Source organism: Rutidosis leptorrhynchoides, chromosome 2 (assembly GCF_046630445.1).
Source record: "Rutidosis leptorrhynchoides isolate AG116_Rl617_1_P2 chromosome 2, CSIRO_AGI_Rlap_v1, whole genome shotgun sequence".
NCBI classification, from domain to species: Eukaryota; Viridiplantae; Streptophyta; class Magnoliopsida; order Asterales; family Asteraceae; genus Rutidosis; species Rutidosis leptorrhynchoides.
The window spans coordinates 580,706,341-580,778,429 of NC_092334.1; the positions used below are offsets into that span (position 1 = coordinate 580,706,341).

Genomic DNA, 72,089 nt, shown 5'->3' on the forward strand with positions numbered 1-72,089 from the left:
TTAATAAACTTAAAACTGCAAAACGTATTAAAAATGTTGTAAATATATTTTGAACATACTTTGATATATATGTATATATTTGTTATAGGTTCGTGAATCGACCAGTGGCCAAGTCTTACTTCCCGACGAAGTAAAAATCCTTGAAAGTGAGTTATAGTCCCACTTTTAAAATCTAATATTTTGGGATGAGAATACATGCAGTTTTATAATTGTTTTACAAAATAGACACAAGTAAATAAAACTACATTCTATGGCTGGATTATAAAACCGAATATGCCCCTTTTTAGTCTGGTAATCTAAGAATTAAGGAACAGACACCCTAATTGACGCGAATCCTAAAGATAGATCTATTGGGCCCAATGAGCCCCATTCAAAGTACCGGATGCTTTAGTACTTCGAATTCATCATGTCCGAAGGGAGTCCCGGAATGATAGGGGATATTCTATATGCATCTTGTTAAGGTCGGTTACCAGGTGTTCACCATATGAATGATTTTTATCTCTATGTATGTGATGTATATTGAACTATGAAATCTTGTGGTCTATTATTATGATTTGATAATATATAGGTTAAACCTATAACTCACCAACATTTTTGTTGACGTTTTAAGCATGTTTATTCTCAGGTGATTATTAAGAGCTTTCGCTGTTGCATACTAAAATAAGGACAAGATTTGGAGTCCATGCTTGTATGATATTATGTAAAAACTGCATTCAAGAAACTTAATTTTGATGTAATATATTCTTATTGTAAACCATTATGTAATGGTCGTGTGTAAACGGTATATTTTAGATTATCATTATTTGATAATCTACGTAATGCTTTTTAAACCTTTATAGATAAAATAAAGGTTATGGTTGTTTTAAAAATGAATGCAGTCTTTGAAAAACGTCTCATATAGAGGTCAAAACCTCGCAACGAAATCAATTAATATGGAACGTTTATAATCAATATGAACGGGACATTTCAGCTTGGACTTCTCTACTTTCTTGAGCTTCAAACCCTCAAGCGTGGGACGACGAATGGCTTGCCCAAAGTCCATCTCTGCACAAGAATATATATATTAAAATATTGACGAAGGGAGTACTTACAAAGAACGCTACGGCATCAAGAGCATACCCATTCCGTTATGAAGAATCATCGGCACCTTGTTCTCCCATGGCCAGTAACATTGAACGTTACCTAGCTTCAGCATCACCTCCGTGTAAGGACGCATGTCTAGTTCCGCGTCCTTACAGAAGTTGAATAACGCACGCTCCTCCGGATTCAAATCCGGTGTCTTTGAAAGATCGGGTGAACGGCTGAAGTGCCATGGGACCAGGTGGGCATGCCCTTCGCCAAGCGCGTTCTGGTGCACATATACATACATATCCCTCCAGTCATGGAGGGAGGGGGATTTCTTTGAAGTGAAATTACACGTCTTCTCGAAGGTGTACCAACCCTTTCCAGAAGCAGATAATTTAAAGGTCGCTCGAAAAACATTCAGGAGGGCGGGATGGTTCTGCCCCCTAAAAAACATCTCAAATATGATCACGTGTTGCCACACGTGAGGATGAAGCTGGGAGACGCTGATATGGTAGTGTTCAAGAACAGATGCTACGAAAGGCGATAGCGCGCATATTGCCTATCGAAATCGCCTTCATATATAACGTGAAGTGTTCTGGAGGAGGGGTGTGAGCGCGTTGTTCATCCGTCGCCACCATAACATGCCAGTTGGCAAGCGGTGGATATTCTCCTATAAAGTCTTCAAGCTGATCGGTCGTAACGTTACTACGTTCCGTCGCAACATCTGCCTTACACATTCTGTACTAACCTTTGAAAGAAGTAACGTGACGGTACGCGATGAAAAGTGTGGAAGTACGTGAGAATATTAGCAACAGATGGCTTGAATATAAGTGTGCAAACGCTAGGGGTAAGTGAAAATGAAGAGGTAAAAACCCCTATTTATAGGAACAGCCTCGAATGGGCCTCAACTTTGGGCTTTAATCTTGAACGTTCACGTGTCTTTTCATCATGCATTCGTAACCGTTAGATTCGCGTCGTTTCACTTCTTACAGTTGTAATAATGATGGCGTTTACCTAGAAAACAGTGAGTTTGGCGGCTGATTGGACGTCTTTGGTGTCAGAATCACTCATGATGTTATTTTAACATTATAAAAATTCGATTGATTCATTTTTACAATGTACAAATATTATCATTTCGCATGCCGTAGCGCTTGTGGTGTTCAATTTATAAACTAAGTTTGGTCACGTACAAGTACATTTTGTACCTAACCAAACTGGACTTAATGACGTACGTCACGTGACTACTCGCGTGACGCATGACGTCCATCACATGAACCTATCGGGAACCTACTGCTGTGTCACATGCAACACGCGATGTCCAGTTAAATGGAGTTGTGTGCTCAAGTCAACGTCACGCTGTTGGTTGCGTGACGTACTAACGAGGTCGACTTGGTATTGCTTAATTGGACCATATCCCTACATTTCAGGAATGTGGAGAACGTGGAGTAGGTTGTAGGCATGATTAGAAGGCTCTAGTGGCAGTTACAGATCGTGGGTGCTATTATGATGGTTATCATGCATAACCGTCAATTATCAATCTATAAATAGCACCCCCAAGCCTCATTTGAAGGCTAATTGACCAACTGATCAACTCGCACATACTAACCTTCTTCTGTAGCTTACCTTGGAGGCTCGGAAAAAGACAAACAACACCACCACATTCATACCCCATTTAACCGTAGGAACCACTTCCAAAGGTTAAGTTCTTTCTTTAATTCACTTGCACTCAGACTGAATAATTTTGGTTTGATCAGTTTGCAACTTTGTTGAACGAGAGGAGCAAGAAACGTTTGAATTTAGCGTCATTAGGTGGGCTTTTCGTTTCATATGTTTGTCAACTAATTAAAAGTAGAATAATTTTACGCTGGTTCTTATTGTTGAATTTGAGGATACATATACATACGAAATTGAGAGCATTTGAACGAAACTTTGAAAACGAGCAAAATGGGTTCCTTGGTTAGTTATGATTGACAAAATTTCACACATAGTCCATGTAATTTGTATCATATTACATTTATGGTCCTTGTATCTAGCATCTTATCATCAGTAGTCTTTTGTCTCTAACGTCCATTAAATTTTTTTGTTAAATTTTAGCATGTGTCAAACGACCAAACCTGTTAAATTTTTCTTCATCCACTTCAAAATCATGAACCCTAAATAAATCATATTTTCAAAATCTATTATCAATTTAAAAATCAATCTTTTTACAGTACCAATTCCCAAAATTAAAAACCCCTCTTTAGATTTAAAAACCAAATAGCCAAATAACAAACACCTTCGGAAAACAATATGAAATCTACAAATGTCATAAAACTCGCATATCTCATTTTGTTCGTCTACATAAGACCATATAACAAACAACTCAAAGACGAAATTATCGAAGACAAATATTAAGCAGATCTAATCGAATCCATATAAGCAGATCTAAACCTAGTATATAATTAAAAAGCCCACATATCCGTGTTATATGATAGGTTAGGTCCAAGTTGAATATGCGAGCTTGGGTCTATTAGGTCTTTTAGGGTTTCCATATTTATTTATAATCACTTTAAATATCGCTTCAATAAAACACAACCACCCATGGGTATTAAAAGTTTTAACATGGTACCAGAGCGGGTATGATCTCGAGATATAGTCGGTCTTTATATGCCACTGCCTCTTTACTGTTGGTGATTTTAGTGTTATCAACAAGCATTTTAGTGAATTGGAATTTACTTGAAAGCAAGAGTAATTAAGTTATACTTATAACGGGTTATGAGATTGTGAAGTACACGCCCGTAAAAGTTAACTTGATACTGTTATGGAATTGTGATATTGAAAAGGGTTAAAATCCCACCATTTTCCAATATGTGTGAATAATAGGTTGTACCTTTTCGTTAAAATGTTGCATTTTTTCATTGAAATATTGTGTCCTTTCATCGCACCCTTTCATTTCTTATATATATATATATATATATATATATATATATATATATATATATATATATATATATATATATATATATGTGTGTGTGTGTGTGTGTGTGTGTGTGTGTGTGTGTGTGTGTGTGTGTGTGTGTGAGAGAGATATGAGATTTTTCTTTCATAAGAATATATGAAAATACACATTATCTCTGATAATTGATTTTGATTTCTTCTTTCCTTGAAATAAAATCTGTTCTTAACTTATCTCAGTTAGGATTTCGTCTAAACCCGAGGCTTGTGAATGGTGAAATACTTAATTAAAAAAATGTTTCATGATTCAAAAAACAATCGAGTCTGTTTCATACCCGTTCTCTAACATTTATCTTTCATACCCGTTCTCTAACATTTATCGCCCCATCAAATCTTCCTATCTTTTGTCTTCTATTTATTTTTCCCCAAAACCCTACCAAACTAAAAAGAATACGGTTGTCTAACAAATAAGTCGACGTCGTTTGAATGTCCCAAGATTCATTTATAGTTCACAGCCAACCAGCGCAGTTTTTCTTTCTTTTTTTATTACTCCGTATTTCTTATTCTTATTATCAGTAGCCTTTTTTTTCATCTCTTTGATTTGCGTGCAAAGCGATAGCATGTCACCAACAATTTCAAAAGTAAACCTACTGCCACTTTATTGTATTTTACGATTCTTTTTCGTTTTTCTTTTCCAAAATAAAAGAATTAATAAAGAGTAAAGATAAATAGACCAGTTGATATCGGTTATAAAGTAACGTTTTTATCTCCGATATTAAGCCTCAATACAATAATGTAATTAAATTTAACGAAGAATTAAGCGTATGTTTACTCTATTTTGAAAATCATGTGATTATGAATACAATACAAGAAGGATCGAAGAAAACGAACTTAAAACGAAGAACTTAGAGCGAAAACGATGAAAACCAAGTTACGATCCCGGAAACATAAAAAATGGTCCAAGAACACAACCACACGGGCTCCTTGCCCGGGCTGCCATCCAGAGCCGCACGGGCTGCCACGAGCTTCCATGCCCCAACCACATGGCTAGAACACACGAGCAACCATCTCCACACGACCTGCCCAATCCACACGGCCTGTGTACACGGCTTGTCAGGGTAAGAAATGCTATAAATAAGGTCCATTTGTCATCCATTTTTCACATACTTCAACACATAATTTACTCTCAATCTAACTTCTCTCCAGGATTATGAAGTAATTATCGATTAGCGATAATAACCTAGAGTAGGTGGTAAACGGAGTCTGTAAATGAATGGAGGTGCGTCTGAAGTTGTCACTTTTGTACTTTTGGAACTCGATTAATCTACTGGTACTTTTATTCTTTTATATATCTTTTATGATGTCTTCCATCATTATTGTGATAGTTGATATTATTGTCATGATTAGCGAGTAGTTATCTTTAAGTGTATGTTACGACGTAGTCACTTACGATGCTGAAATAATGAGATGTTGTAGAAATGCTTTCCCATTATGCTTTAAACTCAATCAATTTTCCAAGTAACATAACGTTGTTATGAGCTTTGTTATTGGGTAGTCTTGAACCCCAATTCCGAGTACACTATCTGTGTCACCCATTGGTAAGAAAACTCTACCGGATACATAGTACACTTGACAGAGGCACAACAGTTGTAGTATGTTAACCTACGTTACGGATTCCAGTAGATAACGCTTCTGTAATGGAAACTCTGGCTAGACACTAGGAGTACAAGGTTGACCTCGAGTTATGCAGGTGTAGTAACTAACATATCAACATAGTAAGCACACGATGAAGCGCAATGGTTATTGTAAGTTGTATCCCTGCTATGTATAGCCATGGAAACAGTCTCTAGCGTAGACTAAGTACACTACACCATAACATGGTCTCAACATTGAACTAAATTGAGGGATTCTTTAGTTAATTTAGGAACTGTTGGTTTAAAGACATAAACGATTGGACCGTTAGGATAACTGAACATGTTTCTTGAGGTTACATTGTAACTAGGTCGGGGTGTTCTTAAAGGTTGAACTCTTTTAATTAAGGGCCTAACTGGTCATTTACCAATCATTAACGAAAGCATTGAAACACATCACGTCTCTCGAATATGAGATATCTTATTATCCTTCGTTATGCATAAAAAATTCTAGACCTTGGAGAATGTTAATATGCCACCTTTTCCGAGCGCTCCTATTGAAGAGCCGCACATACCTTCATGTAGCAATGATTGATCAAAGTAACTGATGAATTAATGACATACATTTGCTTTAACCTTATCTGAAATACAATTTTATCTTTATCGCTTTATTTATTTATCTGTTTTCTTTAGAAAATAGAAAATCAAATTTACTTAAACTACTCCTTAATTAGTCTACTAAGTTTGCTATTCTGAAGGTTTGATTCTGTTGTCTTCTAAAACGAACAACCCTAGGTCATACTTCCTTTGCTCACCCATAGAAAGGAGTAGTAGATTTAGGCCCCACTATTATAAATTTAAAACATTACCTCTTCTTGTGATAGCCTTGGTAGACGGTCAGCTGCCTAACGACACCGCAATATTATAAACCATCCTTTTTGGTCATATCATTAGGAGTAAGTAAGTTTTTGACGCAACTTTCGGGGACTGGTATTAGACAATACTTTTTCATCTCAAACTTATTTACAATGCTTTGAGTTGTGTCTAAGAAAGACAATTATACACGGACTTTGTTGTTGAATTTTCCGAACAGTCTCCAATTTAATGGAACCAAAAGGATTCTGCCTCTCCGTAGTCGATCTGGCCACTTAGGTTTGTTAAATAGTTCGTGCAAAACTCTGATATCGACATACCAGAAAAATAGCAGTAAGAACCAAAACTCGCCTTAGTTAAACCCTTAGTAGATCCCATATCACCTTAGAGTCCCTTCGGATTCCTTAGCTAAACTATATACCTAGTGTATGACCAAAACCCGATCAAGACTGATATTGCTGATATTCGTCCTAGATCCAGAATCAATACTATCTAAAGCATGCAAGGAAGAAAGACTTAGAGCTCTCTTTAACTCGATGGCCCTACGAATTACTCTTGCCAAAAACACCAAACCCTCTATTGGAGGTCGAGGAGGACCAATCATATTTCCAGAGAATCAAGGACATTCGTTCGAGTTAATACATTATATTGTACAGTTCATCAAAAATGGTTGTCAATTTCATGAATTTCCGAATGATGACCCTAACTATCACCTTGAAAAATTCATCTCTCTTACGAACTCCTACAAATAGTAAGGGATAGGCCAAGATATAGTCCGACTATACTTGTTCCCCTACTCTCTTACTCATCATGCTCAGACGTGGTTTGAAGGATTGAAAAACGATTCCATTACTTCATGGAAGGAAATGGCCACAAAGTTTTTAACCAAGTACTTCCCGCTTTCAAAACAAACCAAGCTAAATAACGACATCATCAACTTCAAAAAAAGTTATGATGATCTCTTTACACCGCATGTGAGCGATTCAAAGCCTTATTCAATAAATGCCCTAATCACCAGTTAGAACGACCAGCCCAAATTTGTACCTTCTACAATGGTCTTACGGTAAATCATAGGACGACGATCGATGTAGCAGCTCAAGAGAATCTGATGAATCAAACCGTAGATGAAGCATGGGAGTTACTCGAGAACATGAATATGTATCATCGTGACTTGAATAGTGGTGAACAACCTTCATCATCTGCACCACTCTATGCACTTAACAATCAAAAGGAGGCCATCAAAACCCTTACATATAATATGGAGTCTCTTTCCAAACAACTCGGAGATTTGAAGATGCAACCACAGCAGGTTAATCAGGTTCAATCCTATAATAACTGTACCAACCCACAACCAATGGAAGATTACCAAGTTGAGTACGAAAATCCTGATGGTTGGTGGCGTCGAAGTACCAATCATAAATGCACTAATTACTCCAAATTAGTTAGGGTAAGTAGGCTTCTTTCCACGAAAGTTTGTGGTTATTAACATGCAATTCTCAGGAAGTGGTTTTTTTTACTAACGCTAGGTATTTAAAACTAACAATGACTTAAACTGAAAAAGACTTTAGAATTATTGATTCTAAAATGAAAAACATAAACAAAAGCTTAGAGTATGCAGTTGTAAACAAGAAATTAAAAGCCTTTATCCCTTTCAATCCCAATCATGCATGCATTCATTCATTATGCTTATTAAGTCCCAATCAAATTTCATAGAAAAGAATTCTTAAGTTTATCAAAAGCAACTATCTTGGGTATAAATTATGTAACTTGAACACCTTGTTTTTATACCTAATCTAATTATCACTAAGTTGGATCAAGCGCAATGTGTCAAATGACAATCCTTTGTCTTGCAATAATTAAAAATCAATAAACTTGCATTAATTGTAACTTAATCAGTTTACAAGAATTATAATCCAAAAGACATAAGCATTACAAAATCATAAATCACATAAGCTTGAATGAATTAAGCATACTATAATTGTTCATGAAAGGAATAAAGAAAAGATTACTAGCCACTCAATTAATGATGATGAACATGACGATCTCTTGAAGAATGTCAAAGAAAATCACTTTGATCTTGGCTTGAATCCTTGAAATACGATGAATGATGATGTTAGGGTTGGTGTTTTGTGCTCCAAAGTTGCAGAGATAGATGATAAAAATTTGTGGATTAAGCTTAGGTATATATAGGAATCCAATAACTTCTTCCCAAAGCAAAATTCTCATAAAATTCGGCTTCCAAAAACAAACTTTTCTAGACCAGGCCGTAATTTACGACCTTGGAGTCGTAAATTACGACACACCGTAATTCAAAACCGTGATATTACGCCACAATTTCCTTGGCTTGAGACAAAATAAACAAAGCCGTAATTTATGGCTGGATGGCCGTAAATTACGACCTTTGCCGGATTCTTCATAATTTTAAATTTTTAACTCCTTTTTTCGTGTATGTACCTTCTGTGATGACCCGAGAATTTCCGACCAAATTTTAAACTTAATCTTTATTGATTTCGACACAATAAGCAAAGTCTGTAATGTTGAGTCTCGAAAATTTTGGAAACTATGTTCATATATTCAAATTTCCCTTCGACTACTCTCGACGATTCACGAACCACTATTTTAAATAGATGCACGTATATTTAAATATATGAGTATATAATAATAATTTGAAAAATAATTTAAAATATTATATGATTTAATTATTAAAATTTAATATGTAAAATAATATAAAAATATGATATATCTATATATATATATATATATATAAATAAAATATATTAAAATTAAATATTAAATTATCGTAATATTCGATTGACGTTTCGATTAATATTAAACAAGTAATACATTAATTTGAGATTTTTATGTAGACAAATCAAATGGAATTGTAAGCCATTTACATTTAACCTCCATTGTCTGCAAGCAAGATTTGATTAGTAGTCCAAACTCATTTAACTCTTTAGCCACTATATAAGTTAGATGGAGATATGCAATTCATAATACTTTCGGTATAAAACACTAATATGATTTCTACTTTTCAAGACCACCTTGTATTCGCTAGTGCTATCATTCATAGTAGTATTTCTTTAACTCATTAATATATATGCATATATATATATATATATATATATATATATATATATATATATATATATATATATATATATATATATATATATATATATATATATGCATAGCCAATCAAATACAGTTCCACTTATGATTTAATGTCGGTGACATGCCTACAAAATTTACAACTGGATTCATGAATCATTGTTTTAATTACTATTATATATACATATACTAATTCAATCAGTAACATGAGCACAAAATGGTTGCTATCATCAAAATCTAATACCCCACACTAATTGACATTAGCCAATTACAACAAAACCAAATAACAACCTCTTGTATGTATTCAATACATGTGATGAAGGAAATGCAAGCAATTATTAAGTCTTTCAACCCATCGTGAACACTTGCACCACTTTTCCAGCCAACACCCTTACAACCTTCGTCCACCATAAACCACCCATGAACACCACCTTAATATCATCACTAGATCACCCTCACTTGTACGATTCAATGCTATTGTCCTGTGTTCTGTTGAACTCAACAACCAACCAAATCACCACCACCCTTTGGCTAAACCATTTTAGCCGATCACCTTCACCTTCAAAACAACCCACTTTAATCATATCATTCAAGCTCTTTCAACCTAGTAGCGACCACATATGTTTGATGTTTCAAGTCAAAACCATAACCCATTTCACGTGCAGCTAGATGTTTCTGTTTTTACCCATGTCTGAGAACCCCCTCCGACCACCATCACCTTGATCACAAAAACAACCTCCATCGATTGTTTTCCTGTTTTTCTATCGAAGACCCACCATCAAAGGACTGCTGCAGCCGCTGCAACATCTTTCTGTTTTCAGTTTACTCAAACCATAACTCCACCATAAAAGTTATTACACCCATTTGTTCTTATTTCTGTCGACCTGCAAATAAATCAAACATCATTTGATCATCTCCTTGATAAAGTTAATAACTATAACTGCTGTATAATTCATTTTCTGCATTCTGTTTTCACAACAAATCACCACCATATGTGTGACTGCTACACGATCATTCCCAGCTACTGTTGTTATCTGTTTTCTATTTAATCTGCAAAGAAAACCAAAACCACCTGCTACCTGTTGATCACTTCCTGTTCAACCTTCACTCCATAAACAGGTTATCAATCTATAAATCTTTATCATCTAAATATTTTAATAAACTCAAATTTAATAATTTAGATTCCAACTAAATAATTCCAAAGTTCAAACTAATTTACATACAGAAAACATACTAGAACTTATAAATTAAAGTTTTACAAATTTAATACAAAAAGAATACCTAACAAATATTAATAAATGTAAGAATAAATACAGATGAATTGTTGCAGCCATAAGTGAAACGAATTAGATGAACCAAGCTAGAAGATGAACTCGCAAAAACAGAAAAGATGATGTCAGTCTAACCGACGATTTGATTTTTTTTTTTTTTTGAAATCCAAATTGGGGAAAAATTATAAAATCAATTATATTAGTAAATACAGTTTATTGTAGACGATTGATTTTGTTCGATCAAATTAGGATACAGAAAGTATATAGAGGAATAAAGAAATTAACAGATTAATAAGGAATCAATTACCTATTTAATCAATTAAAGAACCAATTTCATGAACGATGGATGATGATTTGATGCAATCCTTGGTACTACATGATGCGATGATTAATCTTCCTTCTTAATTTGAACGAACACCAATTACACACCAACTACTACTTCAATTTCTTTGATTGTTCTTGGATGACAAAGATGATTAGGGATTGATGATGACGACGACTGAACGATGACGATAATGAATCGATGCCTATTAAACATTTATGATTATTGATTAATTGATCTGTTGAAGGATCGAAAAATCCTAAATCGTGAATCATTCTTCTCTGCATTTCTTTTTATTTTATTCTCTCGATCTGATTTAGGAACAGATACAAAACGCGTACAGATCTTTATTTATTATTATTTAGTTATTATTATTATTTTTATTAATATTATTATTAATATTAATATTATTATTATTATTATTATTATTATTATTATTATTATTATTATTATTATTATTATTATTATAAACATTACTAATAGAAATATCACTAAAATTTGTATCATTATGATAGTTATTATTATTATTATTAAAAATTTTCATATAAAGATTTCAAAATACATTACAAATTATTATATTTAATACGTTAATATTATTTAAATTTTCATATAATATTATTAATAACATGGATATAATTATTATATATTAACTAAATATATTCATAAAAGATAAATTGTAATATATATATTATAAAACATTGATATAATATTAATTAGACATTATTATAAAATTTTATAGATATAAATTAAAACATTATATAACTTACATGAACATTAAATTATAATACAGTATCAATAACATAAACATAAATATATTATAATAAGTTATAAATAAAATTATTAAAATATTTTACCAAAGAATTTCTATCTTAGTTTTAATAATTGAATATTATGATAACTTAATATTATAGTATATAAAAACAAATATATTTAATATACTTATATAACATAAAAATTAAGGATGTAATAAATAAATAAAGTACATATTGGAATTTAACATAAAACTTTTATAAATATTATATAATTAATATTCAATTTATTATCATTATACGTTTATGATATTATCTGATATATAATACTAATATAGGTTCGTGAATCCGAGGCCAATCCTGTGATGATCCGGGAATTTTCGACCAAATTTAAACTTGAATCTTATTTGATTTCGATACGATAAGCAAAATCTAGTAATTAAAATCTCAACATTTTTTTTGAACTGTTTCATATATTCATTTGACCTTCGATTATTCCCGACGATTCGCGAACAACGTTGTCTAAATAAAAATGTATATATATATATATATATATATATATATATATATATATATATATATATATATATATATATATATATATATATAATTAAAAATGTAAATATAAATAATTATATATGTAAATAATTATATTAAATATATTATTGAACTATTAAGTAATTCAGTTTTATGAAAGATAACTTTAAATAACTAGATCTTGATATATAGAATATATAGTATATTGTATATAAATGGTTCAAACATATTTTACCAACGTTATCAGAACATTAAATGTATAATGTTATACCCTATAGTTAATTGTTTAATATATATAAATAATTATATATTTATAATTTAAAACATAGTTGTATATATATCGTAGTATACATATAAATAAATATGAATCTATATATAATATTTTTTTATCAAGATTATATTGTAATACATATAAAATATATAAACATTGAATATTCAAGAATTATATCATATAATATATTATGTAATTATTAAATATTCACAAATTTAATAAATTGTATAGTAACATATTAAATGTAGTTAAAAGATAAAAATATAGTTGCCATACTAATATTTTTATTAATACTTCATAATAATACTAATGTTAGTATTAATATCGGTATTATTAAAATTACCTGATATGAAATTTGATGCATATGATATGTTAAAAGTTCTATCATTTTAGTTTAATAATATCATTATCATTATTTTATCACTTTACTCATTATTATTAAGTATTATAAGTATTATTATAATTATAATAAGAGATTGTACATGTAATTGGTAATATTATTATTAATATTATTTGATTAGTAATGTTATTATTATTATTATTATTATTTTTATAATTATCAGTATTCTTTATATTAATAATTTTATATTATTAATATATTTATTTACATTTACCAATTATTAACATTAAATTTTAACTAGGAATATAATTACAGAATCAAACTTCTGATTGATGTCACGATCCAGCTAATGCAAATCTTTGCTACTGTCCTTTAAAATCTGATTATGTACATAAAATTCGATTCCTAATCAGATAAAGTTAAAATCTGTTACACTTTTAATTATTTTATTTATTTATTCTATTTTCTAAATAAAAATGGCTGTCGTCTACCATTTGTTTCAGAGAATCACGTGGAATCAATTTTAGGTAATGCAATAATTAACTTCACATCCTCACTGTCCATTATCATTATATCACTCTCTTTATTTTCACGAATTTAAAAAAAATGAAGAAACAGATGCTATCGGCTCTGTTCTTACTTCAATTATCAATAGGTTCGTTTTCAAATGAAAATTCAAATTGTATAGATGTTGTTACATTAGAAAACTTCCGTTTATACTATCTGTAAAATCTCAAAGTCTAATTTTATATATCAATGTCGAATTCTTGAGTCAAACCTTCGAGTTCAAAAGTCAAAACATATGTTCATCACAAAAATTCATATTCGTTTTGATGTTTTCTTTGAAATTGATAGTTCGGAAAGTTCCAGGGTCGATTTGGAACCTGATTCATGTTATACTCATGGGCTAAAAACAATTAGAATCGAAAATCAAAATTTAAGTTATTTATTTTATTTTATTTTCTGAAGAACAGACCTAGTCTGTTTGAATTTTTTTTAATTGGTTCTGATTGTTAATTTAAATAAAATATAAAACGTTTCTGTTTTCTTTTAATTACACTATGTAATTTATCTGTCATGATGTTTGTTTGGGAACCTCTAGTCGACGAGTGAAGGAGATGATATAGGGACACAGATAGATATATCTTATATAAATTTATTAGGATTTATAAACCAAAAAGACGAAGTGGACTGAGTGGTTTTGGGTGTTGTTGTCTGATCTAGAGGTCGCATGTTCGAGCCTGGATCCTGGTCACTGCCATATTTTTTGGTTGGAAATCTATTTAAGGTAGTTTTTAATTATTATTATTATTATTGGTATTCTTATTATTATTATTATTATTATTATTATTATTATTATTATTATTATTATTATTATTATTATTATTATTATTATTATTATTATTATTATTATTATTATTATTATTATTATTATTGTTATGTTATTATTATTATTTACTAGGATTATTGTATCACAAATAATTATCATTAATATTGTTAATATTAGTATCATTATTAATATTATTAGTATTAACATTCTTATTATTAGTAGTATTATTATTGTATTATCATTATTATTATTACCATTATTAATTATTATTAATATTGTTACAATTATTAGTATTATAATTATTATTATTATTACTAATATAAGTACCATGGTAAAGATTATCATTTATTCATGATTATTACAATTATAGTTACAAACCTGATTATTTATATCATTATTGTTATAAAAATAATAAAATTCATTATTAGTATCATTAAAAAAAAAAGTATACTTGTATCATCTTATAATTAATAGTAATATTATTATTATTATTATTATTATTACTAGCATTATAATTAACATTAGTATTATAATTATCATTATAAGTATCATGATCATTATTATTATTATTATTATTATTATTATTATTATTATTATTATTATTATTATTATTATTATTATTATTATTATTATTATTATTATTATCAGTATAAGTATTATTATTTATATTATAATGAGTAGTATTATTAAGAAATTACTAAAATCACTACCATAACTATAATTAATAGTAAAATTAATATTTTTACGAAATTATTATTACTATCATTAATATCATTATTATCACTAATAGTAAATACATATATATTTGTCTTATTTCAATTATGTATATTAATAAAAAAAAAAATACAAATGATATAGGTTCGTGAATCCAAGGCCAACCCTGCATTGTTCAATATAGTCATATGTATTTTTACTACAAAATACATTAGGTGAGTTTCATTAATCCCTTTTTAAATGCTTTTGCAATATATATTTTTGGGACTGAGAATACATGCGCTGCTTTTATAAATGCTTTACGAAATAGACACAAGTAATCGAAACTACATTCTATGGTTGGATTATCTAATCGAATATGCCCTTTTTATTAAGTCTGGTAATCTAAGAATTAGGGAACAGACACCCTAATTGACGCAAACTCTAAAGATAGATCTATTGGGCCCAACAAGCCCCATCCAAAGTACCGGATGCTTTAGTACTTCGAAATTTATATCATGTCCGAAGGAGGATCCCGGAATGATGGGGATATTCTTATATGTATATTGTGAATGTCGGTTACCAGGTGTTCAATCCATATGAATGATATTTTGTCTCTATGCATGGGACGTATATTTATGAGAAATGAAAATCTTGTGGTCTATTAAAATGATGGAAATGATTATTTATGTTAAACTAATGAACTCACCAACCTTTTGGTTGACACTTGAAAGCATGTTTATTCTCAGGTACGAAAGAAATCTTCCGCTGTGCATTTGATTATTTTAAAGATATTACTTGGAATCATTCATGATATATTTCAAAAGACGTTGCATTCGAGTCGTTGAGTTTATCAAGATCATTATTAAGTCAATTATAGTTGGATATATTATGAAATGGTATGCATGTCTGTCAACTTCATATGTAATGAAAGATTGTCTTTTCAAAACGAATGCAATGTTTGTAAAATGTATCATATAGAGGTCAAGTACCTCGCGATGTAATCAACTGTTGTAAATCATTTATAATCGATATGGACTTCATCCAGATGGATTAGGACGGGTCCTTTCAGTTGGTATCAGAGCGGTGGTCTTAGCGAACCAGGTCTGCATTAGTGTGTATAACTGATAAGTCGTTAGGATGCATTAATGAGTCTGGAATTCGACCGTGTCTGCATGTCAGAAATTTTGCTTATCATCCTTAAAGTCTAGACACGTCTTACTGCCTCTATTGCATAGACAGTGTATAGATAAATTCATATCTTAGTGTATCTGTTATTGTTACCTTTGCCTAATAGCTTCCGTAAATTCCTCCGTAACTTATGAGATTTTAGTATTATATATGAATATGTAAATTATGTATTGCAGGGTACTAATCTACATCCTATAATCTATTACTTATCGAAAATCCTTCGTCTGATCCTACGAGATGAATCCCTCAACCAGTTCTAGTCCCTCAGATTTCGATAGCTATTCCGATAGTTATTCCGATAGCTATTCCGACATGGATATTCACCTAAGCCCCGAAAGCGGTGTCATCAGAATGAATCAACAAATCAATCATCCTCAATTCATCTACTGGGTTCGTAAACGACTTAATCAATGGAGACGCGAAGAAGGCGATCCTTTTCACCAACCAAATTCATCTCTTGGTGAAGAACCTGAAGCACTTACCGGCGAACCAGTCTGAAACACCATCTTCACCCTCATTTCCCGAATATATCAACACGATTATATTCTATCCACAATTCTAAACCTTATTCAGCCGCTCGTTCCAACCGACAATCATTCCTGAATAATGGAAGAAGCCAACAAGCTTCGCGCTCGAGTAATCAATTTGCAGAATATGGTGCAAAACTTACCAGCTTCAGCAACAACATCAATACCATTACCACCAACAACCCAAGTTTCAACGTCACACGCCTCAACGTCTCATTCGGTACCTCGAATATAATCATCGTTCTACGAATCGTTCTACATAAACTATCTTCGTCCTTCATGGCAATTATGTAATCTTTAATGTTTTAGAGATTATGTACTCTAGTTTTAGCCGTAAATCTGATGAGTTTAATATCATATTGACTCATTAAATCCATGATTACGTCTGAAGAAAATATATATGTATATATGTCTTCATAAAGATTGTAATTAAAAATTCTTTGGTACAAACTGTTAATGGTGAAAATATTTTAACGGGTAGGTAATACCCGAGGAATATTTAGATTTCATATTAATAAGTTACATTGTACATTTTTCGAATCTGATTCAACAGTCATTTACTATCCTATTTACAACCATCGATATACGAATCCGTTCACCACAGAATAACCATTTTTATTCAATTTCATATTTGGATTTTGACTTCTCAGAATCCAACAAGTGGCATAATGAAGAAAACATTGAACAAAATAAAATTTGTTAGAAACAAACGAATTAACTAATTGAAATATTGTTAAGAATCCACGCTAACTGTTCCTAGTTAACTGTTCCTAGCTAACTGGTTACATTTTATTTACCGCAATTTAATTACCGCAATTTAATTACCGCAATTTATATTCTCGCAATTTTATTTATCGTCATTTTATTTATGTTATTTACTTTACGCATTTTATTTATCGTTATTTAATTTCTGTTATTTACTTTACGCACTTTATTTATCGTCATTTATTTTCTATTATTCATTTTACGCACTTTAAATATCGGGACACGTATACAAGGTTTTGACATATCATATCGACGCATCTATATATATTATTTGGAATCACCATAGACACTCTATATGCAGTAATGATCGAGTTCTCTATACAGGGTTGAGGTTGATTCTACAATAATATATATAGTTTGAGTTGTGATCGAGTCTGAGACGAATACGGGTCACGATACGTATTAATTAATTCGAATATTATATATTAAAATGTATATGAATTATTGAATTGCTAAATGTGGACTATCAACTGTGAACTACCAACATTGGACAATTAAAATGAATTAAAATATTGACTATAACATATGAAACTAAACAATTCTTCAAGTTGCCACTTGATTTCATCTTAAACCTCATTTGTATCTTCACGATTACAATCCACGTTCAAACCTTTCATGATTCTTGAAAACACCTCAATCGAGAGGATGAATCAACCGCATTTCATTTACGGAAGAAAATATTGATGCATATAGTTATGCACCTGAAAACACTCGGAACCTGAGTAAACGTTTAACACGTAGCTATGTTAATTCCTTTAGCGTTATTATTACCGAAAATAACTTTGTATCTGCTGTTCGAGATAGCCAGTTTTGTCACAGCTCCAGCAAGACAACTTTGACTTTTCGTACGAAACAACCTTATTATAACTTTGATATATACGCATGCTCTTTTATTGTTACCAGGGAACCTTTCATATTCCACCATATTACCATCAGCGTTTAATCATCTAAAAACACAATTTTCCTGAAACCACCTCGGATTAATAACCGATGATTCAGATATCATAGCATTAAATACACAGGAAACAGAAAAATGGTAGATGGTCTAAACGACCAAAAGTTTGATGATAAAGAAAGGAGTGTTAGGAACGCTCGATAGAAAATTGGGTATTGAAAAACAGATTGAGCTACCCATGAAGGAGACCAAGGACAAATACAAGGACCAAACCCTATATTCAAAGGATTCAGGTAATTCTGGATCCGTTGAAATCTTTAGAGAATATCTTGCTCCTAAGTCATGTTAAAATCTTGCGGAAAATCTTTCTCCATCAACCATCGAACTTAGAAATTCCAAAATATCATCATCAATATCTTCGATATTTCTGAGGATATTTTCATAAATATTCTTGTCCGAAATTATATACCTCCTCGTGCTTCCTGTGTATCATTATATTGGAAACATTCAATAGAAAATTTTGTACCAAAAAGCAGATTATGCGAAACTAGGAAGAAAGTCGTGGACAAATCACAAAGAATAAGTTTGACTTCAAAGAATCCAAATGATTCAATGTCTGTTGAAATCTTTAGCTAATACCTTGCTTCTGACTCCGAACTCTTACGGACAAATATTCTTCACCATCCTTCAATATTATAAATTCCAAGATATCATCGTATCTTTCATTATAAATATCCTCCATATTTCTGAAGATATTTTTTATAACTATTCTTATATGAAATCATTAATCTCTTCATACTATCAGTGTTACATCATTCAGAAACTGTTAGTTTCTATATTCTGTAAACTTTCGAGCTTAAAATATGAATGTTATTGAAGTAATGTCGGGAACTGATGCATGAGTTAGTATAATATAATGACACTTGATCAACGTGATTATATTATAGTAAGTCATGCTGCGTTTCTAAATGGAACATGATAATTCATAGATTATAATGTCATCATGTGTGATGTTACATAACTCTTTCATTATGCTTAACTTCTGAACATATCAAGAAAGTATATTCTTGATAGTTCTATTCTCAGTGATTCTGGTAATTTGATAAATCAAATCGTGCTAATACATTAGTTCTTATTTAGAACACGATGTTTATTCGAAATTCCATACTTACGAATTCTGGACCGTTACTCGCTTTACTAGAGGTCGGGAGGATAATAAAAAGGCAAAGAGCTCCAAAATATAAGAGATAATATAAAGCCCAACAACAACACCGAAATTACAAACCATGGATATCAGTGTGTATAGCAATATAAAGACACGGGAGGATTATAAATACAATAATCTCTAAAGCATAGTAGAAATAAACGGATTCCTCCGGTGGAAGTTGGAAAAGGAGAATGATTGTTGCGATAACCAGGATAAGGACAAGGATCAGAACTGGATTAAGCATTTTCATGATCTTTTGAATTTGGGAATTGAGTATTGAAGTGGTGAAAATTAATGGAACGAAAAAGGTAAAATTTATAGTGAAAATATCAGACAGAGGAATCGAGGCAGATCACTGCATTTAATTATAGAAATCTAAATTTCCTTATTCGCAGGAGAATCAAATCTTTTAGATTTCGAAGATTTTCTTCAAATCCTTTAAATTCCGGAATTCAACCAAAACAACGTCAAAATTTAAGACGCATCCTGTTTTCTAAATTCAATCATGACTACATCAAAAGTTAAGATGTATCTTACCTTCAAAATTCAACTCTGACTCTGTCAAAAGTTACGACGAATCTTTACTTATCCTATTTCAATCTTTTGTGATAATTTCACTCGTACGCTTCGAATAATTGAGTTGTTTTATTCAAATCACCTGATGGTGATAAAACTTTAATTATTGACTCATATTCGTCAGGAAAACATATTTATTGTTAGCCATGACGACCTCACTCAAATTTCAGGACGAAATTTCTTTAACGGGTAGGTACTGTGATGACCCGGGAATTTTTGACCAAATTTAAACTTGAATCTTATTTGATTTCGATACGATAAGCAAAATCTAGTAATTAGAATCTCAACATTTTTTTTGAACTGTTTCATATATTCATTTGACCTTCGATTATTCCCGACGATTCGCGAACAACGTTGTATAAATAAAAATGTATATATATATATATATATATATATATATATATATATATATATATATATATATATATATATATATATATATATATATATAAATAATTATGTATGTAAATAATTATATTAACTATATTATTGAACTATTAAGTAATTCAGTTTTATGAAAGATAACTTTAAATAACTAGATCTTGATATCTAGAATATATATAGTATATTGTATATAAATGGTTCAAACATATTTTACCAACGTTATCAGAACATTAAATGTATAATGTTATACCCTATAGTTAATTGTTTAATATATATAATTAATTATATATTTATAATTTAAAACATAGTTGTATATATATCGTAGTATACATATAAATAAATATGAATCTATATATAATATTTTTTTATCAAGATTATATTGTAATACATATAAAATATATAAACATTGAATATTCAAGAATTATATCATATAATATATTATGTAATTATTAAATATTCACAAATTTAATAAATTGTATAGTAACATATTAAATGTAGTTACAAGATAAAAATATAGTTGTCATACTAATAGTTTTATTAATACTTCATAATAATACTAATGTTAGTATTAATATCGGTATTATTAAAATTACCTGATATGAAATTTGATGCATATGATATGTTAAAAGTTCTCTCATTTTAGTTTAATAATATCATTATCATTATTTTATCACTTTACTCATTATTATTAAGCATTATAAGTATTATTATAATTATAATAAGAGATTGTACATGTAATTGGTAATATTATTATTAATATTATTTGATTAGTAATGTTATTATTATTATTATTATTATTTTTATAATTATCAGTATTCTTTATATTAATAATTTTATTTTATTAATATATTTATTTACATTTACCAATTATTAACATTAAATTTTAACTAGGAATATAATTACAGAATCAAACTTCTGATTGATGTCACGATCCAGCTAATGCAAATCTTTGCTACTGTCCTTTAAAATCTGATTCTGTACATAAAATTCGATTCCTAATCAGATAAAGTTAAAATCTGTTACACTTTTAATTATTTTATTTATTTATTCTGTTTTCTAAATAAAAATGGCTGTCGTCTACCAATTGTTTCAGAGAATCACGTTGAATCAATTTTAGATAATACAATAATTAACTTCACATCCTCACTGTCCATTATCATTATATCACTCTCTTTATTTTCACGAATTTAAAAAAAAAATGAAGAAACAGATGCTATCGTCTCTGTTCTTACCTCAATTATCAATAGATTCGTTTTCAAATGAAAATTCAAATTGTATAGATGCTGTTACATTAGAAAACTTCCGTTTATACTATCTGTAAAATCTCAAAGTCTAATTTTATATATCAATGTCGAATTCTTGAGTCAAACCTTCGAGTTCAAAAGTCAAAACATATGTTCATCACAAAAATTCATATTCGTTTTGATGTTTTCTTTGAAATTGATAGTTCAGAAAGTTTCCAGGGTCGATTTGGAACCTGATTCATGTTATACTCATGGGCTAAAAACAATTAGAATCGAAAATCAAAATTTAAGTTATTTATTTTATTTTATTTTCTGAAGAACAGACCTAGTCTGTTTGAATTTTTTTTTAATTGGTTCTGATTGCTATTATTATTTCTTATTGGGTCTGAATTGTCGTGGATACTAAATCATGGGATTTGTTCTTAATCTGAGTGAGCGTTGTGTTGTTGTTACTTCACCAGACATATGTTAGATTGATGACAATGAGAATGTTGATGATAGCAATGAGAATCTTGATGAAAGTGAAAATGTTGTTAATGACAATGAGAATCTAGAGTACAATGAGAATGATGATGAGAGTGAGACTGTTGTTGATGACAATGAGAACATGGTTGGGAATCAAGAAGGCAACCTTACAGGTCATAATCTATTGTTGTTATGGAATGAAGCAAGACTAAGGTTAATGTATCTTTATCGATCATATTCTGATGTTTTTGTTATTAGCATATTATATTCTGTTGTCGATCGCAATAACCAGTGTCTTTAGTATATATGTTCGTGTGGGCTATTATGCATCTTATTGTGTTTTATGCATTTTGTGTTCTGTACAATTTGTGTTACTGTGACATAAATACCATTGAGGGATATGCACTTTGTGCATTATGCATCTTGTATATGCTCACAATTTGTTGTATGTGTATTTATGCATCTTGATGTGTTGCTGTACTTTTGTACAATATGTTCGTTTTTGAATTAGTCTTAAATATAATAAACATTGTTTGGTTTTCTTTTGGTTGCCATAGTGTGCACAGGCAAAAGCATATTACACAACACCTCCAGTCAAAAGTATAAGCATGTTTTGTTTATTTATGTCTAGGTTTATAGTTTATATGTTGTTTATATAGTGTTATATGATGTTCACAATTGTGTTGTGTAATCATGTGAACTGTGTTGTTGTGTTATAGAGTCGAATGGTTGTGTTATAGAATCAATCGAAGTGTGTATCGTGTTATAGTGTTATTATATGATGAGTTGTTACAGCAAAACAATTAAAAACAATTGAGAAAAGCTACACGTACGTGATCTTAGTGCAGGGACTATCCCACATCAGATTAGACAACAGCCCAGCAAACCAAACCAATTGTTATAATGTTCAAAAGTTCCTACGTAGTTCATATAGTCCCAGATTCAAATATATATTCATATAGTTCCATATATTTACAACACGATTTGATAGAAGCTCTAATCGATTACGATGACAAACAACAAGAACATGTATTAAACAACAACAACAAGAAGAAAAATAAAGAAATAAAGAGTTACCTCTGATCGATTACGATTGCGATGTATCACCCTAGCTGAATGAATATTGAACGATGAATGAAGATGAATGAATGAACAGAAAAAGCTTGTACGTTTTTTTAATATAATCGTACTAATTTTTTAATAGATTTCTTGGTAATTTATATAAGTTATGTTATAGATATTTATAGTATAGTTATCTTTTGTATTGTAATTATAAGTATAGTTATCTTTGAGAAAAATGTTCCTTCCTAATTCAAATTCATTCCTAATTCAAACTCCTACTCTCTTAACCCTTTAATTTTAACCAACTCCCTATTAATTTGCTAACGGATGTTAGTGTTATGATTAAACTAGATGTGTTTGGCTAGTAGATTGGTATAATTAGACGTGTTTGATTAATTAGACGTGTGCCTATTATCTTATTTAGACGTGTTCCAATTAGACGTGTTCATCTAACTAAATGGACTTATTCTATAAATTAACTTGACGTGTTCTTGGTAACTTATTAGACATGTTCTCAATTAGACATGTTCCTATTAGACGTGTTCCTATTACATATTCATCATACTAAATGTCAAATTGTTCTTTAAAAAATTAAATTTGAAATACATATAAAGGAGTTTGATCCGTTGATAACTTGACATTGTAGCATTAGTGGAGGCAATAAAGAAAAGGATGAAATGCGAATTTTAAAAAGAATTAAAAGGTAATTAATATGAAGCTTTTTTTTTTTAATCACAATTCCCTTGTAAATTTGTTCGTACATTAATGTGTACGTGACTTTAATATTTAATTAAGTCTATTTTTTTTTTCTCTATTTCCAACTAAGCATATCTAAACGCGGCTTCGTGTTTCCACGACCAAATTTAATTAATGGATACTATTAGCAAGTTGCACCAAAACAATATGCTAAGAAAAAGCTGAAAATTTAATACATAAACTATATATAGTACACTTCTTTAAATTCTTAATGTCTCATTAAATCAGAAAGCCTTATTAAAGATATAAAAATAGTCCTTGTATATGTTAATTGTGTATTAGATCCGCCGACTAATCTGAAGGCGACTACTTGCTTCACAGAATTTCGGAATTATCAACGGCTAAAATTCTAATACATATAATAATATTAAAAAAATATATATAGTAGAAAAACTTATGATAACAACAATAGTACATAGTAAATTATTTATTTTTTTATGGTCGTCATCTCATTATATTAATATAGTTATTAAATATAATTGTCAACGTAACAATTTTTTAAAGCAAATTCGTTAAAGGATATAGCTAATGTAAAAAATTTTAATAAACGAACTTTGGGGCATATGTTATTCATATTTGCATTGTGAGTTTAAGAACCATTATATAGAACACAGCTAATATGATAATATAACATCGTGTAATTTTTGTTATCATAACGATTTTTTGTATGTTAATATAATATAACATATATATATATATATATATATATATATATATATATATATATATATATATATATATATATATATATAGTGAAAGGATCCCTAGAGAACTAGAGTAAGTAGAGAACCCATAGAACTCATAGATTGAACTTCAATCTATGTGGAGATTGAGCTAAAATCTATGAAAAAAAAATACAATCTGCAAAAAAAAAAAAAAAATCTGCAAAAAAAAAAACAATGAATCTGCATAGAAAAAAAAGTGAATCTGCAAAAAAAAAAAAACTGCAAAAAAAGTCAATCTAAAAAAAAGTCAAATCTGCACAGAAAAAAGCCGATCTGCAAAAAAAAACTGCAAAAAAAACGCAGATTGACTCAATCTGCACGCAGATTGACTCAATCTGCACGCAGATTGACTCAATCTGCATAAAAAAAACAAAAAAAAGTCGATCTGTAAAAAAAAAAAGCTGGAAAAAATCGTCAATCTGCACGCAGATTGACTGAATCTGCAAAAAAAAAAAAAAAAAAATCTGAACAGAAAAAAAAATCTGCAAAAAAAAAAATATGTGAATCTGCACGCAGATTTAGTGAATCTGCACGAGTTCCATGAGTTCTCTACTACCTTTGGTTCTCCATGGATCCTCACTATATATATATATATATAGCAAAACCAAAGAATACACCCTAGTATCCTCTGACACTCTTGGGCGATTTTTTTCAAGCCAAGAAAAATTTGCTTTTCCAGCGATCTTTGCAGCTTCCTCTATTACTTCTCACACTTAATCTGTTCTTCTGGTTCATTCAAGTTGGCTCTAGGAGATGGGTAAGACGTCGGGTGGGAAGAAAAAGAAAACGGGGCAAGTAACTCAACCTAGGGTTTTGTGGAGTCGAACCATTGGCGGTGAAGAAAACTCAGAATCAAGTAGCAGTGATGATTCGATTGCTAAACCTGGAGAGCGGACAGGTGAGATCAGACAACCAATTTATGTCGAAGGTAGTGAGAAGAAAGAGGTAACGGCACTTCATGGGTTACCTGGGATTATGAACACATTAATTTATTTAACATCAACAAGAAGGAAAAGGTGAAGGATCTTGATGGTCAAACGGCATCAGATTTTTCTGATGAGGAGGTTGGTACGAATGTTAAATCGAAAACATATATCCCTACAATTGTGGGTGTGGTTTCAAATACAATCACTCAGGAGGAAATTACTGTAACTAAACGTAATGGCGTGGATGATACTTCTAATCGTAAAGATGATACGAATCAAATAGATAAAACTGATTTACTGGAGAATTCATCTGTGCCCATGGTTGAAAAGGTTGTTAAGGGGGATAATCATGCTAATGCCACCAAAATTATTGAACAACAAAGTGTTGGTTTATTTTGGCTAGTAGAAGATATGTTTATCCCACATTGGTGGGAGGAAGATGTGAGGGTGAGTGACTTGGTTATATAAGAGGGGCTAAGTCTTCATTCCAAATCACACCAATCAATACACTTTAAGTATTTGATTATTTCTTTCTTTCTTACCCTTGTTTGAGAGTTGTATTAGTTAAATATTTTGGAGAGTGTAGTTGGCTTAAGAGAGTCGTCTATATCATTGTAACAATTTGTGATATAGTGTATTTTCTCTCTTTGGGGGCCGGTGGTTTTTCTCCTGTTTTGGAGTTTCCACGTTAAATCTTGTGTTGTGTATTGTTCTTATTTCTTTACTATTATTGTTGGGCTGGGTGGTGGGAATTAGTGAGACCGTAATTTCCCAACAACTGGTATCAGAGCGTCAGGTTTGACGGGGGTCTCGGTTATAGGAGTCGGAGTATGCTCTGTGGTTGCCACGGGAGTGGATCGTCCACATCAGAAACGAGTTCTATTGATCGTATAGGGTATCTGGTTAGACAATATTTTTTCTGATTCGTAGTAATAGTTGGATTTGTTAGTGGCCTAGTTGTGGATTTCCGATTTAAAGGGTCCTGGCTACCTGCTACATCTTTTGGCTATTCGAAACGTGAGCAAAATCAGAGAAAGTGTTGTTTATAGGATACGGATACGATGTCGAAGTTCAGTCCAATGAGGTTTGATGTTGAGAAATTTGATGGGATGATCAATTTTGGCTTATGGCAGGTTCAAGTCAAGGATGTGTTGATTCAGTCCGGGTTACACAAGGCATTGAAAGGTAAACCCACCTTTGTTCCCGGCAGTGATTCTAGCAGTAAGTTCGATGAAGAAGAATGGGATGATATGGATTTGAGGGCAGCAAGTGCGATTCGTTTGTGTCTTGCAAAGAACGTGCTTGCAATTGTCCACGGGTTATCAACGGCAAAGGAGCTTTGGGTTAAACTAGAGCAGTTGTACCAGGGCAAGGGCATCTCAAATCGGTTGTGTCTTAAAGAACAATTTCATACTCTGCGTATGGATGGCGGTTCAAAGATTTCAGATCATCTAAGTATTCTTAACGGTATTGTTTCAGAACTGGAGGCTATTGGAGTTAAAACGGATGATGAAGATAAAGCTTTGAGGTTGATATTATCTTTATCATCGTCTTATGAACACATGAAACCTATTTTGATGTATGGGAAGAAAACTCTGAAGTTTGAAGACGTTACTAGCAAGCTCCTATCCGAGGAGAAAAGACTGGAAGGTAACGGGGTCTCGTCATCAGGAGATACGATAGTGTTGTGTTCAGATAGGCAGAAGAGAAACTCTAGAAAGAATCTGACATGCTGGAAGTGCGGGAAGACTGGGCATGTAAGGGTTAATTGTCCCGGTGGAGCTAATCCGGCAAATGGCTCCAAAGATGCTAACATTGTCTCCGTTGTTACGGAGAGTGACGAATTCCTCTGAAGTCACGTCATCCTCATGGTGTGTCCGCGCCACCGTGGAAAGGGATGTTCGTTAGCGGTTCCACAATTACACATGGGCATTGGTTTGGCGTTGATGCAGGTTGTGTGGTGGAAACTGATGTTGTAGCTGATGGGACTTTCGGGAAAGCCAAACAGGGAAGTTGCACCATAAAGTTTCAGCTGGTTGTTCAACAACATGTGCCGAGGTGAAATGCTTGGAATGTGATATTCTAAGTGCTATACTCTTAATGGTGGAGTATGATAATTCTTGTTAAGAGTTATGATTGTCTGTGATGACAATGATTGTCAGTTTAGACAATGTTCGATGAAGATGCAAGTTTTGTCTCTTGGGAGATAATGTCAACTGCATAAAGATGAGGATCTTGAAGTTGTCGTCGAGGAAGCGTCTACATCGGTTATCCTTGCAATGTGGAAGCATGGTTATCTTCTTCTATCCAAAAGGTGGAGATTTGTTGGTTTATTTTGGCTAGTAGAAGATATGTTTATCCCACATTGGTGGGAGGAAGATGTGAGGGGTGAGTGACTTGGTTATATAAGAGGGGCTAAGTCTTCATTCCAAATCGCACCAATCAATACACTTTAAGTATTTGATTATTTCTTTCTTTCTTACCCTTGTTTGAGAGTTGTATTAGTTAAATATTTTGGAGAGTGTAGTTGGCTTAAGAGAGTCGTCTATATCATTGTAACAATTTGTGATATAGTGTATTTTCTCTCTTTGGGGGCCGGTGGTTTTTCTCCTGTTTTGGAGTTTCCACGTTAAATCTTGTGTTGTGTATTGTTCTTATTTCTTTACTATTATTGTTGGGCTGGGTGGTGGGAATTAGTGAGACCGTAATTTCCCAACACAAAGATCATATATAAACGCTGTTGGTGGTGTAAAGGAGAAGAGAAAGGTCAACTTTCGCTTGATGCCACTACAGAGTGATCTTGAAGAGGGAGTAGATGTTGAAATTCCTTTGTCTTCGGTCAGAGAAGCGGCTAAGAGGTATAGTAATACTTTGTACGGGTATTTTATTGGTAAACGTCTAGCTTTCCCCGTGGTTCAAAATTATGTTATTAATGTGTGGAGAAAGTACGACATTGAAAAAGTTATGATGAACTCCAAAGGTTTTTATTTTTTCAAGTATGCCACGGAACAAGGAATGCTAGAGGTGATCGAGTCTGGCCCACGGTTGATTAGGGGGTCTCCTATCATCTTGAATCAGTGGAATACGAAGGTTTCTATGACAAAGGAGGATTTGTCTAGGATTCCAGTTTGGGTTAAGTTTTTTGATGTTCCATTATCTAGGTTTACGGAAAATGGTTTAAGCACCATTGCTTCAAAGGATGGAAAATCAATGATGTTGGATTCTTATACAAGCATGATGTGTATGGAATCCTGGGGACGTCCTAACTATGCAAGGGCAATGATTGAAGTTTCTGCAGAGAACGAGCTTAAGGAGGCTTTAACGGTTGTTACTCCCAGTATTGATGGTACTACTAAGGTGAAGGGTGTAATTTCCATAGAATATGAATGGAAGCCTCCTAGATGCTCGTTGTGTAAAGTATTTGGTCATACTGATGTGCAATGCCCTAAGAATATTCCTGTCGTGAATGTTAATAAGGCTATTAATGTTCGTAATGATACAGGGAAACATGCTAGTAAAGGTACTGACGAAGATGAATTCATCAAGGTTGTCCATAAGAAACAAGGGGATGTTGGAAAATCTCAAAGTGGTATTCACATTGGTAGAAATAAGCAAAAAAAATGTTTATCGTCCAAAGCAAAAAGTGGAAAAAGGGAATGAGAATTTGAAGGAGAATAATGCTGTGAAGAGATGGTCATGTTGGCTCTTCTTCAAATTTTGTTTGTACAAGTAATGCATTTGCATCTTTACACGATAATGTTAATGATAATGCTATTAAGAATGCAAATGTTTACCAACTTATAGACGAAGCGAGTGATGTGGAAGAGCAAGGGGATGAAACTGCACAATTCATGGGCATGAAATCGGGATGGTTGTAAGTGTTCTTATGTGTTTCTATGTCTTGGTCTATGTGTGTAGCTAGTTGTTTTTGGTTTTGCTAGTCCTGTTAGGTGTGTAGGGTCTAGCTTGGTGCTTGGTTGTTTGTGAGGCCGCAAGGCGCATTTGTGGTCGTTGTTATCTCTTATGTATTTTTTATTATTTTTATAAATAATATTCACCGGGTAAAACCTTTTACCCAAATATATATATATATATATATATATATATATATATATATATATATATATATATATATATATATATATATATATATATATATATATATATATATATATATGGGCAGATCAATGGGGAAGTAACCAATTTGGGGGAAGCGGGGGAATCAATTTTTTTTTTCGTTTTTTTGAATTTTTTTTTCAGACATCAAGATCACACGAGAATATGAATATTTAAAAAAGACACTTCGTGATGAACGTTAATATTTATGCGGGAAAACGATCGACAAAAATAAAATTCAAGATAATATTGATTGTGAATAATGTTAACGGTTTTTTTTACATATTTTGTGAAGTACTTTTTGTCAAAATTTAACCCGATTTAGAGTTTAGGGTTTGATGTTTTGGGTTTAGTCCCAAAACCCAAAACCCAAAACCCTAAACCTAAACCGTTCGTGTGAAAAACTCAATCTAAACCCTAGATTTAAACCCTAAACCCTAAATTTCTAGACCCTAATATCTAAAACCTCATAATACGATCGAAAAACACGATAATTGTTATATATTAATTCTTCGAGCGTTTTTCCGCCAAAATAAAAACATTTATCACAAAGTGTCTTTATTAAATGTTCATATTTTCATCTAATCTATAATGTTCGTGAACAAAGTTTTTCCAAAAAACGAAAAAAAAAATTCCCACGCTTCCCTCCGATTGGTTACTTCCCCCTTGATCCTACAATTATATATATATTTACACGTTCGATGAGAAGATAGGGTCCGTTATAAATTCGGGTGGAATTAGTGTCTTTTATATTAATAAAATTATATATTTACACTTTTTACCCTTAAAAAGTGTAAACTTGAGGGGCTGTTGCGTAAATATGGCCGAAGTTGAGGGACCCTTTGTAGTGTGAACGCAAACTCAAAACGAATATCCGAAACAACGGAAACGACGAAAATCGCCTCGACTTTTAGTATGTAGGTATAATGACGGTCCAAAATACGAAGTATCTATTTAATCGGATACGTTTGTAATGACGTTCGTCACGTGACTACCCCCGTGATGCATGACGTCCATCATATGAACCTATTGGGAACCTACTGCTGTGTCATATGCAACACACGATGTCTAGTTAAATGGAGTTGTGTAATCAAGTCAACGTCACGCTGTTGGTTGCATGACGTACTAATGAGGTTGACTTGGTATTGCTGAATTGGACCATATCCTTACATTTCAGGAACGTGGAGAACGTTGAGTAGGTTGTAGGCATGATTAGAAGGCTCTAGTGGCAGTTACAGATCGTGGGTGCTATTATGATGGTTATCATGCATAACCGTCAATTATAAATCTATAAATAGCACCCCCAGGCCTCATTTGAAGGCTAATCGACCAACTGATCAACTCGCACATACTAACCTTCTTTTGTAGCTTACCTTGGAGGCTCAGAAAAAGATAAACAACACCACCACATTCATACCCCATTTAACCGTAGGAACCACTTCCAAAGGTTAAATTCTTTCTTTAATTCACTTGCACTCAGACTGAATAATTTTGGTTTGATCATTTTGGCGCCATTCGTGGGACCCGATTGATCAACGCTTTCATAGCAAAATGACATAAGGTTCCAATCCGCAACCCACTACCTTCAATGGCAAAGAACCATATGACCCTTTCAAACCTAATGACGATAGCAATTATGAAACTCCGAATGATTCCATTAAGGGCACCCGGTTGCAGTTCGATGATGATGAGAAGGAAACTGACCAGCGTGACTCGGAAGAAGCGGAAACCCAGGAGGAAAACGTACATCAGCTCAAACCTATTAATGGTGAGGAAGCCATACGCTTCTTGGCCAAGGGAGGATTCGTTTTACCCTCACTCGTGCCCAAAGGCGCTGAAAGGCCTACCGGTATGTCCAAAGTACAACCCCGTATCTCTACGCGTTCAGTGTCGGAGACCGGTAAGAGTTCCGGTAAAACTCGGGAGGAGGCACGCAAGGACCTAACTGAGAATTTGATTCTTGCCGCACCAGAATCTACGAGTGCTCAGGTCGAGCAGCCTGGCGTAGCGGACAACATGCTGAATAACGGGTATGCTATGATGGGAGACAACGTTAAACGTTCATTCGAAGTTTCCGCAATGTCGGAAAAGTTTACCAGGGAAATAGCTACCCATCCGCTGCCCGCCGTCCTCACTACCCCCTCACGCTAGGGATATTTGATGGTAGCTCCGATCCAGAAGCATTTCTGCAGCATTTTGAGCACGCCGTCAAGACGCAACATTGGGATAATCCGACGGCATGCCACATGTTCCCAGGACAGCTTCAGTCTGCCGCGCGGGAGTGGTTTGCCAAGTTGCCCTCGTTGAGTATTACTAGCTTCACGGACCTCAGAACCAAGTTCCTGCAGCGCTTCCAGAATTTTAAACGTACATAGCTGAACCATTTGGACGTGCATAGCATCAAGATGAGGTCACGCGAGTCTTTGATGGGTTTCACCTCTCGCTTCACGTTGGAATGTCAGAAAATTCCAGACTTGCCGGAGTCGCAACAAATTTCTGTGTACATCATGGCAATCTGTCAGGTTAGGCATTTGTCCCTGGTAAAAGCGATGCGGCGAAAGTTACCGAAAACATATGTTGAGGCAGTAAAGATGGTAAAAGACTACGTACGGTCAGAAGAGTTCGCAGACGCGACCATTGGTTATCGCAATGATAAAGATGACAAAGGCAACGGTAAGGGACATGCGAACAGCAGCTATAAGGGTAGCAGCAATAATAGCGGCGGAGGTTACGGACGTTCCAGTCATAAGCCTGGCAACCGCGACAACTACCGTCCATATGAACGTTACGGTTCTAAGAGGCTGTCACCAGAGGAAGAAAGTTTAATAAAGTCATTGTCCAAAACTCCTAAGGAAATTTTGGCAACAGAGGAGATAAGCAAAGACTTCCAGCCACCTAAGCCTATGAAACCGCATTTCGCGGTGGACGAAATGCAATATTGTATCTTTCACGAAGATAAAGGACACGACGCTGATGACTGTCGTGAACTGAAGAAAGTCATTATCGAAAGGCTTAAATTAGGGGAGTTCAAACATTTAAAACCCTCGAACAAAGGAGGATCCGCAACCAGGAGGTTTGCGTGGCAGAAGGGGAAAGATAAATCACCTGAAAAGCACATTTACATGATTCAGATGTGGCATTCGGGTCACGTAAGGAAGGCCGAAGCGCTGGAGGAATAGGAATGCGCACCAATCACGTTCCCGGCATTTTGGAAAGTTTGTCCAAAGGACCTACCGTTAACAATTACCGCAATAATTGGACGCTGTCTGGTATCGCGTATTTATATCGATACGGGTAGCGCTATGGACGTTATCTATGAACATTGTTTTTTGCAGTTACCAAAAGACGTGAGGGATAAGGTCAAGCCCCCGTTGCATCCCGTTGTGGGATTCACTGGTGAAACGACTTGGCCCCTGGGACGTATTAATATTAACATAACGCTAGGAGATGACCACCGATCCCGAACTGTGCAATTAACATTTGTAGTAGTTCGTAGCCAATCCAAGTATAATGTGATTTTAGGACGGACGGCGCTTCAGGAATTGAGTGCCATACCTTCTACGGTACACGGTATGTTGAAGTTCCCCACAAGGGCAGGCGTAGCAACTTTATTTTCAGATCGTGCCTAAGTCTGCGCTGATGTCAGTCAACTGGTCTTCCAGCCGGCACCCATTAAGCATGAGGGGGTTGTCGTAATCAATCACGCATTTCCCGAGAAAGTCATTAAGATTGGCAACACCCTTTCAAAAGAAACTAATAGTGCCCCCTGCGAGCTACTATCTAACAATGCCGATGTTTTTTCTTGGCAAGAGTCGGACATGACAGGAGTCCCAAGGGAGGTAGCGGAACATCGCTTAAATGCAAATCCAAGCATGACGCCGGTACGGCAGAAAAAGAGGGGAATGGCACCGGAACGTAGCGCGTTTCTACGTAACGAGGTATAAAAGCTTGTGGAAGCCAATATATTGAGAGAGGTTCGCTACCAAACCTGGGTAGCTAACCCGGTGCTAGTCAAGAAAGCCAACGGGACGTGGCGCATGTGTGTTGATTTCAAAGACATCAACAAAGCATGCCCAAAGGATAACTATCCATTACCGGAAATTGATTGGAAGGTCGAGTCACTCGCTAGGTATCGCTTTAAATGCTTTATCGACGCGTACAAAGGGTACCACCAGATTCAAATGGCCGAAGGAGATGAGGATAAGACTGCGTTTCACACTGACCATGGCATCTTTTGCTACACTAAGATGCTGTTTGGCCTAAAAAATGCCGGGGCAACTTATGAGCGAGTAAAAGACGCTGCCTTCAAGAACCAGATAGGACGCAACGTTGAAGCTTATGTCGATGATATCGTAATCAAAAGCCACGCAGAACCATCTCTCCTTAAAGATATCCAAGAAACGTTTAACTCCTTGAGGAAATCAATATGAAGCTCAACCCGGAGAAATGCAGCTTTGGTTTCGAGGAAGGTAACTTCCTCGGTCATGTCGTGACGCCATGAGGCATCAGAGCGAACCCGAAAAAGATTCAAGCTGTGGACGAGATGGTATCGCCACGTACGAAAAAGGAGGTACAAAGCCTGAATGGGAAGATAGCAGCGTTGTCCAGGTTCTTGTCCAAAGCAGCGGAGCGTTCCCTACCATTCTTTCAGGTGCTGAGGGCAAGTATAGGTAAAAGTTTCAATTGGACACTGGAAGCAGAAAACGCCTTCCAAGAAATGAAAATGTTAATCAAAACTCTACCTACGCTAACCGCTCCGGTACCGGGTAAAGTGGTCGTTCTAGCTAATGACATTAACGTTACATGACTGTTTGCTAATATTCTAAAAATTCCAGGAGAAACTTTAATTGTTTACTTAGCAGCGGGTACCGAAGTGATAAGCTCGGTACTAGTGGCAGAACGTGATAGAAACCAGATGCCGGTGTACTTCGTCAGCAAGGTTTTGCAACATGGCGAAGTCAACTATAAGCCAGTTGAGAAACTTGTTTACGCACTAGTTCACACCGCAAGGAGGCTAAGGCGGTACTTCCAGGCACATCACATTTTGGTGCTAACTGACACGCCTATCAAACATGTTTTAAGAAGGCCGGAGATCTTCGGCCGGATGGCAAAATGGGCAATCGAACTGGGAGAGCATGAAATCAGCTACGCGCCGCGTAATGCCATCAAAGGACAAATCATGGCCGATTTCATGGTAGAATTCATTAATTCAGGATCACCAACGACTGCCAACATAACGGCGCCCCAAACCGTCACGTGGGATCTTTACACTGACGGAACATCAAGTGCAGACGAGGCCGGTGCCGGCCTGATACTTACAAGCCCAGATGGTGAGGAACACACCTACGCCTTACGTTTCGCTTTCTATGTATCTAACAATGAAGCAGAATATGAAGTGTTGCTCTCCGAATTATGTATCGCGGAAAATATGGGTATTAAGGCACTGAAAGTGGCGGTTGATTCACCGCTGGTGGCAAATCAGTTGAATGGAACGTTCGAAGCCAGAGATCCTACCATGAAAAAATATTTGAAACTGGCGGAAGAGTTAGCCAACAAGTTCGATTCTTTTTCAATCACACAAGTGCCACATTTGATGAACAAGAAAGCTGACGCCCTTAGCAAACTTGCTTCATTGACGTTCGGTCACTTCGCTAAGGACGTATGGGTGGAAGTTGTCGATCAAAAATCCACCGACGTGGTACAGGTACAAAACTGTCGCACTTATAAAACCTACACCGCTAATTTGTCGATACGTTCCATAATTAACAATTATAACGTGATGCTTTGCAGGTGACGGCACCAGTTGAGGAGATGAACACTTGGATGAGTCTCATCGTTAATTACCTCAAATACGGCACGCTACCAGCTGACAGCGTAACAGCCAGGAAAGTCCGCATGAAGGCTCCCATGTACGTCATATGTGACGGCGTACTTTATAAAAAGTCCTTTTTGGGCCCGTTACTGCGTTGTGTGGGTTCACAAGAGGCCAAAACCGTGATAAGGGAAGTGCATGAAGGAACTTGTGGGATGCATTCGGGGTATCGCACCATTGTATGAAAAATTATACGCTTGGGTTATTACTGGCCATCTATGTACCGTGACATTAGCGATGTTATCAAGAATTGCATCTCTTGTCAACGTCATGCGCCACAAGTCCATGCGTCGTCTCATGAATTGATCCCGGTCACATCAGCTTGGCCATTTTACAAGTGGGCAATTGATTTGGTTGGTCCGTTCCCTGACGGACGACACCTTGTTGTGGCAGTTGACTTTTTTACGAACTGGGTAGAGGCTAAGCCTTTGAAAAGCATTACGGGTAGACAGATTGTTAATTTCATTTGGGAAGAAATAGTATACCGTTTCGGGGTCCCGCATGAGATTGTAAGCGATAATGAAAAACAGTTCGCACATGATCCGTTTCGAGCTTGGTGTGACGGGCTGAATATCAAACAAACATTCAGCTCTGTTGCTCACCCTCAAGCGAATGGACAGATTGAAGTCACTAACAGGGACATTGTATCCGGCATCAGAGGTTGGTTGGATACGGACCGTAAAGGTTCGGAGGACGAGTTGCCAATGGTTCTGTGGGCGTTCTGCACCACACTAAAAGGAAGCAATCGCGAGACATCTTTTAGCCTTGTTTACGGTTTAGAGGCGGTCATCCCGGCAGAAATAGCAATTCTGATGCAACACTTCATGGAATTCAATGAAGAAGCCAACATGATACAGCTAAAGGAAAACTTGAATTTGCTAGAGGAACGCATGTGCATGGCAGCAATCAACTAAGCGGCCAACAAGAAAAAAATCGCCAAGTATTACAACCGGCGTGTACATTTACGTTCGTTCCGTCCCGGCGACTACGTTTGGCGCAATAACAATGCCAGCAGAGTTGAAGACCTTGGCAAGTTGGGACCTAACTGTGAGGGTCCGTATGAAGTTGTAGACGCCCTCGGTAACGGGGCATACAATTTGAAAATGCCTGACGGCAAGTTTGTGCCACGTACATGGCATGCAACCAATCTCAAGAAATTCTATGTTTAGAATATTTAGCACGTTGAAACTATGTTTTCCATTTTCAATGTTTCTTTTTAATTCTGTGACTGATCATCACAAATTTGTAAGCGCGATGCGGCACGGATTGGTTTGGTTTATTTGGATTTAATGCATTTTCCGTTTTCTTTAATGCGTTACGTAACTGTTTATGGCATCACTTCGGTGTTTTTATACAAAATGTAAAAATAAGTCCATTCATATGTTACACATGTGTTGAACAAAGAATATTCTAGCTTTCGGACGACATGAACGGCGCTTCGCGTTGAACCTACGCTGAAGTGACACCGTAAAGGGAAGCCTTTGGGTTTCGTACCCGACGCGTTCATCCCGGCATGGTCTAGATACATGCAAGTCATGACAAATTTATCAAGTGCAACCTTGAAATACCACGCTACCGCGACGACGACAGCGTGACGACCATTATCTAAATAATACAAATTAACGAAAATAATTGCAATACGCCAAACATACATATTTTCATTAATAACATCGTTTGGTTACATCCATCAACAACAAAAATAAAAAATTACAGATGGCCTAATCTATTTGGGGATCAACCCCTGAATCTTCTCCATATCCAGCCCTAACTGGCTCCTAATCTCCTCCACAAAAGGTACCTTAACCGCCTTCACTTCGGTGGCGGCGGCATCATATTTGTCATATGCATCCAGATCCAAACTATTTACAACTGTGTCGGGTAACGGATCCAGAAGCGTGGCGTTTTCATTCATCACATGGATGTTTCAAGACGCCCCACATCTTTGGTGGCATCAAGAAGTTTGTCAAAGGGCCCCATGACATGAGGGGACGTAATGGCCTTGGTGAAGATGTGGGGAATCATAGAGCATAACTGTTGAAAATCATCCGTTGCCTTCTTGTGGGCAACGGTTAGTTCTTAAACCTGCGTAGCGAGGAGCTCCTTGCTTGCGTTCTCATCAGCTAACTCCTTTTGGGCCACCACTAAGTCGGCGAGGGCCTATTTTTCCTTATCCATAACGGTGGTTAAGTTCTTGGCAGCCCGCTGTGCCTCCCTTAACGCCACTACCTTTTCATGCTGCGCCCCCACCGCAGCCTTCTTGTGGCCCTCCATCGAATCCCTTAACATTTTAGCTTCATCGCCAACCTCCTTCGCCAGTGCTTCTGTTTTGCGACAACGCTGCTCGGTGTTGTTCGAACGAACAATCTCATCACGGGTCAGTGCTAGACCCTGATGAATATGTTGTATATGCGCTCGATGCGCAGCGTTGTCCGGCATCTTTTTAAGCTCATCCACCAGAGCAGTGGGGCATATCCTTTGAAGGTACTCAAATTGGGAGTACACGTCGCCATGGGACACATCCCATATGACGTTAAGGTGAGAAAACGTCGGCTGTTTTCCAAACCCGGGAGAATGAGGAACCTCCCGGGAATCGCTGTAATGACTGGACTGTTGATGGCCGGAACCGGTGCCAGAGCTTGACAACGTGACAACCTTTTTGGGTTGCTGCACGTGAGGGATATCCTCAATGTTGATCACTGAAGGATTGGTCTGACCCCCTGAAACAATAACTTTTATTAGTTTTCGCCATTATGACCTTGGTGATGTATTAACGTTATTATCAGGATTGAAATAGTAGCCACCTTGACTGGGTTCGTGTTGGAAACTGTCCAGATTTCTCTCGGCAATTTCCCTAACGCTTTTCGGTTTTTTGTTGCCACCAGGAGTCATCAGAAACGTGGCAGGGCTGTAGCGTTTTTGCCCTTTTGGCGGCACCGGTGTTGCAACAGATATCGGCTTCGGGTTGGAAGCTGGTGTGGAAGTCTGCGTCTGTGACACGCCACCGATTTCGGTGGTGGCGTTAGTCGACGACTCAACGGCAAGCTCTCCTCCCTTGCGGGGATCACCTTCGGGAAGCTTGTGTAGTGACTCGAACTTTTCCATGTCTATATATATTAAATGAAATTGTTATTTACATGATTAAGTGTTTCCAACATATTAAGAAATCAAACTTGTTAAGACTTGATTAATTGAAATAGGTTTCATATAGACAATTGACCACCCAAGTGGACCGGTGATTCACGAACGTTAAAACTTGTAAAAACTATATGATGTCATATATATGGATATATATATATAGTTAACATGGTATTATGATAAGTAAACATATCATTAGGTATATTAACAATGAACTACATATGTAAAAACAAGACTACTAACTTAAGGATTTCGAAACGAGGCATATATGTAACGATTAGTCTTGTAACGACATTTAATTGTATATATATCATATTAAGATATATTAATACATCATAATATCATGATAATGTAATAATTTAACATCTCTTTAGATATAATAAACAATGGGTTAACAATATTTAACAAGATCGTTAACCTAAAGGTTTCAAAACAACACTTACATGTAACGACTAACGATGATTTAACGACTCAGTTAAAATGTATATACATGTAGTGTTTTAATATGTATTCATACACTTTTGAAAGACTTCAAGACACTTATCAAAGTACTTCTACTTAACAAAAATGCTTACAATTACATCCTCATTCATTTTCATCAACAATTCTACTCGTATGCACTCGTATTCGTACTCGAACAATACCCAGCTTCTAAATGTATTTACTATTGGTATATACACTCTAATGATTAGCTCTTAGCAGCCCTTGTGAGTCACCTAACACATGTGGGAACCATCATTTGGCAACTAGCATGAAATATCTCATAAAATTACAAAAATATTAGTAATCATTCATGACTTATTTACATGTAAACAAACTTACACATCCTTTATATCTAATCCATATACCAGTGACCAAAAACACCTACAAAAACTTTCATTCTTCAATTTTCTTCATCTAATTGATCTCTCTTAAGTTCTATCTTCAAGTTCCAAGTGTTCTTCATAAATTCTATAAGTTCTAGTTTCATAAAATCAAGAATACTTCCAAGTTTGCTAGCTTACTTCCAATCTTGTAAAGTGATCATCCAACCTCAAGAAATCTTTCTTATTTACAGTAAGATATCTTTCTAATACAAGGTAATACTCATATTCAAAATTTAATTCAATTTCTATAACTATAACAATCTTATTTCAAGTGGAAATCTTACTTGAACTTGTTTTCGTGTCATGATTCTGCTTCAAGAACTTTCAAGCCATCCAAGGATCCTTTGAAGCTAGATCTATTTTTCTCATTTCCAGTAGGTTTATCCACAAAACCTGAGGTAGTAATGATGTTCATAACATCATTCGATTCGTATATATAAAACTACCTTATTCGAAGGTTTAAACTTGTAATCACTAAAACATAGTTTAGTTAATTCTAAACTTGTTCGCAACTAAAGTTAATCCTTCTAAATTGACTTTTAAAATCAACTAAACACATGTTCTATATCTATATGATATGCTAACTTAATGATTTAAAACCTGGAAACACGAAAAACACCGTAAAACCGGATATACGCCGTCGTAGTAACACCGCGGGCTGTTTTGGGTTAGTTAATTAAAAACTATGATAAACTTTGATTTAAAAGTTGTTCTTCTCTGAAAATTATTTTTCTTATGAACATGAAATTATATCCAAAAATCATGGTTAAACTCAAAGTGGAAGTATGTTTTCCAAAATGGTCATCTAGACGTCGTTCTTTCAACTGAAATGACTACCTTTACAAAAATGACTTGTAACCTGTATTTCTGACTATAAAATTATAATTTTCTGTTTAGATTCATAATCTTAAGTTCAATATGAAACCATAGCAACTTGAAACACTCAAAACGAATTTAAAACGAAGAAGTTATGGGTAAAACAAGATTGGATAATTTTTCTTGTTGTAGCTACGTGAAAATTGATACCAAATCTATATTAATCATATCCTAGCAAACTCATATTGTATTATACATGTATTCTAATATATTATGTAATCTTGGGATACCATAGACACGAATACAATATTTTGACATATCATATCGACCCATATATATATATATATATTTTGGAACAACCATAGACACTCTATATGCAGTAATATTGGAGTTAGCTATACAGGGTTGAGGTTGATTCCAAAATATTATATATACTTTGAGTTGTGATCTAGCCTGAGGCTTGTATACACGAGGTCGTGGATTGATTCAAGATAATATATATTGCTTTATTTTCTGTACATCTAACTGTGGACAACTAGTTGTATGTTACTAACGAGGACAGTTGACTTAATAAACTTAAAACTGCAAAACGTATTAAAAATGTTGTAAATATATTTTGAACATACTTTGATATATATGTATATATTTGTTATAGGTTCGTGAATCGACCAGTGGCCAAGTCTTACTTCCCGACGAAGTAAAAATCCTTGAAAGTGAGTTATAGTCCCACTTTTAAAATCTAATATTTTGGGATGAGAATACATGCAGTTTTATAATTGTTTTACAAAATAGACACAAGTAAATAAAACTACATTCTATGGCTGGATTATAAAACCGAATATGCCCCTTTTTAGTCTGGTAATCTAAGAATTAAGGAACAGACACCCTAATTGACGCGAATCCTAAAGATAGATCTATTGGGCCCAATGAGCCCCATTCAAAGTACCGGATGCTTTAGTACTTCGAATTCATCATGTCCGAAGGGAGTCCCGGAATGATAGGGGATATTCTATATGCATCTTGTTAAGGTCGGTTACCAGGTGTTCACCATATGAATGATTTTTATCTCTATGTATGTGATGTATATTGAACTATGAAATCTTGTGGTCTATTATTATGATTTGATAATATATAGGTTAAACCTATAACTCACCAACATTTTTGTTGACGTTTTAAGCATGTTTATTCTCAGGTGATTATTAAGAGCTTTCGCTGTTGCATACTAAAATAAGGACAAGATTTGGAGTCCATGCTTGTATGATATTATGTAAAAACTGCATTCAAGAAACTTAATTTTGATGTAATATATTCTTATTGTAAACCATTATGTAATGGTCGTGTGTAAACGGTATATTTTAGATTATCATTATTTGATAATCTACGTAATGCTTTTTAAACCTTTATAGATAAAATAAAGGTTATGGTTGTTTTAAAAATGAATGCAGTCTTTGAAAAACGTCTCATATAGAGGTCAAAACCTCGCAACGAAATCAATTAATATGGAACGTTTATAATCAATATGAACGGGACATTTCAGCTTGGACTTCTCTACTTTCTTGAGCTTCAAACCCTCAAGCGTGGGACGACGAATGGCTTGCCCAAAGTCCATCTCTGCACAAGAATATATATATTAAAATATTGACGAAGGGAGTACTTACAAAGAACGCTACGGCATCAAGAGCATACCCATTCCGTTATGAAGAATCATCGGCACCTTGTTCTCCCATGGCCAGTAACATTGAACGTTACCTAGCTTCAGCATCACCTCCGTGTAAGGACGCATGTCTAGTTCCGCGTCCTTACAGAAGTTGAATAACGCACGCTCCTCCGGATTCAAATCCGGTGTCTTTGAAAGATCGGGTGAACGGCTGAAGTGCCACGGGACCAGGTGGGCATGCCCTTCGCCAAGCGCGTTCTGGTGCACATATACATACATATCCCTCCAGTCATGGAGGGAGGGGGATTTCTTTGAAGTGAAATTACACGTCTTCTCGAAGGTGTACCAACCCTTTCCAGAAGCAGATAATTTAAAGGTCGCTCGAAAAACATTCAGGAGGGCGGGATGGTTCTGCCCCCTAAAAAACATCTCAAATATGATCACGTGTTGCCACACGTGAGGATGAAGCTGGGAGACGCTGATATGGTAGTGTTCAAGAACAGATGCTACGAAAGGCGATAGCGCGCATATTGCCTATCGAAATCGCCTTCTTATATAACGTGAAGTGTTCTGGAGGAGGGGTGTGAGCGCGTTGTTCATCCGTCGCCACCATAACATGCCAGTTGGCAAGCGGTGGATATTCTCCTATAAAGTCTTCAAGCTGATTGGTCGTAACGTTACTACGTTCCGTCGCAACATCTGCCTTACACATTCTGTACTAACCTTTGAAAGAAGTAACGTGACGGTACGCGATGAAAAGTGTGGAAGTACGTGAGTATATTAGCAACAGATGGCTTGAATATAAGTGTGCAAACGCTAGGGGTAAGTGAAAATGAAGAGGTAAAAACCCCTATTTATAGGAACAGCCTCGAATGGGCCTCAACTTTGGGCTTTAATCTTGAACGTTCACGTGTCTTTTCATCATGCATTCGTAACCGTTAGATTCGCGTCGTTTCACTTCTTACAGTTGTAATAATGATGGCGTTTACCTAGAAAACAGTGAGTTTGGCGGCTGATTGGACGTCTTTGGTGTCAGAATCACTCATGATGTTATTTTAACATTATAAAAATTCGATTGATTCATTTTTACAATGTACAAATATTATCATTTCGCATGCCGTAGCGCTTGTGGTGTTCAATTTATAAACTAAGTTTGGTCACGTACAAGTACATTTTGTACCTAACCAAACTGGACTTAATGACGTACGTCACGTGACTACTCGCGTGACGCATGACGTCCATCACATGAACCTATCGGGAACCTACTGCTGTGTCACATGCAACACGCGATGTCCAGTTAAATGGAGTTGTGTGCTCAAGTCAACGTCACGCTATTGGTTGCGTGACGTACTAACGAGGTCGACTTGGTATTGCTTAATTGGACCATATCCCTACATTTCAGGAATGTGGAGAACGTGGAGTAGGTTGTAGGCATGATTAGAAGGCTCTAGTGGCAGTTACAGATCGTGGGTGCTATTATGATGGTTATCATGCATAACCGTCAATTATCAATCTATAAATAGCACCCCCAAGCCTCATTTGAAGGCTAATTGACCAACTGATCAACTCGCACATACTAACCTTCTTCTGTAGCTTACCTTGGAGGCTCGGAAAAAGACAAAAAACACCACCACATTCATACCCCATTTAACCGTAGGAACCACTTCCAAAGGTTAAGTTCTTTCTTTAATTCACTTGCACTCAGACTGAATAATTTTGGTTTGATCAGTTTGCAACTTTGTTGAACGAGAGGAGCAAGAAACGTTTGAATTTAGCATCATTAGGTGGGCTTTTCGTTTCATATGTTTGTCAACTAATTAAAAGTAGAATAATTTTACGCTGGTTCTTATTGTTGAATTTGAGGATACATATACATACGAAATTGAGAGCATTTGAACGAAACTTTGAAAACGAGCAAAATGGGTTCCTTGGTTAGTTATGATTGACAAAATTTCACACATAGTCCATGTAATTTGTATCATATTACATTTATGGTCCTTGTATCTAGCATCTTATCATCAGTAGTCTTTTGTCTCTAACGTCCATTAAATTTTTTTGTTAAATTTTAGCATGTGTCAAACGACCAAACCTGTTAAATTTTTCTTCATCCACTTCAAAATCATGAACCCTAAATAAATCATATTTTCAAAATCTATTATCAATTTAAAAATCAATCTTTTTACAGTACCAATTCCCAAAATTAAAAACCCCTCTTTAGATTTAAAAACCAAATAGCCAAATAACAAACACCTTCGGAAAACAATATGAAATCTACAAATGTCATAAAACTCGCATATCTCATTTTGTTCGTCTACATAAGACCATATAACAAACAACTCAAAGACGAAATTATCGAAGACAAATATTAAGCAGATCTAATCGAATCCATATAAGCAGATCTAAACCTAGTATATAATTAAAAAGCCCACATATCCGTGTTATATGATAGGTTAGGTCCAAGTTGAATATGCGAGCTTGGGTCTATTAGGTCTTTTAGGGTTTCCATATTTATTTATAATCACTTTAAATATCGCTTCAATAAAACACAACCACCCATGGGTATTTAAAGTTTTAACATGGTACCAGAGCGGGTATGATCTCGAGATATAGTCGGTCTTTATATGCCACTGCCTCTTTACTGTTGGTGATTTTAGTGTTATCAACAAGCATTTTAGTGAATTGGAATTTACTTGAAAGCAAGAGTAATTAAGTTATACTTATAACGGGTTATGAGATTGTGAAGTACACGCCCGTAAAAGTTAACTTGATACTGTTATGGAATTGTGATATTGAAAAGGGTTAAAATCCCACCATTTTCCAATATGTGTGAATAATAGGTTGTACCTTTTCGTTAAAATGTTGCATTTTTTCATTGAAATATTGTGTCCTTTCATCGCACCCTTTCATTTCTTATATATATATATATATATATATATATATATATATATATATATATATATATATATATATATATATATATATATATATATATATATATATATATATATATATATATATATATATATATATGTGTGTATGTGTGTGTGTGTGTGTGTGTGTGTGTGTGTGTGTGTGTGTGTGTGTGTGAGATATGAGATTTTTCTTTCATAAGAATATATGAAAATACACATTATCTCTGATAATTGATTTTGATTTCTTCTTTCCTTGAAATAAAATCTGTTCTTAACTTATCTCAGTTAGGATTTCGTCTAAACCCGAGGCTTGTGAATGGTGAAATACTTAATTAAAAAAATGTTTCATGATTCAAAAAGCAATCGAGTCTGTTTCATACCCGTTCTCTAACATTTATCTTTCATACCCGTTCTCTAACATTTATCGCCCCATCAAATCTTCCTATCTTTTGTCTTCTATTTATTTTTCCCCAAAACCCTACCAAACTAAAAAGAATACGGTTGTCTAACAAATAAGTCGACGTCGTTTGAATGTCCCAAGATTCATTTATAGTTCACAGCCAACCAGCGCAGTTTTTCTTTCTTTTTTTATTACTCCGTATTTCTTATTCTTATTATCAGTAGCCTTTTTTTTCATCTCTTTGATTTGCGTGCAAAGCGATAGCATGTCACCAACAATTTCAAAAGTAAACCTACTGCCACTTTATTGTATTTTACGATTCTTTTTCGTTTTTCTTTTCCAAAATAAAAGAATTAATAAAGAGTAAAGATAAATAGACCAGTTGATATCGGTTATAAAGTAACGTTTTTATCTCCGATATTAAGCCTCAATACAATAATGTAATTAAATTTAACGAAGAATTAAGCGTATGTTTACTCTATTTTGAAAATCATGTGATTATGAATACAATACAAGAAGGATCGAAGAAAACGAACTTAAAACGAAGAACTTAGAGCGAAAACGATGAAAACCAAGTTACGATCCCGGAAACATAAAAAATGGTCCAAGAACACAACCACACGGGCTCCTTGCCCGGGCTGCCATCCAGAGCCGCACGGGCTGCCACGAGCTTCCATGCCCCAACCACATGGCTAGAACACACGAGCAACCATCTCCACACGACCTGCCCAATCCACACGGCCTGTGTACACGGCTTGTCAGGGTAAGAAATGCTATAAATAAGGTCCATTTGTCATCCATTTTTCACATACTTCAACACATAATTTACTCTCAATCTAACTTCTCTCCAGGATTATGAAGTAATTATCGATTAGCGATAATAACCTAGAGTAGGTGGTAAACGGAGTCTGTAAATGAATGGAGGTGCGTCTGAAGTTGTCACTTTTGTACTTTTGGAACTCGATTAATCTACTGGTACTTTTATTCTTTTATATATCTTTTATGATGTCTTCCATCATTATTGTGATAGTTGATATTATTGTCATGATTAGCGAGTAGTTATCTTTAAGTGTATGTTACGACGTAGTCACTTACGATGCTGAAATAATGAGATGTTGTAGAAATGCTTTCCCATTATGCTTTAAACTCAATCAATTTTCCAAGTAACATAACGTTGTTATGAGCTTTGTTATTGGGTAGTCTTGAACCCCAATTCCGAGTACACTATCTGTGTCACCCATTGGTAAGAAAACTCTACCGGATACATAGTACACTTGACAGAGGCACAACAGTTGTAGTATGTTAACCTACGTTACGGATTCCAGTAGATAACGCTTCTGTAATGGAAACTCTGGCTAGACACTAGGAGTACAAGGTTGACCTCGAGTTATGCAGGTGTAGTAACTAACATATCAACATAGTAAGCACACGATGAAGCGCAATGGTTATTGTAAGTTGTATCCCTGCTATGTATAGCCATGGAAACAGTCTCTAGCGTAGACTAAGTACACTACACCATAACATGGTCTCAACATTGAACTAAATTGAGGGATTCTTTAGTTAATTTAGGAACTGTTGGTTTAAAGACATAAACGATTGGACCGTTAGGATAACTGAACATGTTTCTTGAGGTTACATTGTAACTAGGTCGGGGTGTTCTTAAAGGTTGAACTCTTTTAATTAAGGGCCTAACTGGTCATTTACCAATCATTAACGAAAGCATTGAAACACATCACGTCTCTCGAATATGAGATATCTTATTATCCTTCGTTATGCATAAAAAATTCTAGACCTTGGAGAATGTTAATATGCCACCTTTTTCGAGCGCTCCTATTGAAGAGCCGCACATACCTTCATGTAGCAATGATTGATCAAAGTAACTGATGAATTAATGACATACATTTGCTTTAACCTTATCTGAAATACAATTTTATCTTTATCGCTTTATTTATTTATCTGTTTTCTTTAGAAAATAGAAAATCAAATTTACTTAAACTACTCCTTAATTAGTCTACTAAGTTTGCTATTCTGAAGGTTTGATTCTGTTGTCTTCTAAAACGAACAACCCTAGGTCATACTTCCTTTGCTCACCCATAGAAAGGAGTAGTAGATTTAGGCCCCACTATTATAAATTTAAAACATTACCTCTTCTTGTGATAGCCTTGGTAGACGGTCAGCTACCTAACGACACCGCAATATTATAAACCATCCTTTTTGGTCATATCATTAGGAGTAAGTAAGTTTTTGACGCAACTTTCGGGGACTGGTATTAGACAATACTTTTTCATCTCAAACTTATTTACAATGCTTTGAGTTGTGTCTAAGAAAGACAATTATACACGGACTTTGTTGTTGAATTTTCCGAACAGTCTCCAATTTAATGGAACCAAAAGGATTCTGCCTCTCCGTAGTCGATCTGGCCACTTAGGTTTGTTAAATAGTTCGTGCAAAACTCTGATATCGACATACCAGAAAAATAGCAGTAAGAACCAAAACTCGCCTTAGTTAAACCCTTAGTAGATCCCATATCACCTTAGAGTCCCTTCGGATTCCTTAGCTAAACTATATACCTAGTGTATGACCAAAACCCGATCAAGACTGATATTGCTGATATTCGTCCTAGATCCAGAATCAATACTATCTAAAGCATGCAAGGAAGAAAGACTTAGAGCTCTCTTTAACTCGATGGCCCTACGAATTACTCTTACCAAAAACACCAAACCCTCTATTGGAGGTCGAGGAGGACCAATCATATTTCCAGAGAATCAAGGACATTCGTTCGAGTTAATACATTATATTGTACAGTTCATCAAAAATGGTTGTCAATTTCATGAATTTCCGAATGATGACCCTAACTATCACCTTGAAAAATTCATCTCTCTTACGAACTCCTACAAATAGTAAGGGATAGGCCAAGATATAGTCCGACTATACTTGTTCCCCTACTCTCTTACTCATTATGCTCAGACGTGGTTTGAAGGATTGAAAAACGATTCCATTACTTCATGGAAGGAAATGGCCACAAAGTTTTTAACCAAGTACTTCCCGCTTTCAAAACAAACCAAGCTAAATAACGACATCATCAACTTCAAAAAAAGTTATGATGATCTCTTTACACCGCATGTGAGCGATTCAAAGCCTTATTCAATAAATGCCCTAATCACCAGTTAGAACGACCAGCCCAAATTTGTACCTTCTACAATGGTCTTACGGTAAATCATAGGACGACGATCGATGTAGCAGCTCAAGAGAATCTGATGAATCAAACCGTAGATGAAGCATGGGAGTTACTCGAGAACATGAATATGTATCATCGTGACTTGAATAGTGGTGAACAACCTTCATCATCTGCACCACTCTATGCACTTAACAATCAAAAGGAGGCCATCAAAACCCTTACATATAATATGGAGTCTCTTTCCAAACAACTCGGAGATTTGAAGATGCAACCACAGCAGGTTAATCAGGTTCAATCCTATAATAACTGTACCAACCCACAACCAATGGAAGATTACCAAGTTGAGTATGAAAATCCTGACGGTTGGTGGCGTCGAAGTACCAATCATAAATGCACTAATTACTCCAAATTAGTTAGGGTAAGTAGGCTTCTTTCCACGAGAGTTTGTGGTTATTAACATGCAATTCTCAGGAAGTGGTTTTTTTTACTAACGCTAGGTATTTAAAACTAACAATGACTTAAACTGAAAAAGACTTTAGAATTATTGATTCTAAAATGAAAAACATAAACAAAAGCTTAGAGTATGAAGTTGTAAACAAGAAATTAAAAGCCTTTATCCCTTTCAATCCCAATCATGCATGCATTCATTCATTATGCTTATTAAGTCCCAATCAAATTTCATAGAAAAGAATTCTTAAGTTTATCAAAAGCAACTATCTTGGGTATAAATTATGTAACTTGAACACCTTGTTTTTATACCTAATCTAATTATCACTAAGTTGGATCAAGCGCAATGTGTCAAATGACAATCCTTTGTCTTGCAATAATTAAAAATCAATAAACTTGCATTAATTGTAACTTAATCAGTTTACAAGAATTATAATCCAAAAGACATAAGCATTACAAAATCATAAATCACATAAGCTTGAATGAATTAAGCATACTATAATTGTTCATGAAAGGAATAAAGAAAAGATTACTAGCCACTCAATTAATGATGATGAACATGACGATCTCTTGAAGAATGTCAAAGAAAATCACTTTGATCTTGGCTTGAATCCTTGAAATACGATGAATGATGATGTTAGGGTTGGTGTTTTGTGCTCCAAAGTTGCAGAGATAGATGATAAAAATTTGTGGATTAAGCTTAGGTATATATAGGAATCCAATAACTTCTTCCCAAAGCAAAATTCTCATAAAATTCGGCTTCCAAAAACAAACTTTTCTAGACCAGGCCGTAATTTACGACCTTGGAGTCGTAAATTACGACACACCGTAATTCAAAACCGTGATATTACGCCACAATTTCCTTGGCTTGAGACAAACTAAACAAAGCCGTAATTTATGGCTGGATGGCCGTAAATTACGACCTTTGCCGGATTCTTCATAATTTTAAATTTTTAACTCCTTTTTTCGTGTATGTACCTTCTGTGATGACCCGGGAATTTCTGACCAAATTTTAAACTTAATCTTTATTGATTTCGACACAATAAGCAAAGTCTGTAATGTTGAGTCTCGAAAATTTTGGAAACTATGTTCATATATTCAAATTTCCCTTCGACTACTCTCGACGATTCACGAACCACTATTTTAAATAGATGCACGTATATTTAAATATATGAGTATATAATAATAATTTGAAAAATAATTTAAAATATTATATGATTTAATTATTAAAATTTAATATGTAAAATAATATAAAAATATGATATATCTATATATATATATATATATAAATAAAATATATTAAAATTAAATATTAAATTATCGTAATATTCGATTGACGTTTCGATTAATATTAAACAAGTAATACATTAATTTGAGATTTTTATGTAGACAAATCAAATGGAATTGTAAGCCATTTACATTTAACCTCCATTGTCTGCAAGCAAGATTTGATTAGTAGTCCAAACTCATTTAACTCTTTAGCCACTATATAAGTTAGATGGAGATATGCAATTCATAATACTTTCGGTATAAAACACTAATATGATTTCTACTTTTCAAGACCACCTTGTATTCGCTAGTGCTATCATTCATAGTAGTATTTCTTTAACTCATTAATATATATGCATATATATATATATATATATATATATATATATATATATATATATATATATATATATATATATATATATATATATATATATATATATATATATATATATATATATATATATATATATATATGCATAGCCAATCAAATACAGTTCCACTTATGATTTAATGTCGGTGACATGCCTACAAAATTTACAACTGGATTCATGAATCATTGTTTTAATTACTATTATATATACATATACTAATTCAATCAGTAACATGAGCACAAAATGGTTGCTATCATCAAAATCTAATACCCCACACTAATTGACATTAGCCAATTACAACAAAACCAAATAACAACCTCTTGTATGTATTCAATACATGTGATGAAGGAAATGCAAGCAATTATTAAGTCTTTCAACCCATCGTGAACACTTGCACCACTTTTCCAGCCAACACCCTTACAACCTTCGTCCACCATAAACCACCCATGAACACCACCTTAATATCATCACTAGATCACCCTCACTTGTACGATTCAATGCTATTGTCCTGTGTTCTGTTGAACTCAACAACCAACCAAATCACCACCACCCTTTGGCTAAACCATTTTAGCCGATCACCTTCACCTTCAAAACAACCCACTTTAATCATATCATTCAAGCTCTTTCAACCTAGTAGCGACCACATATGTTTGATGTTTCAAGTCAAAACCATAACCCATTTCACGTGCAGCTAGATGTTTCTGTTTTTACCCATGTCTGAGAACCCCCTCCGACCACCATCACCTTGATCACAAAAACAACCTCCATCGATTGTTTTCCTGTTTTTCTATCGAAGACCCACCATCAAAGGACTGCTGCAGCCGCTGCAACATCTTTCTGTTTTCAGTTTACTCAAACCATAACTCCACCATAAAAGTTATTACACCCATTTGTTCTTATTTCTGTCGACCTGCAAACAAATCAAACATCATTTGATCATCTCCTTGATAAAGTTAATAACTATAACTGCTGTATAATTCATTTTCTGCATTCTGTTTTCACAACAAATCACCACCATATGTGTGACTGCTACACGATCATTCCCAGCTACTGTTGTTATCTGTTTTCTATTTAATCTGCAAAGAAAACCAAAACCACCTGCTACCTGTTGATCACTTCCTGTTCAACCTTCACTCCATAAACAGGTTATCAATCTATAAATCTTTATCATCTAAATATTTTAATAAACTCAAATTTAATAATTTAGATTCCAACTAAATAATTCCAAAGTTCAAACTAATTTACATACAGAAAACATACTAGAACTTATAAATTAAAGTTTTACAAATTTAATACAAAAAGAATACCTAACAAATATTAATAAATGTAAGAATAAATACAGATGAATTGTTGCAGCCATAAGTGAAACGAATTAGATGAACCAAGCTAGAAGATGAACTCGCAAAAACAGAAAAGATGATGTCAGTCTAACCGACGATTTGATTTTTTTTTTTTTTTGAAATCCAAATTGGGGAAAAATTATAAAATCAATTATATTAGTAAATACAGTTTATTGTAGACGATTGATTTTGTTCGATCAAATTAGGATACAGAAAGTATATAGAGGAATAAAGAAATTAACAGATTAATAAGGAATCAATTACCTATTTAATCAATTAAAGAACCAATTTCATGAACGATGGATGATGATTTGATGCAATCCTTGGTACTACATGATGCGATGATTAATCTTCCTTCTTAATTTGAACGAACACCAATTACACACCAACTACTACTTCAATTTCTTTGATTGTTCTTGGATGACAAAGATGATTAGGGATTGATGATGACGACGACTGAACGATGACGATAATGAATCGATGCCTATTAAACATTTATGATTATTGATTAATTGATCTGTTGAAGGATCGAAAAATCCTAAATCGTGAATCATTCTTCTCTGCATTTCTTTTTATTTTATTCTCTCGATCTGATTTAGGAACAGATACAAAACGCGTACAGATCTTTATTTATTATTATTTAGTTATTATTATTATTTTTATTAATATTATTATTAATATTAATATTATTATTATTATTATTATTATTATTATTATTATTATTATTATTATTATTATTATTATTATTATTATTATTATAAACATTACTAATAGAAATATCACTAAAATTTGTATCATTATGATAGTTATTATTATTATTATTAAAAATTTTCATATAAAGATTTCAAAATACATTACAAATTATTATATTTAATACGTTAATATTATTTAAATTTTCATATAATATTATTAATAACATGGATATAATTATTATATATTAACTAAATATATTCATAAAAGATAAATTGTAATATATATATTATAAAACATTGATATAATATTAATTAGACATTATTATAAAATTTTATAGATATAAATTAAAACATTATATAACTTACATGAACATTAAATTATAATACAGTATCAATAACATAAACATAAATATATTATAATAAGTTATAAATAAAATTATTAAAATATTTTACCAAAGAATTTCTATCTTAGTTTTAATAATTGAATATTATGATAACTTAATATTATAGTATATAAAAACAAATATATTTAATATACTTATATAACATAAAAATTAAGGATGTAATAAATAAATAAAGTACATATTGGAATTTAACATAAAACTTTTATAAATATTATATAATTAATATTCAATTTATTATCATTATACGTTTATGATATTATCTGATATATAATACTAATATAGGTTCGTGAATCCGAGGCCAATCCTGTGATGATCCGGGAATTTTTGACCAAATTTAAACTTGAATCTTATTTGATTTCGATACGATAAGCAAAATCTAGTAATTAAAATCTCAACATTTTTTTTGAACTGTTTCATATATTCATTTGACCTTCGATTATTCCCGACGATTCGCGAACAACGTTGTCTAAATAAAAATGTATATATATATATATATATATATATATATATATATATATATAATTAAAAATGTAAATATAAATAATTATATATGTAAATAATTATATTAAATATATTATTGAACTATTAAGTAATTCAGTTTTATGAAAGATAACTTTAAATAACTAGATCTTGATATCTAGAGTATATAGTATATTGTATATAAATGGTTCAAACATATTTTACCAACGTTATCAGAACATTAAATGTATAATGTTATACCCTATAGTTAATTGTTTAATATATATAATTAATTATATATTTATAATTTAAAACATAGTTGTATATATATCGTAGTATACATATAAATAAATATGAATCTATATATAATATTTTTTTATCAAGATTATATTGTAATACATATAAAATATATAAACATTGAATATTCAAGAATTATATCATATAATATATTATGTAATTATTAAATATTCACAAATTTAATAAATTGTATAGTAACATATTAAATGTAGTTAAAAGATAAAAATATAGTTGCCATACTAATATTTTTATTAATACTTCATAATAATACTAATGTTAGTATTAATATCGGTATTATTAAAATTACCTGATATGAAATTTGATGCATATGATATGTTAAAAGTTCTATCATTTTAGTTTAATAATATCATTATCATTATTTTATCACTTTACTCATTATTATTAAGTATTATAAGTATTATTATAATTATAATAAGAGATTGTACATGTAATTGGTAATATTATTATTAATATTATTTGATTAGTAATGTTATTATTATTATTATTATTATTTTTATAATTATCAGTATTCTTTATATTAATAATTTTATATTATTAATATATTTATTTACATTTACCAATTATTAACATTAAATTTTAACTAGGAATATAATTACAGAATCAAACTTCTGATTGATGTCACGATCCAGCTAATGCAAATCTTTGCTACTGTCCTTTAAAATCTGATTCTGTACATAAAATTCGATTCCTAATCAGATAAAGTTAAAATCTGTTACACTTTTAATTATTTTATTTATTTATTCTATTTTCTAAATAAAAATGGCTGTCGTCTACCATTTGTTTCAGAGAATCACGTGGAATCAATTTTAGGTAATACAATAATTAACTTCACATCCTCACTGTCCATTATCATTATATCACTCTCTTTATTTTCACGAATTTAAAAAAAATGAAGAAACAGATGCTATCGGCTCTGTTCTTACTTCAATTATCAATAGGTTCGTTTTCAAATGAAAATTCAAATTGTATAGATGTTGTTACATTAGAAAACTTCCGTTTATACTATCTGTAAAATCTCAAAGTCTAATTTTATATATCAATGTCGAATTCTTGAGTCAAACCTTCGAGTTCAAAAGTCAAAACATATGTTCATCACAAAAATTCATATTCGTTTTGATGTTTTCTTTGAAATTGATAGTTCGGAAAGTTCCAGGGTCGATTTGGAACCTGATTCATGTTATACTCATGGGCTAAAAACAATTAGAATCGAAAATCAAAATTTAAGTTATTTATTTTATTTTATTTTCTGAAGAACAGACCTAGTCTGTTTGAATTTTTTTTAATTGGTTCTGATTGTTAATTTAAATAAAATATAAAACGTTTCTGTTTTCTTTTAATTACACTATGTAATTTATCTGTCATGATGTTTGTTTGGGAACCTCTAGTCGACGAGTGAAGGAGATGATATAGGGACACAGATAGATATATCTTATATAAATTTATTAGGATTTATAAACCAAAAAGACGAAGTGGACTGAGTGGTTTTGGGTGTTGTTGTCTGATCTAGAGGTCGCATGTTCGAGCCTGGATCCTGGTCACTGCCATATTTTTTGGTTGGAAATCTATTTAAGGTAGTTTTTAATTATTATTATTATTATTATTGGTATTCTTATTATTATTATTATTATTATTATTATTATTATTATTATTATTATTATTATTATTATTATTATTATTATTATTATTATTATTATTATTATTATTATTATTATTATTATTGTTATGTTATTATTATTATTTACTAGGATTATTGTATCACAAAAAATTATCATTAATATTGTTAATATTAGTATCATTATTAATATTATTAGTATTAACATTATTATTATTAGTAGTATTATTATTGTATTATCATTATTATTATTACCATTATTAATTATTATTAATATTGTTACAATTATTAGTATTATAATTATTATTATTATTACTAATATAAGTACCATGGTAAAGATTATCATTTATTCATGATTATTACAATTATAGTTACAAACCTGATTATTTATATCATTATTGTTATAAAAATAATAAAATTCATTATTAGTATCATTAAAAAAAAAGTATACTTGTATCATCTTATAATTAATAGTAATATTATTATTATTATTATTATTATTACTAGCATTATAATTAACATTAGTATTATAATTATCATTATAAGTATCATGATCATTATTATTATTATTATTATTATTATTATTATTATTATTATTATTATTATTATTATTATCAGTATAAGTATTATTATTTATATTATAATGAGTAGTATTATTAAGAAATTACTAAAATCACTACCATAACTATAATTAATAGTAAAATTAATATTTTTACGAAATTATTATTACTATCATTAATATCATTATTATCACTAATAGTAAATACATATATATTTGTCTTATTTCAATTATGTATATTAATAAAAAAAAAAATACAAATGATATAGGTTCGTGAATCCAAGGCCAACCCTGCATTGTTCAATATAGTCATATGTATTTTTACTACAAAATACATTAGGTGAGTTTCATTAATCCCTTTTTAAATGCTTTTGCAATATATATTTTTGGGACTGAGAATACATGCGCTGCTTTTATAAATGCTTTACGAAATAGACACAAGTAATCGAAACTACATTCTATGGTTGGATTATCTAATCGAATATGCCCTTTTTATTAAGTCTGGTAATCTAAGAATTAGGGAACAGACACCCTAATTGACGCAAACTCTAAAGATAGATCTATTGGGCCCAACAAGCCCCATCCAAAGTACCGGATGCTTTAGTACTTCGAAATTTATATCATGTCCGAAGGAGGATCCCGGAATGATGGGGATATTCTTATATGTATATTGTGAATGTCGGTTACCAGGTGTTCAATCCATATGAATGATATTTTTTCTCTATGCATGGGACGTATATTTATGAGAAATGAAAATCTTGTGGTCTATTAAAATGATGGAAATGATTATTTATGTTAAACTAATGAACTCACCAACCTTTTGGTTGACACTTGAAAGCATGTTTATTCTCAGGTACGAAAGAAATCTTCCGCTGTGCATTTGATTATTTTAAAGATATTACTTGGAATCATTCATGATATATTTCAAAAGACGTTGCATTCGAGTCGTTGAGTTTATCAAGATCATTATTAAGTCAATTATAGTTGGATATATTATGAAATGGTATGCATGTCTGTCAACTTCATATGTAATGAAAGATTGTCTTTTCAAAACGAATGCAATGTTTGTAAAATGTATCATATAGAGGTCAAGTACCTCGCGATGTAATCAACTGTTGTAAATCATTTATAATCGATATGGACTTCATCCGGATGGATTAGGACGGGTCCTTTCAGTTGGTATCAGAGCGGTGGTCTTAGCGAACCAGGTCTGCATTAGTGTGTATAACTGATAAGTCGTTAGGATGCATTAATGAGTCTGGAATTCGACCGTGTCTGCATGTCAGAAATTTTGCTTATCATCCTTAAAGTCTAGACACGTCTTACTGCCTCTATTGCATAGACAGTGTATAGATAAATTCATATCTTAGTGTATCTGTTATTGTTACCTTTGCCTAATAGCTTCCGTAGATTCCTCCGTAACTTATGAGATTTTAGTATTATATATGAATATGTAAATTATGTATTGCAGGGTACTAATCTACATCCTATAATCTATTACTTATCGAAAATCCTTCGTCTGATCCTACGAGATGAATCCCTCAACCAGTTCGAGTCCCTCAGATTTCGATAGCTATTCCGATAGTTATTCCGATAGCTATTCCGACATGGATATTCACCTAAGCCCCGAAAGCGGTGTCATCAGAATGAATCAACAAATCAATCATCCTCAATTCATCTACTGGGTTCGTAAACGACTTAATCAATGGAGACGCGAAGAAGGCGATCCTTTTCACCAACCAAATTCATCTCTTGGTGAAGAACCTGAAGCACTTACCGGCGAACCAGTCTGAAACACCATCTTCACCCTCATTTCCCGAATATATCAACACGATTATATTCTATCCACAATTCTAAACCTTATTCAGCCGCTCGTTCCAACCGACAATCATTCCTGAATAATGGAAGAAGCCAACAAGCTTCGCGCTCGAGTAATCAATTTGCAGAATATGGTGCAAAACTTACCAGCTTCAGCAACAACATCAATACCATTACCACCAACAACCCAAGTTTCAACGTCACACGCCTCAACGTCTCATTCGGTACCTCGAATATAATCATCGTTCTACGAATCGTTCTACATAAACTATCTTCGTCCTTCATGGCAATTATGTAATCTTTAATGTTTTAGAGATTATGTACTCTAGTTTTAGCCGTAAATCTGATGAGTTTAATATCATATTGACTCATTAAATCCATGATTACGTCTGAAGAAAATATATATGTATATATGTCTTCATAAAGATTGTAATTAAAAATTCTTTGGTACAAACTGTTAATGGTGAAAATATTTTAACGGGTAGGTAATACCCGAGGAATATTTAGATTTCATATTAATAAGTTACATTGTACATTTTTCGAATCTGATTCAACAGTCATTTACTATCCTATTTACAACCATCGATATACGAATCCGTTCACCACAGAATAACCATTTTTATTCAATTTCATATTTGGATTTTGACTTCTCAGAATCCAACAAGTGGCATAATGAAGAAAACATTGAACAAAATAAAATTTGTTAGAAACAAACGAATTAACTAATTGAAATATTGTTAAGAATCCACGCTAACTGTTCCTAGTTAACTGTTCCTAGCTAACTGGTTACATTTTATTTACCGCAATTTAATTACTGCAATTTAATTACCGCAATTTATATTCTCGCAATTTTATTTATCGTCATTTTATTTATGTTATTTACTTTACGCATTTTATTTATCGTTATTTAATTTCTGTTATTTACTTTACGCACTTTATTTATCGTCATTTATTTTCTATTATTCATTTTACGCACTTTAAATATCGGGACACGTATACAAGGTTTTGACATATCATATCGACGCATCTATATATATTATTTGGAATCACCATAGACACTCTATATGCAGTAATGATCGAGTTCTCTATACAGGGTTGAGGTTGATTCTACAATAATATATATAGTTTGAGTTGTGATCGAGTCTGAGACGAATACGGGTCACGATACGTATTAATTAATTCGAATATTATATATTAAAATGTATATGAATTATTGAATTGCTAAATGTGGACTATCAACTGTGAACTACCAACATTGGACAATTAAAATGAATTAAAATATTGACTATAACATATGAAACTAAACAATTCTTCAAGTTGCCACTTGATTTCATCTTAAACCTCATTTGTATCTTCACGATTACAATCCACGTTCAAACCTTTCATGATTCTTGAAAACACCTCAATCGAGAGGATGAATCAACCGCATTTTATTTACGGAAGAAAATATTGATGCATATAGTTATGCACCTGAAAACACTCGGAACCTGAGTAAACGTTTAACACGTAGCTATGTTAATTCCTTTAGCGTTATTATTACCGAAAATAACTTTGTATCTGATGTTCGAGATAGCCAGTTTTGTCACAGCTCCAGCAAGACAACTTTGACTTTTCGTACGAAACAACCTTATTATAACTTTGATATATACGCATGCTCTTTTATTGTTACCAGGGAACCTTTCATATTCCACCATATTACCATCAGCGTTTAATCATCTAAAAACACAATTTTCCTGAAACCACCTCGGATTAATAACCGATGATTCAGATATCATAGCATTAAATACACAGGAAACAGAAAAATGGTAGATGGTCTAAACGACCAAAAGTTTGATGATAAAGAAAGGAGTGTTAGGAACGCTCGATAGAAAATTGGGTATTGAAAAACAGATTGAGCTACCCATGAAGGAGACCAAGGACAAATACAAGGACCAAACCCTATATTCAAAGGATTCAGGTAATTCTGGATCCGTTGAAATCTTTAGAGAATATCTTGCTCCTAAGTCATGTTAAAATCTTGCGGAAAATCTTTCTCCATCAACCATCGAACTTAGAAATTCCAAAATATCATCATCAATATCTTCGATATTTCTGAGGATATTTTCATAAATATTCTTGTCCGAAATTATATACCTCCTCGTGCTTCCTGTGTATCATTATATTGGAAACATTCAATAGAAAATTTAGTACCAAAAAGCAGATTATGCGAAACTAGGAAGAAAGTCGTGGACAAATCACAAAGAATAAGTTTGACTTCAAAGAATCCAAATGATTCAATGTCTGTTGAAATCTTTAGCGAATACCTTGCTTCTGACTCCGAACTCTTACGGACAAATATTCTTCACCATCCTTCAATATTATAAATTCCAAGATATCATCGTATCTTTCATTATAAATATCCTCCATATTTCTGAAGATATTTTTTTATAACTATTCTTATATGAAATCATTAATCTCTTCATACTATCAGTGTTACATCATTCAGAAACTGTTAGTTTCTATATTCTGTAAACTTTCGAGCTTAAAATATGAATGTTATTGAAGTAATGTCGGGAACTGATGCATGAGTTAGTATAATATAATGACACTTGATCAACGTGATTATATTATAGTAAGTCATGCTGCGTTTCTAAATGGAACATGATAATTCATAGATTATAATGTCATCATGTGTGATGTTACATAACTCTTTCATTATGCTTAACTTCTGAACATATCAAGAAAGTATATTCTTGATAGTTCTATTCTCAGTGATTCTGGTAATTTGATAAATCAAATCGTGCTAATACATTAGTTCTTATTTAGAACACGATGTTTATTCGAAATTCCATACTTACGAATTCTGGACCGTTACTCGCTTTACTAGAGGTCGGGAGGATAATAAAAAGGCAAAGAGCTCCAAAATATAAGAGATAATATAAAGCCCAACAACAACACTGAAATTACAAACCATGGATATCAGTGTGTATAGCAATATAAAGACACGGGAGGATTATAAATACAATAATCTCTAAAGCATAGTAGAAATAAACGGATTCCTCCGGTGGAAGTTGGAAAAGGAGAATGATTGTTGCGATAATCAGGATAAGGACAAGGATCAGAACTGGATTAAGCATTTTCATGATCTTTTGAATTTGGGAATTGAGTATTGAAGTGGTGAAAATTAATGGAACGAAAAAGGTAAAATTTATAGTGAAAATATCAGACAGAGGAATCGAGGCAGATCACTGCATTTAATTATAGAAATCTAAATTTCCTTATTCGCAGGAGAATCAAATCTTTTAGATTTCGAAGATTTTCTTCAAATCCTTTAAATTCCGGAATTCAACCAAAACAACGTCAAAATTTAAGACGCATCCTGTTTTCTAAATTCAATCATGACTACATCAAAAGTTAAGATGTATCTTACCTTCAAAATTCAACTCTGACTCTGTCAAAAGTTACGACGAATCTTTACTTATCCTATTTCAATCTTTTGTGATAATTTCACTCGTACGCTTCGAATAATTGAGTTGTTTTATTCAAATCACCTGATGGTGATAAAACTTTAATTATTGACTCATATTCGTCAGGAAAACATATTTATTGTTAGCCATGACGACCTCACTCAAATTTCAGGACGAAATTTCTTTAACGGGTAGGTACTGTGATGACCCGGGAATTTTCGACCAAATTTAAACTTGAATCTTATTTGATTTCGATACGATAAGCAAAATCTAGTAATTAGAATCTCAACATTTTTTTTGAACTGTTTCATATATTCATTTGACCTTCGATTATTCCCGACGATTCGCGAACAACGTTGTATAAATAAAAATGTGTATATATATATATATATATATATATATATATATATATATATATATATATATATATATATATATATATATATATATATATATATAAATGTAAATATAAATAATTATGTATGTAAATAATTATATTAACTATATTATTGAACTATTAAGTAATTCAGTTTTATGAAAGATAACTTTAAATAACTAGATCTTGATATCTAGAATATATATAGTATATTGTATATAAATGGTTCAAACATATTTTACCAACGTTATCAGAACATTAAATGTATAATGTTATACCCTATAGTTAATTGTTTAATATATATAATTAATTATATATTTATAATTTAAAACATAGTTGTATATATATCGTAGTATACATATAAATAAATATGAATCTATATATAATATTTTTTTATCAAGATTATATTGTAATACATATAAAATATATAAACATTGAATATTCAAGAATTATATCATATAATATATTATGTAATTATTAAATATTCACAAATTTAATAAATTGTATAGTAACATATTAAATGTAGTTACAAGATAAAAATATAGTTGTCATACTAATAGTTTTATTAATACTTCATAATAATACTAATGTTAGTATTAATATCGGTATTATTAAAATTACCTGATATGAAATTTGATGCATATGATATGTTAAAAGTTCTCTCATTTTAGTTTAATAATATCATTATCATTATTTTATCACTTTACTCATTATTATTAAGCATTATAAGTATTATTATAATTATAATAAGAGATTGTACATGTAATTGGTAATATTATTATTAATATTATTTGATTAGTAATGTTATTATTATTATTATTATTATTTTTATAATTATCAGTATTCTTTATATTAATAATTTTATTTTATTAATATATTTATTTACATTTACCAATTATTAACATTAAATTTTAACTAGGAATATAATTACAGAATCAAACTTCTGATTGATGTCACGATCCAGCTAATGCAAATCTTTGCTACTGTCCTTTAAAATCTGATTCTGTACATAAAATTCGATTCCTAATCAGATAAAGTTAAAATCTGTTACACTTTTAATTATTTTATTTATTTATTCTGTTTTCTAAATAAAAATGGCTGTCGTCTACCAATTGTTTCAGAGAATCACGTTGAATCAATTTTAGATAATACAATAATTAACTTCACATCCTCACTGTCCATTATCATTATATCACTCTCTTTATTTTCACGAATTTAAAAAAAAATGAAGAAACAGATGCTATCGTCTCTGTTCTTACCTCAATTATCAATAGATTCGTTTTCAAATGAAAATTCAAATTGTATAGATGCTGTTACATTAGAAAACTTCCGTTTATACTATCTGTAAAATCTCAAAGTCTAATTTTATATATCAATGTCGAATTCTTGAGTCAAACGTTCGAGTTCAAAAGTCAAAACATATGTTCATCACAAAAATTCATATTCGTTTTGATGTTTTCTTTGAAATTGATAGTTCAGAAAGTTTCCAGGGTCGATTTGGAACCTGATTCATGTTATACTCATGGGCTAAAAACAATTAGAATCGAAAATCAAAATTTAAGTTATTTATTTTATTTTATTTTCTGAAGAACAGACCTAGTCTGTTTGAATTTTTTTTTAATTGGTTCTGATTGTTAATTTAAATCCAAAATAAAACGTTTCTGTTTTCATTTAATTACACTATGTAATTTATCTGTCATGATGTTTGTTTGGGAACCTCTAGTCGACGAGTGAAGGAGATGATATAGGGACACAGATAGATATATCTTATATAAATTTATTAGGATTTATAAACCAGAAAGACGAAGTGGACTGAGTGGTTTTGGGTGTTGTTGTCTAATCTAGAGGTCGCATGTTCGAGCCTGGATCCGGGTCACTGCCATATTTTTTGGTTAGAAATCTATTTAAGGTAGTTTTTAATTATTATTATTATTATTGGTATTATTATTATTATTATTATTATTATTATTATTATTATTATTATGATTATTATTATTATTATTATTATTATTATTATTATTATTATTATTATTATTATTGTTATGTTATTATTATTATTTACTAGGATTATTGTATCACAAATAATTATCATTAATATTGTTAATATTAGTATCATTATTAATATTATTAGTATTAACATTATTATTATTAGTAGTATTATTATTGTATTATCATTATTATTATTACCATTATTAATTATTATTAATATTATTACAATTATTAGTATTATAATAATTATTATTATTACTAATATAAGTACCATGGTAAAGATTATCATTTATTCATGATTATTACAATTATAGTTACAAACCTGATTATTTATATCATTATTGTTATAAAAATAATAAAATTCATTATTAGTATCATTAAAAAAAAGTATACTTGTATCATCTTATAATTAATAGTAATATTATTATTATTATTATTATTATTATTATTATTATTATTATTATTATTATTATTATTATTATTATTATTATTACTAGCATTATAATTAACATTAGTATTATAATTATCATTATAAGTATCATGATCATTATTATTATTATTATCAGTATAAGTATTATTATTTATATTATAATGAGTAGTATTATTAAGAAATTACTAAAATCACTACCATAACTATAATTAACAGTAAAATTAATATTTTTATGAAATTATTATTACTATCATTAATATCATTATTATCACTAATAGTAAATATATATATATTTGTCTTATTTCAATTATGTATATTAATAAAAAAAAATACAAATGATATAGGTTCGTGAATCCAAGGCCAACCCTGCATTGTTCAATATAGTCATATGTATTTTTACTACAAAATACATTAGGTGAGTTTCATTAATCCCTTTTTAAATGCTTTTGCAATATATATTTTTGGGACTGAGAATACATGCGCTGCTTTTATAAATGCTTTACGAAATAGACACAAGTAATCGTAACTACATTCTATGGTTGGATTATCTAATCGAATATACCCTTTTTATTAAGTCTGGTAATCTAAGAATTAGGGAACATACACCCTAATTGACGCAAACTCTAAAGATAGATCTATTGGGCCCAACAAGCCCCATCCAAAGTACCGGATGCTTTAGTACTTCGAAATTTATATCATGTCCGAAGGAGGATCCCGGAATGATGGGGATATTCTTATATGTATATTGTGAATGTCGGTTACCAGGTGTTCAATCCATATGAATGATATTTTGTCTCTATGCATGGGACGTATATTTATGAGAAATGAAAATCTTGTGGTCTATTAAAATGATGAAAATGATTATTTATGTTAAACTAATGAACTCACCAACCTTTTGGTTGACACTTGAAAGCATGTTTATTCTCAGGTACGAAAGAAATCTTCCGCTGTGCATTTGATTATTTTAAAGATATTACTTGGAATCATTCGTGATATATTTCAAAAGACGTTGTATTCGAGTTGTTGAGTTTATCAAGATCATTATTAAGTCAATTATAGTTGGATATATTATGAAATGGTATGCATGTCTGTCAACTTCAGATGTAATGAAAGATTGTCTTTTTAAAACGAATGCAATGTTTGTAAAATGTATCATATAGAGGTCAAGTACCTCGCGATGTAATCAACTGTTGTGAATCGTTTATAATCGATATGGACTTCGTCCGGATGGATTAGGACGGGTCCTTTCAAATCCTGCATTGTTCAGTTGTTAAATATCGTAATATGTATTTTTACTACAAAATACAGTATGGTGAGTTTCATTTGCCTTTTTACCCTTTATATTTTTGGGCTGAGAATACATGCGAAATTTTATAAAAGTTTTACGAAATAGACACAAGTAATTGAAACTACATTATATGGTTGAATGATCGAAGCCGAATATGCCCCTTTTTGCTTGGTAACCTAAGAATTAGTAAACCGATCTACTAATTGACGCGAATCCTAAACATAGATCTATTGGGCCTAATGAACCCCATCCAAAGTACCGGATGCTTTAGTACTTCGAATTCGTTTTTATCATGTCTGAAGGATTTCCCGAAATGATAGGGGATATTCTTATATGCATCTTGTTAATGTCAGTTACCAGGTGTTCAATCCATATGAATGATTATTTTAGTCTCTATGCATGGGACGTATATTTATGAGAAATGAAAATCATGTGGTCTATTAAAATGATGGAAATAATTATTTATGTTAAACTAATGAACTCACCAACCTTTTGGTTGGCACTTTAAAGCATGTTTATTCTCAGGTATGAAAGAAATCTTTCGCTGTGCATTTGCTCATTTTAGAGACATTACTTGGAGTCATTCATGACATATTTCAAAAGACGTTGCATTCGAGTCGTCGAGTTCATCAAGATTATTATCAAGTTATTTATAGTTTATATATATTATGAAATGGTATGCATGCCTGTCAACTTTTGATGAAATGAAAGTTTGTCTTTTAAAAACGAATGCAATGTTTGTAAAATATTTCATATAGAGGTCAAGTACCTCGCAATGTAATCATATGTTATTGTATTCATTCTTATGGATTAGGACGGGTCTTTACATGTGGTATCAGAGTGATGGTCTTAGCGAACCAGGTCTTGCATTAGTGTGTCTAACTGATAATTACTTAGATGCATTAGTGAGTCTGGACTTCGACCGTGTCTGCATGTCAAAAGTTTTGCTTATCATTTCGTGTCGAAAATCATCTACTTATCATCCTTAGGAAATTACCTGCTTATCATTCCTAGTCTAGACACATCTTACTGCATTGATTGCATGAATAGTGTATAGACAAATCCATATCTTAGCGTATCTGTTACTGTAGATTTTATCTAACACGTTTTCTTAATTTCCTCCGTAATCTGCGGGATCTTCTGTACTAGATTAGATATTCTATATAATTAGAATATTATCCGATAACCGAAAATCATTTCATATCGAAAATCCTCTAACCAATCATAAGAGATGGATCATACACCTAGCTTAGATTCCATTAGTTCCGGAAGCAATTTCGAGAGGCGTATTGAAGTAGACTCCGAAGTCAATGAACCCGATGTGTCTCCACCGTTTAGCTATTTTTCTTTCTGGAGGAGATGGGGGTGGGTCCGAGACTTACTCACTCGATGGAGAAATGAAGAAGGCGAGCCCTAATGCGAACTAAACTTACCTCCTAACATCGGAGAAAACGATGTACTCACCGGTGAACCTATGCGCAACACTGTATTCACCCTTCTTGCTAAAGTTTTCCACCTCGAAGATCGCATTACTGCAATCTCAGAAAATATTCAACCTCTACTTCCGAATACCAATCGAAGGGGAATATTAGAAGAAGTTAGGGAACTTCGAATTGATAATCAAGATCTATCGAATCAGATGAGTGGATGGATAGAAATGATAGAGGGTAGGATAGAAACCCTGACAAGAATGGTGCGTGATTTACAAGCTATACTTACTACGCCAGCATCATCACCAACCTCAGCACCAACAACACTTGTAGCACCGACAGCAACAGTACCACCATCAGCAGCACCAGCAGCATAACCAGTACCAACAACAACAACATCATCACACGTCTCAACCTCGCAATCTATACCTCAAGCATAATCACCTTTCTACGAATCGTTCTACATAAACTATCTTCGTTCTTCATGGCGATTAAGTAATCTCTAAATGTTTTAGAGATTATGTATTCTAGATCTAACGGTAAACCAGATGAGTTTAATATCATGTTAACTCATTAAATCCAAAATTACATTTGAAGAAAATATATATGTATATATGTTTTCATAAAGATTGTAATTAAAAATTCTTTCGTACAAACTGTTAATGGTGAAAATATTTTAACGGGTAGGTAATACCCGAGGAATATTTAGACTTCACATTAATAAGTTACATTGTACATTCTTCGAAGCTGATTCAACAGTCATTTACTATCCTAATTACAACCACCGATATACGTATCCGTTCACCGCAGGATAACCCTTTTCATTCAATTTCATATTTGGATTTTGATCTATCAGAATCCAACAAGTGGCATAATGAAGAAAACATTGGACAAAAATAAAAATTTATTAGAAACAAACAAATTAACCATGAGAAAATTTTGTTAAGAATCCACGCTAACAAAATCCTAGCTAACTGTTCCTAGCTAACTGATTACATTTTATTTATCGCAGTTTATTTATCGCAATTTAATTATCGCAATTTTATTTATCGTCATTTAATTTCTGTTATTTATTTTACGCATTTTATTTACCGTCATTTAATTTCTGTATTTATTTTGCGCACTTTAAACATCGGGACACGTATACAAGGTTTTGAGATATCATATCGAAGCATATATATATATATATATATATATATATATATATATATATACATATATATATATATATATATATATATATATATATATATATATATATATATATATATATATATATATATATATATTATTTGGAATAACCATAGACACTCTATATGCAGTAATGATCGAGTTCTCTATACAGGGTTGAGGTTGATTCTATAATAATATATATACTTTGAGTTGTGATCGAGTCTGAGACATGTACACGGGTCACGATATGTATTAATTAATTTGAATATTATATATTAAACTGTATATGAATTATTGAACTGTTAACTGTGGACTATCGACTGTGGACGAATAATATTGGACCATTAAAATGAATTAAAATAATGTTTATAACATATGAAACTAAATAATTCTTCAAGTTTGCCACTTGATTTTATTTTAAACCTCATTTGTATCTTGATGATTCCAATCTGCGTTCAAAAATTTCATGATTCTTGAAAACACCTCCAAATCAGAGATGAACCAACCGCACTTCATCTACGGAAGAAAAGATTGATGCATATAGTTATGCATCTAAAAACACTCAGAACATGAGTAAATGTTTAACACTTATCTGTGCTAACTCCGTTGGCATTGTTATCACTGAAAATAATATTGCAATCCTTTTTCAAATTAGCCAATTTTGTCACAGCTTCAACAAGTCAACTTCGACTTTTCGTTCGAAACAACCTTATTATAACCTTGATATATACGTTATCTTTTCGTCATCATTACCGAAGAACCGTTTATATCTCATCTAATTAACAGTAAACTTACCAACAGCTTCATTGATCGTTGACTTTCCGAAAATCATTATAACTATCGAAACCCTATCATATATCCATCTACATCTTGTAACAATAATTGCTATACCAACTATCAGGAATTAGCAATCAATATTTCGAATCTCGCAGCGTTACTATGTCAACAGTTATATGTATACATATAACATTTACCTCTTAGAATAATGATTTTTTCATTATGAAATTCTGGAAAGCATCCAGTCTGTGAATCGATACTCTGAATGTTGAAAAAGCTGAATGAAGTAGCAGAAACCGTAGACAACCGTAAACAACCTTAATCATTAGAAGTTTAATGATAAAGAATAGTATGTTGGAGAAGCTCAAAAAAGTTGGAACTGGAAAACGGATTGAGCTAACCATGAAGGTGACCAAGGACAAATACAAGGACCATACTCTATATTCAAAGAATCCAGGTAATTCTGGATCCGTTGAAATCTTTAGAGAATATCTTGCTCCGAAGTCATGTTAAAATCTTGCGAAAAATTTTTCCTTATCAACTTTCGAACTTAGAAATTCCAAAATATCATCATAAATATCTTTGATACTTCTGAAGATATTTTCATAAATATTCTCGTCCGAAATTATATACCTCTTCGTGCTATCTGTATTACATTATATTGAAAACTATTTTAGTTTTCAATATTCTGTAACATCTAAGTATAAATTATGAATGAATTCTGGAGAAGTGTTAGGGACTGAAGCATGAGTTAGTATAATATAATGACACTTGATCAACGTGATTATATTACAGTAAGTCATGCTGAGTTCTAATGAAACATGATGATTCACAGACTATAACGTCATCATGTGCCATGTTACATAACTCTTTCATTCTGCTTAACTTCTGAACATATCAAGAAAATATATTCTTGATAGTTCTATTCTCAGTGATTCAGGTAATTTGACAAAAACAAATCGTACTACTACCTTTCCTTTCTACCTTGTATATTATGATAATTCGAAACTCCATACCTATGAATTCTGGACCATTACTTATGAAAAGTAAACAAAAGCATGAAGCTCCGAAATAGAAAGGGGGTATAAATCGCAGCAAATAAGAGAGCGCATTAACTGTGGATGACAATAATTATAGGAGACAGAAGCAGGGACATTGAAATATAAGGGAAGATATAAAATCCAACAACAACGCAGAAATTACAAACCATGGATATTAATACGAATAGCAATATAAAGACACGGTATAATTAAGAATAGTATCACCCCAAGGTAATAGTAGAAGTAAACAGATTCTTCTGATGGGAGATTGAAAACAAGGATGACAGAAATAATAATTAGGAAAATATTAGGGATTAGAACTGGACTAAGCATTTTCACAATCTTTTGGATGTATGAACTAAGAAAGAAAGTATAGGAATGGTGAGAATAATGGAACGGAAGAGCTTAATTTATAATGGAAATATCAGACAGAGTAATCAAGGCAGATCACCGTATTTAATTATAGAGATCTTAATTTCCTTACTCGCCAAAGAATCAAATCTTTTAGATTTCGAAGATTTTCTTTAAATCCCTTGAATTCCGGAATTCAACCCTGACTCTGTCAAAAGTTAAGATGAATCTTTACTTTCCTATTTCACTCTTTGGTGATAGCTTCATTCGTACTCTTCGAATAATCGAATTATTTTTATCCATATTACTCAATGATGATAAAACTCAAGTTATCAACTCATATTCTTCATGAAAACATTTTTATTGTTAGCCATGACCACCTCACTCAAATTTCGGGACAAAATTTCTTTAACGGGTAGGTACTGTGATGACCCGGGAATTTCCGACCAAATTTTAAACTTAATCTTTATTGATTTCGACACAATAAGCAAAGTCTGTAATGTTGAGTCTCGAAAATTTTGGAAACTATGTTCATATATTCAAATTTCCCTTCGACTACTCTCGACGATTCACGAACCACTATTTTAAATAGATGCACGTATATTTAAATATATGAGTATATAATAATAATTTGAAAAATAATTTAAATTATTATATGATTTAATTATTAAAATTTAATATGCAAAATAATATAAAAATATGATATATCTATATATATATATATAAATAAAATATTTTAAAATTAAATATTAAATTATCGTAATATTCGATTGACGTTTCGATTAATATTAAACAAGTTATACATTAATTTGAGATTTTTATGTAGACAGATCAAATGGAATTGTGAGCCATTTACATTTAACCTCCATTGTCTGCAAGCAAGATTTGATTAGTAGTCCAAACTCATTTAACTCTTTAGCCACTATATAAGTTAGATGGAGATATGCAATTCATAATACTTTCGGTATAAAACACTAATATGATTTCTACTTTTCAAGACCACCTTGTATTCGCTAGTGCTATCATTCATAGTAGTATTTCTTTAACTCATCAATATATACATATATATATACATATATATATACATATATATATATATACATATATATATATATACATATATATATATATATATATATATATATATATATATATATATATATATATATATATACATATATATATATATATATATATATATATATATATAGCCAATCAAATAGAGTTCCACTTGTGATTTAATGTCGATGACATGCCTACAAAATTTACAACTGGATTCATGAATCATTGTTTTAATTACTATTATATATACATATACTAATTCAATCAGTAACATGAGCACAAAATGGTTGCTATCATCAAAATCTAATAACCTACACTAATTGACATTAGCCAATTACAACAAAACCAAATAACAACCTCTTATATGTATTCGATACATGTGATGAAGGAAATGCAAGCAATTATTAAGTCTTTCAACCCATCGTGAACACTTGCACCACTTTTCCAGCCAACACCCTTACAACCTTCGTCCACCATAAACCACCCATGAACACCACCTTAATATCATCACTAGATCACCCTCACTTGCACAATTCAATGCTATTGTCATGTGTTCTGTTGAACTCAACAACCAACCAAATCACCACCACCCTTTAGCTAAACCATTTTAGCCGATCACCTTCACCTTCAAAA

General features: G+C 32.5%; 2 protein-coding genes across 2 annotated transcripts; both read left to right on the forward strand.

Moving 5' to 3' along the window:
- Positions 1-33,268: 33,268 nt before the first annotated feature.
- On the forward strand, positions 33,269-33,910 carry LOC139889856 (uncharacterized). Its single transcript, XM_071872774.1, has 2 exons — positions 33,269-33,529; positions 33,629-33,910. The coding sequence occupies exons 1-2, from the start codon at positions 33,269-33,271 to the stop codon at positions 33,908-33,910; spliced, it is 543 nt and encodes a 180-aa protein (XP_071728875.1).
- A 553-nt stretch (positions 33,911-34,463) lies between these two features.
- On the forward strand, positions 34,464-36,023 carry LOC139889857 (uncharacterized). Its single transcript, XM_071872775.1, has 3 exons — positions 34,464-34,626; positions 34,802-35,670; positions 35,757-36,023. The coding sequence occupies exons 1-3, from the start codon at positions 34,464-34,466 to the stop codon at positions 36,021-36,023; spliced, it is 1,299 nt and encodes a 432-aa protein (XP_071728876.1).
- The last annotated feature ends 36,066 nt before the right edge of the window (positions 36,024-72,089 follow it).

Coding starts and splice junctions, on each gene's coding strand:
- LOC139889856 (XM_071872774.1), top strand. CDS start 33,269: ATGGACGTTATCTATGAACATTGTTTTTTGCAGTTACCAAAAGACGTG. Junction 33,530..33,628: donor TGAGTGCCATACCTTCTACG/GTACACGGTATG, acceptor CTGGTCTTCCAG/CCGGCACCCATTAAGCATGA.
- LOC139889857 (XM_071872775.1), top strand. CDS start 34,464: ATGAGGCATCAGAGCGAACCCGAAAAAGATTCAAGCTGTGGACGAGAT. Junction 34,627..34,801: donor CATTCTTTCAGGTGCTGAGG/GCAAGTATAGGT, acceptor TAAAAATTCCAG/GAGAAACTTTAATTGTTTAC. Junction 35,671..35,756: donor AATCCACCGACGTGGTACAG/GTACAAAACTGT, acceptor GATGCTTTGCAG/GTGACGGCACCAGTTGAGGA.